General features: G+C 37.2%; 4 protein-coding genes across 8 annotated transcripts; 2 read left to right on the top strand and 2 right to left on the bottom strand.

The window, feature by feature from the left end:
* Window positions 1-5,130: 5,130 nt before the first annotated feature.
* lgals17 (galectin 17) lies at window positions 5,131-10,803 on the top strand. 2 transcript variants are annotated; one of them, XM_038279753.1, is made up of 7 exons: window positions 5,133-5,245; window positions 6,120-6,163; window positions 7,366-7,731; window positions 7,871-7,961; window positions 9,466-9,644; window positions 9,806-9,856; window positions 10,454-10,803. In XM_038279753.1, the coding sequence occupies exons 1-7, from the start codon at window positions 5,184-5,186 to the stop codon at window positions 10,534-10,536; spliced, it is 876 nt and encodes a 291-aa protein (XP_038135681.1). In that variant the 5' UTR covers window positions 5,133-5,183; the 3' UTR covers window positions 10,537-10,803. The 2 variants fall into 2 exon arrangements, with proteins under 2 accessions (XP_038135682.1, XP_038135681.1); XM_038279754.1 differs by lacking the exon at window positions 6,120-6,163 and having other exon boundaries at window positions 5,131-5,245.
* A 3,124-nt stretch (window positions 10,804-13,927) lies between these two features.
* vps52 (VPS52 subunit of GARP complex) lies at window positions 13,928-27,505 on the bottom strand. The gene is made up of 20 exons (XM_038279758.1): window positions 27,347-27,505; window positions 26,592-26,673; window positions 24,720-24,772; window positions 24,313-24,388; window positions 23,864-23,931; window positions 23,479-23,654; window positions 22,988-23,138; window positions 22,591-22,691; window positions 22,265-22,397; window positions 22,057-22,114; window positions 21,033-21,166; window positions 20,349-20,504; window positions 20,076-20,194; window positions 19,212-19,335; window positions 17,771-17,866; window positions 17,389-17,496; window positions 17,176-17,241; window positions 16,334-16,445; window positions 15,538-15,656; window positions 13,928-14,701 (listed from the first exon to the last, which is right to left on the bottom strand). Exons 1-20 carry the CDS (start codon window positions 27,440-27,442, stop codon window positions 14,555-14,557), a joined length of 2,175 nt encoding a protein of 724 aa, XP_038135686.1. The 5' UTR covers window positions 27,443-27,505; the 3' UTR covers window positions 13,928-14,554.
* Window positions 27,506-27,655: 150 nt separating this feature from the next.
* Window positions 27,656-30,866, top strand: rps18 (ribosomal protein S18). Its single transcript, XM_038279764.1, has 6 exons — window positions 27,656-27,769; window positions 28,398-28,496; window positions 28,590-28,676; window positions 29,513-29,614; window positions 29,739-29,830; window positions 30,741-30,866. The coding sequence occupies exons 1-6, from the start codon at window positions 27,767-27,769 to the stop codon at window positions 30,814-30,816; spliced, it is 459 nt and encodes a 152-aa protein (XP_038135692.1). The 5' UTR covers window positions 27,656-27,766; the 3' UTR covers window positions 30,817-30,866.
* On the bottom strand, window positions 30,861-42,372 carry LOC119779914 (E3 ubiquitin-protein ligase RING2-A-like). Of its 4 annotated transcripts, none has more exons than XM_038279760.1 (7): window positions 42,109-42,372; window positions 37,580-37,680; window positions 36,038-36,198; window positions 35,547-35,771; window positions 34,010-34,330; window positions 32,015-32,270; window positions 30,861-31,904 (listed from the first exon to the last, which is right to left on the bottom strand). In XM_038279760.1, the coding sequence occupies exons 2-7, from the start codon at window positions 37,655-37,657 to the stop codon at window positions 31,755-31,757; spliced, it is 1,191 nt and encodes a 396-aa protein (XP_038135688.1). In that variant the 5' UTR covers window positions 37,658-37,680; window positions 42,109-42,372; the 3' UTR covers window positions 30,861-31,754. The 4 variants fall into 4 exon arrangements, with proteins under 4 accessions (XP_038135688.1, XP_038135689.1, XP_038135691.1 ...); XM_038279761.1 differs by having other exon boundaries at window positions 37,580-37,675; XM_038279763.1 differs by having other exon boundaries at window positions 32,015-32,258; window positions 42,109-42,370.
* Window positions 42,373-57,247: the final 14,875 nt, after the last annotated feature.

Below are 57,247 nucleotides of genomic sequence, written 5' to 3'. Positions count from 1 at the left end.
GTTTTAAAAATATTTTTTAATCTCTTTTAATTATAAACTTAAAACTGCCTCCAAAAGGCATAAAAAATATACATAACAGAGGAGAGCAGCTGTGTTAAAACAGGGGAAGTGTTGTAGAAGTTAGAGGAATGTTAGCAGGAGGAGGATGTATGTGGATACACACCTGAGTCCAATCAGCAGAAAAGAGCAAAGGCTGAATAAACCTGGAAGGACACAGATCCCAAGACTCCAACAGGGCTGGTGCAGCTTTCCTCCAACAGGATCCTCTTTACCACCTTAATGAATCAGAAATAATAAATAACATTAGAAAAAGAAAGAGAGAAAAAATAATTTCCTGTGGAGCTCTTTACCCCCGTAATTCAAAGTTAGATTGAGTTCTGTATTTGTTTCACCCTTCATTTTTATTTTCTGTTTTCCTGCACAGACAAACCTCTGGACTTTTGGACCTTTGTGTATATTTTGCAGCATTTCAGAATAAAATCCACTGATATTTTGTGACCTAAGAGCCAAATGTAATATTATTGTGAGTATTTTTAATTTTGTTTTAATGTTTTTGCAGCAAATATATCTATCATTTAATGATGACTTAATTTTACAGGTTAGGTGCCCTAACCGAAGAGTAGCTTTTATGTTTGAAAACTCCTAGATGACCTTATCAGTTGCCAGGAAGAACAAAAACATTCACTTTTAGTTATTCAGACAAAGAAGAATTATCTTATGGAATCTGTATAAGAAAATACTACATTTGATGACCTGAGTTTTTTATAGGTGATTGATTTAGTGAACCCTCTTATCAAAGGTATACATACGTTATTGTGGTATTTCTGTGGGAGGCAGAGGAAATTGTTATTTTAAAGACAACAAATTGTGCTATCTTCCATCTCTAGACATGCAAATGTGCCTGGAAACAGTGAAAAACATCTTTCAGAAATTTTCTGAATGTCATTAAAACTTTCCTACATAAAAAGAACATCATCAGTTTCATTTTGGTATTAATGGTCCCCACCTACAGACTGCAGCTATACTTTTTTATTTAGGTCCCTCTTGCTCCTTAGACAGATTTTTATTACTTATTTAAAAAATATTATTAAATATTAATATAAATTAAATTATTTTAATATTATTTAATATTGTTATTATTTACAGAAAATTCTTCGCAAATTTGCTGATTTAAAAATAGATAAAGAAAACCATCCTAGAATAAGATTAAATATAAATTGAACTTTATTGATCTCACAATGGAGAAATGAACTCTCGGGGAGCAGTGGGCTACCACTGTGCAGTGCCTGTGGAGCAATCAGGGGTTAAGGATCTTGCTCAGAGAGCCATGAGTGGCAGTCTGTGGGATTCAAACTCACAACCTCAGAAATCCAAGCACTTTGCCTTAACCACTAGGCCACCATTCCACCATTGTTTAGTGTTTTTGGTGGTAGAGGAAGTGTGTAATTAGTTGATTAATGGGTTCTACATCTGTAATTCACAAACTTTTCAGATTGTTCCTCTGCTGCAATGATCTAAATAAAGTATATAATTATTGCTAAACCCCTGCTAGGTCCTGATTCCACTCGTTCTAGCCTTCTAGCCTTTAAGCAAAACACAAAATATAGGGAAACGAAAGATTGGTCTAGGCATGAGAAGGGATAAGTTAATCCTCCATATAAATGCAGTCATATCCCACTGGAATATTACCTGTACACAATAGAGGTGGGGAAAACACCTTAAGCTCTTCACCTCTGGAAGCACCTATTTTATATAGTCATCCAAAATATACCAGAAATTCTCAAAACTCTTAAGAGCCCTATGTCCCTTATGGATGCTTTTACAGTAAAACAACACTGTGTTGTATGGAAGCAAATCGTTACCATGTTTAAAATGAAAAAGCATTTTCAGAAATTCTTTTTAATTTTAAGAATGTGGCTGCATTGTTTGGCTCATAAATGAATTTAGTAATCAATAATCCTGTTTGCATTTTCATTTTCTTCTTTAACACCGCTCATCCTTTTACTTAATTAAAATGAAAAAGAAAAAGACATTTGAGATTTATTTTTCAAAATGTACTCCAGCAAATACATATCAAAATTAAATTTGAAATGTAAAATTTGAAAATGAAAAAGCATTTCTGGAAATGCTTTTTCATTTTAAGAATGTAGCTGCATTATTTGACTCATAAATGAAATAAGTAATCAATCATCATATTTGCATTTTAATTTTCTTCTTCAACACTGCTCATCCTTATACTTAATTAAAATGAAAAAGACATTTGAGATTTATTTTTTAAAATGTACCCCAGCAAATACATACCAAAATTCTATATGAAATGTAAAATTTGAAAATGAAAAAGCATTTCTGTTTTTTCATTTTAAATATGGTAATGATTTGCTTCCATAGTGTTGTAGGTTGTGAGCTGTGTCAAATACAGAACAATAAAAATGTTAGGATTAAGAGGTTTTTCAAGCAAATCTAAAGTTTGTCCAAAAGATTTAATCTCTCAAATTTCTTACATTTTATTTTATTTGTGTCCACCTTTATAAAAGATCATTCTGAGATTAAATAAATGCAGGAAAAAGAAGATCAGGTCTTACCATTGATTTTGAGGTGAATTCCTCTCCCTACACACACCTTAGCTTTAGACAGCCCAGAGCAGAAATACAGCCCAGCATCCTCCTCCTCCACCGCCTGGATCTCCAGCCTGATCAATCCGCTCTCCAGGTTTCCTGTCCATTTTATACGACTGTGGCTTTCGTTGTTATAATCAGTGATCTCTTTTTTTAATTTGCTACAATGGACTCTCAGCAACGGCAGAAGCTGGTCTGAAAGAAGCCGATACCAGGTGACCTCTGAGTCAGAGGTGAGGTTGCAGGTCAGAGAGACATTCTGCCCCCTGTGGACCACCAGTGTAGAGTGGGAACTGCTGGACAGGGGAGATTGGTGACATCCTGCAGCACCTAAGGAGAATTTACAAGTCAGAATCATAAACATAAATTATATGTCATATTTTTGGAACATGTCAATACCTTATTGAAATATTCTTTTTGAACCAGTGGCTATCATGGACAGGCAAAATGGTTACATGTCCTAAATGCTCCTAAAAATGTTTTTAAAGATGCAACTTTACTATCTTTTTTTATTTTTATTTTTTTATTTATTGATCTCACATTGGAGAAATATACAGTACCTCTGCATTTAACCCATCCCCTAGTGGGCTGCCATCATGGTGCGCCCAGAGAGCAGTGTGGGGTTAAGGGTCTTGCTCAGAGAGTCAGAGTGGCAGTCTGAGGGCGTGGGACTTGAACTCAGAACCTCAGGATTCCAAGCTCTGTGCCCCTAACACTATGCTGCCATACAATTCTGTTGTTTAATTGTAGAAAAATAAAAGCAATAAACCACAACTGGTTGTAGGAAGTTTGAGGCTATATAGGTCCATCCAAGCAAGGTTGCTGGTGCCTTTTTTCAAGCTCTCTATGGGCGAGAGGCAGAGTCCACCCTGAACAGGTCACCAGTCCATCACAGGGCAACACAGAGACAAACAACCAATCACGCACACCTAAGGAGAATTTAGAGAAGCCAGTTAACCTAACAGTCATGGTTTTGGACTGTGAGATGAAGCCAGAGTATCTGGAGAGAACCCACACATGCTCAGGGAGAACATGCAGAAAGACCCCAGGCCAGGAATCGAACACAGAACCTTTTTTGCTGCAAAGCAGCAGTGCTACCCACTGCACCACTGAGCACCCCTATGTTATGTGCTTTGGGCACATCATTATTTTGTTAATTCTTCTTTCTAGATCACCCTTTTTAACTCCAATGTTAAACATATTGGCTGTTTCACTGTAATAAAGAAATTGAGAAAACTTTTCTTTAAATTATTTAGCAGACTGTTTACTTTTTAAGAAGATTATCCCAGATTTGAAAGTGATTCTTCAAAAGATGTGTTATTATTTATTTAAAATTGAAAAGAAATTAATGTTGTTTAATCATTATATATATAAGGTACTAAGATATTATACGTTTTGCTTCAGCTGTTTAAATTATTATAATGATAATAATAAGATTATGGTAGATCATATTTTTTTTTAACATGATTTAAAGTTAAAATCTCTAACAATGAAACACAAATTTGTCTGCGTTTCTTTGAAATAAAAAAAGAAAATAGTCAAAATTAAAAATTGTGACCTCAAAGGTGGACATAGGCATCAGTCAAAAAGTCTGATTGGTCCAGTACTAAGCACATTTATCACAATTTCTGTATCGCATGAATGATGCAGAAATATCTGCAGATGAAATAATAAAAATTTGATTTGTTACTTACAAAGAAAAAGGACAGTCCAAAAGAGAAATGCCATGTTAAGGAGAACAAATATCCTCAGGACAGACTGACAGACTGGAGGGTGAACACTGTGAACTGAACTGAGTTTAGTTGCAGTTTTTTATTACAGAGGAAGTTCAGGGGGACGTTTTTTTGCCACAGAATTCAGAGGAGACCACCAACATGTTTCTGCTATAGCAGAAAACGGAAGAGTTGGTGTTTTCCAAGTGCAAATCAACATCAGCATTTCTCCATTTGAACCCAACTCAGAGTTCACAGATAACTTTCATTTCTGCAGAGAAGCTTAAACTGCCACATCCAAAATGACACGCCCGCTATTATTTCTCTCTCATTCCCTCTCTTTGCATAGTTTTTCACACTTCAGGTCTTTACAAATTTTTGTCTATTTAAACATTTTTTTTATCTAGAAAACCATTAACAACAAAAATTGGAAAGATTATAGAGCAAAGACATGAACATAAATATGTAAAACACAAAAATAAATTAAATAATTTATTAATAGAAAAAAAAAACAAAAAAAATTTCTAGATGTTTTAAATGTTGTTTTAACATGATGATGTTTTAACATCAAAAGAGAGTTTTTCTTTAACATATATAAATGTTTACAAGACGCATTTTATCTAAAAAAAAAAAAAGCACCTAAAAGGAGAGCTCTTATGATATAAAATTTACTCTGGGGTTATTAAAGTATGTCTGATTCTGATTCTGATAAAGAATTCACCAATACGAGCAAAAGGATGTGCTTTTATTTTGAAAAACAAGAAATCGAAACTTAAAGCGCGTCACTCCTGACATAAAACTGAAAATCCTCAACTGTCATCAACACACTTACCAGCAGTGTGGAGGGAGGTCAGAGATGAAGATTCAACTAAGCTACCAAAAAGTAAACACAATGAAAAGGAGCCAAATGCGACTCTGGTAAGAAATATTTTTGTTTTCTGTATATTTTCTTTTATTTTCTTCTTTTTTTTATTTTGTGACATATATAGTTCAACAATATGTATTTAAACTTCTTTTTGAATATCTTTGTGTTCATAAGCTCTTAGTATTCTATAGTTTTCTCCATTAAATATAGCTTTAATCTGCAAATATAGCATAGATCCTTTTGCAGGATGCATATAGAAGAGACTGCAGAAGCAATGCACCACGTGTTGCTCCTTCAGTGGCCGCTGGGGGGCGCACTGAAAGGTTTCGTTTCTCTGGAAACTGCAACTCCTCAGACATGAAACCTAAGATAAATAACATATAATATCACATGCTTATCTCATGAGAGTGTATTTACTGTTAGTTTCATTTCTAGTATTTTTTCTCTTAATTATTAACCTATTTCAATAATATACTTACAAAGAAAAACTGTATGTATCTTTAAACATAATATGTTTTCATCAAATTTATGATTTAATTCCCAAAATTTTCCAATAATATGTCAATCTAAATCTGGAGATTATAATTTACATCTAGAGGTTTTCTATCTGCTATTAAAAAAATATAAAATATAGTATATGAATAAAATCTAAATAATAAAATTAATAACAGTAATACAATAACATTTATTTAAGCTATGGTTATAGGTTTTTTAAGTAGATGAGGACCAGTGCAGACATTATTTATAACTCTTTAAATTCAATAGATCTTGTTAGCATATATTGTCATTTTTCATTTAATTCAATCATCTTTGTCTTTTGAAAATACAAAACCGCATAAAAACTATTATTATATTATAAAATTATATTACAGCTTCTTGTGTTATTTATTGCAGTGTATCTTTTTTTTCTGTTTGTGTGGGTTTTAGGTTTTTCATATATCTGCAGTGTTTCCTTCCTGGCAATTTAGTTGGTGAGTATTCATGCGTAGTCTGTGGTGTAATTGAAGCATTTATTCGGATGTCTGTTCTTGAAAAGATTTCATAATTTCATTTTATCTGAAGCTTATCAGGGTTTGGTGTTTAGTGAGCAACACACCTAGATTCACATATTAGGCAAGAACTAAGAAGACCAGTAGAAATTGGTTGGGAAGTGCCCTCTTAGATTTATATATTAATTAGGGCTGCAACTAACGATTATTTTGCAAATCAATTAATCTGTCGGTTGTTGTTTTGATTAATCAATTAATAATCAGACACTAAAAGGTTCCTTAAAGAATTTTTTTTTATGAAATTAAACCAGGGAAAACTAAAACGTTTCCATTTGAGGAGTCTTGGATAGAGCATATTCACAGACACATTTTTTTTTTTTATCTTAAATGCAAAGTGTTTATATATATTTATAATCTTGGTATAATTACTGCTCTTAGTCGGTCGCTCTGTCAGCTAAAGGCATATTTTACAGCCTCTATACTCCATTTAACGATTAACCGAATACTAAATTAGTTGACGATAATTTCAATAATCGATTAATCTGATTGTTTCAGTCCTAATATTAATATTGTATTATTTGATGTTGTAATCTCACTCAGCTGTGCTAAATATAGCTCATGTCTATTTGCTTTTATGGAGGTGGGGTTTACAAACAATAAGAAATATTAAAGAAAAACTAATGTTTTAAACTCACAATATAGAGAAGAAATACAAAAACAAACTTTCTACATCTCTATTATGAATTACAGCTTAAATATTTTCATTGTTTCCAGTTGTCCTTAATACGGAAGAGGATTAGGGCCACTGAAAAAAAATAAAAAGTTAACTGATTTTTTAAATTTCAGTATAGTATGGGGAAAAAAGTCAGAATTCTGACTTTTTTCTCAGAATTCTGAGATTAAAGTCAGAATTCTGACTTTTTTCTATGAATTCTGACTTTAATCTCAGAATTCTGACTTTTTTCTCAGAATTCTGACTTTTTTCTCAGAATTCTGACTTTTATCTCAGAATTCTGACTTTTTTCTGAGAATCCGGAGATTAAAGTCAGAATTCTGACATTAAAGTCTGAATTCTGAGATTAAAGTCAGAATTCTGAGAAAAAAGTCAAATTTTTGAGTTCTTCCATCCATCTAAAAAACAGATGGCATGTAGGAAACATCTAAAAACTGTTTGTGTCCTCCAGACTCTTCGGCTCTGCCCTCTGGCGCCCAGCCAGTTCCCGTCATATCCATGGCGGGTAGTGAGGTGGTCCTTCCCTGCAGCTGGAAGGACACCCAGGCAAAGACGAACCCGTCCGCCTGCCACGTCCAGTGGATGTCTCCTCCACACACCGTATTTGAACAGCTTGGAGAAGACAAGTGGCAGGCGGCAGAGTTTGAGGGCCGTGTCGAGGTTCCTCAGGAGAACCTCCTTTCTGGGGATTGTTCCCTGATCATCCGGGATGTTCAAATTCGAGACACGGGGAAATATGAGAGCTTCATATTGGTGGATGGAGCGAAAGCCAGAAATAGCCGGGTCTTCGTTCAGAGCGTCAAATTATCTGTAACTGGTAAGTATAGAATTAGGAGGAATAGGTGTATTTTAAATCTCTTCCTTTTTACTGTGATAGAGCTTTATCTGATTTTTTTTTTCCCTAAATATTTTGTATTCATCTCTAAACAGGATCTTTGCTTTGTTCTCTTTCTCAGACCACAAAACCCGGGAGCTTCGAATGCCAGGTGAAGACCTGGTTTTGAAGCTCTACACATCCCACTCATATGCAGTGGTCTTCCAGAGCAGGTTAGCTGGTCACATCTAAAATATATATTTAGATAAAAATAAAGTTTGGTTTCAATTCAGCTCAGTTTATTTCTTTAGTGCCAATTCACAACAGACGTCATCTCAAGGCACTTTACAGTTCACCAGATCATCCAGTCAAATTGATTCAAAGTTTTCTATCTAAGGAAAACCAGTTGATTGATTGACTCATTGACTTGAATACAATCCCTCACACTAAGCATGCTTGTAGCGACAGTGGAGAGGAAAAACTCCCTTTTAACAGTAAGAAACCTCCAGCAGAACGAGGCAGTGGTTGAGCCCTTTTTGTTTTTATTGTGTTATAAATATTATTTGTTCCTTATACTGACTCTCAACATAAAATGCATCGCTATGCAGAGTAGGGGTCTGCATCCTAAAATATATTATCCACAGTACAATCTGTTGTCAATAGATTTACATTTTTAATCAAACCCAAACATCCTATGATAGCTTTCATTATTTGGAGGCTTAATTAATTGCTAAGTTCATAGTTAATTAAAAATACATCAGTCGCTCAGGGGTCTGAATTAAACAATTTTCCATTGTTGGGTCTGATAAGTGATCAGCAGGCTAAGATTAATCTAAATACTATTTCTTATTTTTAAAATTATAACAAAGGTAAGAACTTAAACCATTTGTAGTTTATAAAGTTATGAACCAACATCATGAAATTAGAGATTAGCTTGAAAACTAATCTAATAATTTAAATGTTTACATGAGGTTCTTTATTTTTGGTTGCTGGTTAAAAACAAAACTTAAAAAAAAAAAATAAATTTATATCACATAACTCTAACTTAAAAAACAGAATAATGCAATAAGATGCATAACATGGTGTCTTGAAATTCAAAATTAACTAACCTTTATGCTAATCTGTTCCCTTGATGGAGGTTCTTAGGGCTATTGTCTTTCTGTAGTAGATATTTTAGTTGTTTTGGGAATAAAAGTCATTTAAAACAATCAGTAAACATGTTGCTTTGACTCTGCTTTGCTGTAAATATTGACACAGTGCAGCAAGTTGCCTTGCAAGTGAGAATGGATGCAGTCTTTGGCAAAGTTTCTGTCTGATCCTGTCACAAAGCATTGAATTTGGATTCTCAGAGACAAAATAGACAGTTTTCCACAAACTAATGTTTTGGTAAGAGGCTAGACTCATTTAATTCAAGGTTATTTCAACAATCCCTCTAACACAGAGAAACTGCCTGTGAGGAATCAGTAAGATAAGACTCACATCTAGCAGATGTTCTGCTTGAGCAAATACTTTTTTGCAATAAAAGAAACAAAACAAGCTCACAATCAGGTCATTAACTAAAACGTAAAATTATTTTTCTTATCTCAAAATCAAAATAAAACATTGTTTTGTTCTGTTGTAAACAAAAGCAGTCAGGTTTCAGAGCGCTTTCAGAGTTGGGTCTGCAATAAAGGTGCATCTGCCAGAGAACATGCATTTTTCAAAAATCTTTGTTTTATATTTCCCGTTTTGCACCAGGAACAGTTCAGAGTGGGTGAACTTGTGGAAGAGGGGCGATGAAAACACCGAACGCCTGGAAAAGCATCCACAGCTGGAGCAGTTAACGATAAAGAATCTACAAAGCTCAGATGACGGATTATACAAAGTTTTGGATGAAAACGACCTCTGCGTCAGCACCGTGCAGCTCATGGTAGAAGGTGAGACAGCACAGGGTCACATGAACAAGTCAAAACAAAAGCTGTTTTCCTTGTTCTTGGACTTGTGAGGCTGAAACTAAAAAGAATTGTTTTTGGTATTGTTTTAATGTGAGCCTAAATATGCATTATAATAATTATAAATTTTGTATTTATGTTTGCAGAGAAAGGGTACTCTTTCAGGGTCAATAAAAAGCAGGAAAATATTCCAACAGGTGAGAATTTCTGATTCAAGAAGTCAAACTGACCTTTGTACTTTTAGAACAACAAACACACAGTCTTGCTTTTTTTTTTTTTGAGATCCACACTAACTGTCCTGTAAAAGGATGAGAGTAATTTAGGAGTCAGTGTTCTACTTTAGTTTTTTGTCTCATGGTCAAATACCAAAATATGTTACACATATCGACATTTATAATTTATGTCTGACAGATACTGTTTTTGTTTGTACACTGCAAAAAATGGAAATCTAAATAAGTAATTTTTGCTCAAATTAAGTGCATTTTTTTCTTGAATTGGGGAGGTAAGTGAGACACTTTGCCAATGAAACAAGACAATTTATATTTAAAATAATAATGTCTTATTTCAAGTGTATATTATCTAATCCTCTTATTTTAGCAGTACAAATACTCATTGCATTTGCAGATCATCTTATTTACCTGCTCAAATTAAGGATAAATACACTTAATTTAAGCCATTTTTTACTTATTTCTAGATGTTTTTTGCAGTGTAACTATTCTAAGGAAAAAGAAAAGGTCTTAAAAAAACACTTTGACCTAAAATAACATTTTGTTTCTGCTCTGATGTCTTTTTAGATGCTACAGGTAAAAGGAGCTACTCAGCTCTTCTCCTCTTGTCTGCTCTGCTCTCATGTCTCCACGTTTTTCATCTTCACTGAGACATTTGTTTTCTGCCGAGTAACTTTCTGAACAACTACAGAACATGCAGAGTTTTGCACTTTATGCTCAACAGACAGTTGATTTGGACATGAACAAGTCTTGTGTGTTGAATGGATGTGTTCAAGCATAATTTCATTAGGAACGTTTGCAGCTGTATCAACAGGCCTTGCTCTCCTGGCTATGATTGTAATCCCCAAAGGTGACAGTCGGGTTGTTCCGGTTCTGATGCCCAACAATTAAAAGGTGTTTCTGTGTTTAAAAAAAAAGTTTATTTACTTATGCATACCAGATTCTTACCTTTGGAGGGTGATGCAGACCACGATTCTATAAATAAATACCTTATGAAATAGTTTATATGTGTCATTAATTTATTAAAACTGGAAATACATAATGCATAATTAATTATATGGACCTATGTTGAATTTAATTTTGAAATATAATTTCTTGATTTCATAAATTGATTCATGTTCCTGCACTGAATCACACCATGATTTCATTAATTTAATGTAACACATCCATCAAAGTCAAGGAGGCGGGACTAGGGCCGCTGGCATAGAAACCCTGACGTCTGATTGGCTGCTTCTAACTGCAAGATAAAACTTTTTCAATATTATCACTGGATTAGGCGGTAGGAACTTCAAAAAGGCGTTGCAATTCTTTAAAACACAATAAATAAGCAAATCCAGCCTCCAAATCCTTAGTTTGGTTTAAATTATATCTAACTTGCTTATGAAAGAGCCTTATGTGGTCTAGTAGCACCCTCATTAACTTTTAATAAGCCGAACAATCGATATAGGCTAGAATTGCTGTCCCAATGTGGTGCAAACAAATGGCGAATCATTTTTTTGTTTTGTGAAAATGTTGACAGAGCGAAATAAAACCAGGAAGAAGTTGTTTTATCTTGTGCAGTGAGAAACAGCCAATCAGATGTCAGGATTTCTATTTTTTAATTCATGATGTGCTTCAAGAAACTCGAAATGAATTTATTAAATCACAAAATGATTATATTCTCTTTTTTTAACTTAAGTGAATAAACTTACCCGAGGCCCTTATAATTAATTACGTATTCATAAAAAAATTCTGTCATTTACAGTTTTAATAAATTAATGACACATTTAAATTGTTATTTCATAAGTTATTTATCTACTGTATTGTGACACTCCTCACGAGGGGTGTGGATTGATTCATCGATATTTCAGTTCATAGTATGGATTTTTTTTTTTTTTATCATGCAGCTTTTATATTAGTTAACCACTGGAAGAATCTGTTGGAAGTGTGTCTCTTAGGAGTTTTTTTTTTTTCAATCTTATCAGTACAAATGTTCGCCTTCATTATAATTTCTACCTAATCTAAAGCAAGTTATTTATGAAGACTTTGGGAGATAATTATTTTTGTGAACTGCTTTCAAAATACCTTTAATACAAAATACTGAGATGTTTGCCATTGTTAATATATGATTTCTATCACTCTGTATCTGAACCAAATATTTACACACTGCTTTTCTACATATTTAACTCTTTATGTAGCCTAAATTGTTTTTTTTCCCCTTCTGTTGAAGTTATAATCTAAGTTTGATTTAGAAACCTAACTAGCCTTGTACGTTGTGAGAAAAGAGGTTCTTCATTTTAAGTGTAGTTTGTCAAGAGGTTTAAAGCCGGTATACATGATATTAGTTATTAATTCTTCATTTAGCAAAATGAGAGTTAAGCTGCTCCCAGAGGCTAAAGCTACTGGTTAATTTGAGAGGAAAACTATCTTCTATGTACTTGGACTCAAAGTTAGGAAAATATAGTGTTTTATAATTTGTAAGTTATTTTTTCAATTAAGAAAGAACAAATCATATAAAAGCAGTTCCATTTTAATTTCTTATTTTGGTTCTGATTTCAACATGGAGAAAATGGATAAAGAGCACAAATAAATTAACTATCTGATAAACGTTAACGCATCACTGCAGCAGCATGAACTAAAACATCAAACACAGTAACTCTTCCATGTGTCCCAAAGTCCTGGTTACCTCAGGACCCAAAACAATATTTAGAAGAATTTATTTCTATGCTTGTTATCAGTTGAAAAGTTATTTTAGTAGGGAAATCAGAAATTATAATAAGTACTGTTGTTTGGTTTGAGACTGTTGGTTTGAATTTAAAAAAGTAATCTACGATTGACACACAGATTGCTTGTGTGAAGACTCTTTATAAACCTCTCAGAAACAAGGCTGGCTTCAGTCTCCAGGAAACCTCATCTGCTTTGATTAAAAATATTAATAATATAATAAAACAAGGGTAACAAACAAAACCTCACTTCCAAAACACAACTATTTAGCAATCAGATGTTTTACTGTGAAAACTGGTTTGAAGTTATAAATATACAAAAAGTTACATAAATATTTACTATCCCATATTCATTGATATTGACTGTATCTATAAAAAAGCTCTAAAAATAAATATAAAATTCTAAACTTTTTCAGTATAATCTTTAAAAGCATGAAACCTGATTTAAAAAAAAAGTCTGTGTTAAAAGAACTGCTGAAAAAAGCCCCAAACTGAGTTTTAAAGTGTCAATAAAATATAAAAACTTAACCAGAAGCACGTGTGACTTGTGTGATTTGAACAGGAAGGTAATCTGTATAAAAGGTTTTTGATTATTTATTCAATAAAAAAATGCAAAGTAAACAGTTTTGGTCTTAAATGATTCATTAAGTCTTCAGGATATTAGTTTACATGGGAATGACGACATGAACAACTTCACAGGAATAAAAACACTTTTTACTTTTTACAGCCCAACAAAGGAACGACTTCAGGAAGCTTCACTCAGGGAATTTCCTTACAAGTAAATCAAAAGCCTCCCCTAAAATATTGCCTCTTTTTTGTCATCCAAAAAAACATGAATCTTTGCTGTTTTTACACATTTCACTTTTTAACAGAGGCAATTCTGATTTTAAAGAGGAATTTCATTTGATCAGCTGATAGTGTGCTCTGATTCATTAGCAACAGTTCACTAAATTTTTTTTATTTGAGAGGCCATCTTAATTGATGAGATATATCTGAGGCACAATCAGAGGCACTGTAGCAATATCAGATCTTTACAAATAAAAAAAATGATTGACATGTGAGATTTGAGTCATTTCTATTTTATGCACATTTCATAGGTCATAAATATGTATTTAATAGGCATTTAACGGGAGCAGGGTTGGAGAAAATGAGAGCATGTTTGCAAAAGCTTCAATAAATGAATTGTCTTGGTTTTTCTTGGTATTAATGCTTCAGGAAGTAACAATCTAAAGGTCGATGGCAGTCAGCAGTGCTGAGAGATGCTCCTTGGCTTTTATTATCAGTATATAAATAGGATTTGTTGACATGAAGAAAATACATTTCCTTTTTAGGGTCAGTCTCTATTCTTAAGCTCAGTTCAAGTAGTTTTCCAGAATCCGGTGCAGCGTTATGATTCAGAAATCAGTTTCCTCTGACGCAGGAAAGCCTAACTACAGGCTTTCTGAGAGAAAACAACACCTGCCTGCACACATGACAAAACTGCTGAATTTTCAATTTCAGTTCAGCAGATGTCCACTTAATGTCTCAGATAAATACTTTCAGTGTCATGATTTTAACCCCAACATTTAATTGTTTTAATACATACTGGGGGGGAAAGTAACAATGAATCTAATTCCTTAAACTGATCATTTCAACTGGGATTTAGCAGCTGGTTGGATGATCGAACTATTTCTGCTTTATGTTCATAGCAGTTTCCTTTTTTACTATGAAGAAAGCAATGTGTCTTATCTTGTCAAAGGGGAATATTACGGTCATGTGTGAATTACTTATTTTACTTTTTAAGGCCTAAAAGGGTTTCAAACGATGATCAGAGGAAGAGATGAAAGTACCTCCTTTCTGATCTGTGATGCAACTTGAAACAAAAAAGGGGGGCTTTCACATTTCAGCGAGCCTTAAAGAGGATGGATTATCTTCCAGACTGAAGCCCTGTTCGTCTGGGTGTTCCCACGCAGAACAAGCCGCCTCGTCAAAAGTTAGGTTTATGCTTCTTCACCTCCACCATGAGATGGTGGAGGTTGATGAGCTCAGAGCGCACGGCCAGACTGCGGAACGTCGGCTGGTTGAGGATCTTGTGGAAGCCGTGGTAGTACTGGATGAGCTGAGTCAGAGCGCCCTGCAGGGGCACGACAAACGAGGAGAGGTGGTTAAAGTTTGCAAACTGGCTGAGCAATTCTTGTTTTCACTTACAGAAACATCTTTGATCTTTTTTTTCTTTGACCTTAAGTGAAGCTAGCTCAAGGTAATGAAAATTTGCTTGTAAATAATAAAGTAATGCAGAATCTCATTAAAAAAAAGCAGTTTTCAGTAATGAGTCTTGGAAAAGACGGAGACACCAAATCAATAACTTTGTTATCTTCCAAGCTTTCTTATTCATATTTTATTACGTGATCCAATTTAGTGAGGTTCACTATTCTGCTTGTGCAGCAAAACATCTACATAACATGACACTGTAACTCTTGTTCACACTGTGTTCTTTGGATTAAAATAGGGATACCTCCGAGCCTAATTTTGAAGTCAAACACTCAAATTTTAGTTTCATCAAACCAACCCGAGCTGCTGCTTCTCAGAATGGCATTTCAGGCTGTCTCACAACAGGATGTATTGCATTGTGGGTAATGACACTCTATTACAAGCCTTTTTTTTTAATTTTTGGAGTAGATTTCATACCAAACCAACACCGATGTTTGGGACACATAACTTTTTTTTTTATTCTTGAAAAGCGTAATAACTGAACATCAGCATCAATGTTTGCAATTATAGTCTTATAGAAGATTAAAAAGATTGTTGAGGGTCAAAGACTGGCTGTGGACACAAGTGTAAATTCGGGGTAAGAATAATTAAATTCCATGTTTGAAAGGAGATCAAGTAAAAAAAAAAAATGCTGATTAGGCAGCAGTAGATGAGGCAGACTGATGCTGGTTTGCATAACACACTTGCTGAACTGCTCACCTGTATGATGCTGGTTCCATTTTTGAAGTTCGTGAAAGACCTCATAACATCTTGACTCATCGCCTCCACCGACTGCTTCCAGGTGCTGGAAAACCCTCGGACCAGCTGGGTGATCCGAGCTGCACACAAACACTCTTATTATGCATTTAGAACCGTTTGTTCTCTCTATCCATCATACAGAAAAGAGACCGTATGTTTTGGCTTCTTTGCTTTATGATCAACTTTAGCCCATTTCCTGACTGGTTTCGTATATGACTGAAACAAAAGAAAACAGGTATGAGGGTTGTGGTTGTGAGGGGAAATGCTTTGGTTGACATCAGACACAAAAGGATGTGGGACGCTCAAGTGTTTTTAGAGATTTGGACAGTTAAGAAATAAAACTGTTTGGACAGCGGAAAGCTGAAGAGGGAAGTGGCTCATTGTTCAGTAAAACAAAACTGGAGGCTGAAATGAAACAAACAAGTTAAGGTGTGAAACTAGAAAGGTGTAATGTTTCGTTGTGACCGTTTACACAACAAGCAACAACTACAATAGAAGCAATAATTAAGCAAGCTACAGATTTATCTGTGGATTTGCTAAAGTCACAAAACTCAACGACTAAATCCCTTCGATTTTGAAACAGCATTTTCAGTTAAAGCATCTGAAGAAATAAACATTTCCTCATTTTCATGAAACCTTTAATTGGGCAATAAATCTCTATGTTAACAGCTGCCTTTGCTGAAAGAGAAGAAGCTGTTTTGGGGGATTCACTGTCAGCTCTTCAGGTGAAGTTGGTGCGTTACAGCCTTTCCCTCACCTTCTTCATTCTTTAGTCGGTCCAGCTGGCCTTTCTCCATCAGTGCTTCAGCCTCCTTCACAAAGGCAATCATTCCTCCAAAAGGAGGGGAAAGAATCTCCTCAATAAACTCCTGGGAGATGGAGGAAAAACAGAGAGGAACCTTTAGAGGTACATTTGCTTAAAGTGGATTTAGTAAAAGAAACAACCTTGAAGCTAACTTCTTTTTAACACCCAATGTGTGATTAAGTTTAGGATCAAGCAGTATTATCTTTCAGGATTCTCAGCCCTATTAAATTGCCTTTAATAGGATGGAAACTGGGAAGGTTCACCACTGTTCATTGTCTTCTCTTTTAGTAGACAATTTCTGTCATTAAACTTCCAGAAATCCCCTAATTTTAGAGTTTATCTTGTAACTTATGCTTCAGGTTGTTTTAAGTGACTTATTGGTTGGACATGTCTGGGTGAATCTATTTAAACCATATCGAAAATGCAATTAATCACAGCTAATGTATGATTTACCAAGGGTATCCATTTTTCTACTATGGCCAGGCATGTTTTCCTCCTTTTTTTGTTTTGATATTCGACAAGCAACATTGATGGTGACATTTATCTTGAAGTTTTTTATTTTCAAACTTTTTATATATCTGTAACCTCCATATACTACAGCTTTTTTGTATAGAAAAAGGGCTATATAAGGTAGATAACAGCAATCTGCATAAAAAAGACAGAATCAAATACCCAATACAGAATAAATAAAGGATTAAACAAAGACCAACCAAAAAAAAATTAATTATTAACCATCAGTAATATAATTATTTTAATTCAGATGTACATAAGGAATAATCATGATAAGAACCCACCTGTGTTCTAGCAAGTAGCAACTGTTGAAAACTTTCTACCTCTTTACTGTCATCTGCTGCCCTCTCCTGGACAAGTTAGAAAACAACAACCCAATCAGCAATCAAAACAAAACGTTTTGTGCCGCCAATGATGGAAAATGTATAAAGAAGTTTTCTTTTTTACGCTGTGAATCTATAGATTACTCTACAAATGAAACTTCAAGTGGTACTCACCATCAGGACGCTGAGCAACATGTCGTAGTTGTTAATCAGGAAGATGAGCTGATCTCTCCTGGAGGGAAACTCTGCGGCCATCTTCAGCACGAAATTTTCAACATCAACCTGTAGACAAAAAAAAAACAAACAATAAACACAGAATCAAATATTTTTAATAGACTGAATAAATGTCGGCAAAATTTTTTTGTTTAGTTTTACACCACATAGGAAACCTGTTTAACACCAACTGTAAATAACTAAAGTCACAAATGTTTCTTGATTATTTTAAACAATGAACCATCTTGCTATCATTAGTCTGAATTTGGACTCCTAAGGTCATTCCAACATCACACTGAAACACCCTTCAGAGACATATTAAATAAACCTGTGTGTGTGTTACCTGCAGCTGAGCCAGCAGAACGTTGGTCCTCTCATTAGGAAATGTTTGGTTGATGCTCACAATAGCCGAGGAGAACTCTGCATAGCGTCGAGTGATCTGAAACCGGCAAACACTGAGTCACTTTAACTAACAACTCTTTACTCTTTGTGGTGAAATATCGGTTTGACCTGCTGGCCAGTTGCATGAAGAAATGCATACTTTCACTGCAACAGCTTAAAAATATTTATTCAGGAAAATAATATCTGAGTTATTTCCAAGATGTTGCATTATGTAACTATGATGTTAGATTATTTGCAGAAACAATTAAATTGCATTCTACCATACTTCTCTCTTTGAATCAGCTTTCCACGTACATGAAAACTATCCACCCTGAACAACCAGCTTCTTTAGCAAGAACCTTTTGTGGCCTACTATCCCTGTAGAGCAGTGGTGTCAAACGTAAATCATCAGGCCCGAAGTCCTGCAACTTTTAGGCTACGTTCACACTGCAGGCCTTGATGCTCAATTCCGATTTTTTTTGTGAAATCCGTTTTTTTTTTTTTTGCATTGCTGTTTACATTTCCAAATATATACGACTTGTATGTGATCTCCTGCGTGAACTGCAATAATACAACCTACTTTAAGTGTCCTACATGCGCAGCAGAGAACGCAATGACGTCACAAGCAAGCGTGCTCTGTGTTTACAGAAATAAACATGAATGGTAGTGCTTGAGAACATCTAGCGATCATTTCCAACCTTAAAAACTCAATCTTTCCAAGATGGTTAAACATAAACATTAATCTTGGTTGTTCAGACAAAGGTCGCATTTGAAAAGATCAGATACGTATCAGATTCAGGACCACGTAGCCAAGCAGCCTGGGTTGCATTGGAAAAAAATGGATCTGTGTTGTTCAGACAGTCATGAAAAGATCAGATGCGGGTCGCATATGGACCAAAAAAAAAAATCGGATTTGGGTCACTTCAGGCTGAAATGTGAACGTAGTCTCAGATGCATCTGCCACGCTGTTATGCAGCAAAGCTCTAAGGAGCTCTGCTCTGATAATGAGCTATTACTGAAATCAGGTGTGTTGAAGCAGGAATAGATCTAAAAGTTGCAGGGTTAAGGCCTTCAAAGGCGTTTGAGACCACTGCTCTAACAGCAGTCAGTGACTCTTTTCTAGAATACTGTTTACCAACTAGTGTTTCCCAAGATTATTTAGGCCATATTATGGACTAAGAGTCAAGTTTGTTTCCTATTGGTCTTATGTACGGTAAATCAATATTTAGATAGAAATGCAGTTTTGGCTCTCCATTACCTGGGAGCCCTAAAAACTAAATAAAAAATATCAAACACTTAAAATATTTCAGTCTGTATGTTGGAGTGAAAATAGACTTTCTGATTGTATATAGACTGTATATCTCATTGAAAAACATAATTAGGATGTCTGTCACCCCACATACGTAGTGCGGTCTGGTGTCCAGCACTCCCAGTTTCTGAGGGTCAGTGTTTCTGATGCTCTGGATGTTCATCTCCAAAAGGAGTTCAAACCTGGGCCATAGTAGCTCCAGCACAGCCTCCCAGTACCTGAAACACATTCAGAACTTCAGCCTTTTTCAGGTGACATTAGGGCTCTCTCAGTAATACAGTTCCTCTATATAGCTAAACTGAGCTTTAATGTTATAGATGAGTTTATATTATACAGCCAAGACTAAAACTCTTAAAATAATCAGAAAACATTAACTCTTTGCATTCTTTTTGAAATCATTAATATCAGGTTAAATTAATCTCCAGCTCATATTTTCTGTTAATTTGACTAGTACCGGTAATAGAGTTTACCATATTAATGTTTACAGCTACCTGTGTTGAATGACTGAGGAGATATTCTCTTCACAGAATTTTTATCTAAAGTTTCTAGACAAAAATGAATCCATGATTTCCTTTCCTGGACATGCAATGCAGATATACTAAGAATAACAAAATCATAAATGTGTTGCACTAGTTGTTCATTAGTTACTTTAAATTGCATGAAAAAAAGAGAGCAAGTGAATTAATATTATACTTTTTCCATTTCAATATCGTCACCTTCTTAAAATAATCGCATAAGTCATTTTTCCAGGTTTTCAAAATAAATCAGCCTAAGTCACATCTCTTGACATAGGCAAAAATCATAAATGGGTTTTACCACATGATTAATTCTACTGAGGGTTCTGGTCATTTCACCATAGGTGGCCAGCAGGGGGAGGACATGAGTTATGCAAAAAAGTCAATTTGGCCAAAAAATGACTTAGGCGATTATTTTAAGAAGGTGACGATATGAAACTAACTTGTCAAGAGCAGGAATGTCCCTCTTTGCTGTGATGGCTCTGAATCTGAGGATGATGTGGATGCAGAGAAAGATAGCGATGCTGTCGTAGCAGTCGGACACGTAGGTGGACATGCTTTTCTGCAGACAGACACAGAGAACAGGATAATTTATGTTTGAGCTGTTTAGAATTCTGTTTACTTTTTCCTTGAAATAAATTTTAAAGGTTTCTCTTCTCAACAGCAGGATGAAATCTTACAACCAACAATAGTGGAAAAAAGAAAGATGCTCATACCAGGAACATGCTGAGAGTTTTTCCCATGATGCAGTTGAAGAGATCAAGTGCAGAGTTTCCAGCTACCATGAAGAAATCACACAGGAAGAGGAATTCTCTGCAGCCGTTGTCCAACAGGGCATAGTGCTGGCTGCGGAACAACGTCTCATAAGGATACTGTAAAATAAAGATGGTTTTGTTCAATTCATGTCATTTTTCTGCTATCATTTTGAAAATAACTAGTCCAATGCTTTTATTACTTGTTTTATACCGTAGAATGTAAGAAAATGCTTGATTAAGTAATTTACTATAACAGGGAACAAAGGTCAACAACAAAAGGTATGAAAAGGGTCTATCAGCATGAGAGTATCTGATATTTTAGATGCTGGTCAATAAAATCGATAATATTTTGGCTAATATTGGACCAATATCCAATATTAAAATCAGATCGGGACGTCCCCAAAAATATAATAATTCTCACACAACGTTAGATGAGTAAATTTGTACATTTTATATAGATAGATCTCTGGTTAGCCAGCAATTCATAACATGTAAACTTTTATGATCCTTCCTCTTAACATCAGAATTGAAAGGAACCAGAATCACTCAAATTCAAAAATTGCCCAACCCTACATTGTATGCAGATAAAACATTTTTTGTCCATTTGAATAATAATAAAGTTTATATCATAAATGTTTATCTCACCCTGCTTTCTCCTCTCTGAGCCGTATGTGGAACCAGGATCGGTCCTTCCAGCTCGGCAGGACTCAATATGGTCCCCCTCTGGCCCAAAGTGAAGATGGTGTTCCTGTTCTTTAAGGAGGGCTTGGAAAAGAAACCTGCAGCTTAAGGTCAAGGAGTGTAAAACAATGTCCTATGTCTGACATTTATTTGTAATAACTTTCCCCAGGGGCCACACAATGGCAGCCCACTGCTCCCCAAGGGGATGGGTCAAATGCAGAGAGGAAATTTCCCCACTGTGGGAGAATAAAGGGATTTACATTTACATAACTTCATGACATGCGTGTTCTTACAACATTACATTTTTTTTAAATCAAAAGAACCTTACTTTTTTTTTTACTTTTAGCTAAATATAATCACACTGCCACCTGATTAGACATGGAAAACAAACAACATAAACAAAAAACATACTTGGGAAATCTTTCATTTTATTAATGAGAAAATGTTCCTTTAATTGTTTTTTTTTAACCTTTTGAACATTCATGACATCTCACACTCTCAGTCTCTGCTGCTTCTCTTTAGGCTTATTTCATCAAGTCTCTCAAAACTTGTAAAAACTGCAGGGCAGCCAGGTGATTTACTGATGTCATTGTGACTAAATGAATGAAAAGGCAGCAAATATCAGTTTGATTAAATAACACTATTCTAATTTTTACTTAAATTGTACGATCAGGTGTTCAGTTCTAGTTTGTCTTTCAGTATTTACACATATTTACATTTATGGGAGCTCATTATATAGAGGCAACAGGACTGTTCCTCTGCTTTTTCTTTTTTCCTTTTTCAAAAAGGCTGTTTATTTTAGCCATAGAAAAGAAAACAGTCAGCTAAAAATCTAAGAAACATTTAATGAAATACCTTAAAAGTATTAAATCTAAAAACATATATGTTACTTTAATAAATACATTTTATTAAAATTTGTTTTTTAACACAGAGCTTTACTATGCAGTGTGATCAGAATCAGTGATAAAGAGCAGATTTGAAAGGATATCTTTCTTTGCTGTATCTTCCACTCCCATCAGGTCGTCTTTATCCGCTACCTCCTCATACTGAAATGGCAGAAAAGGAGAAAAGACAGACATAAACATGAAATCCTCAGCATAAACTCCAACTGCTGTTCCCACATCCTGACAGTCTGGGACCTGTGGTTTAACAAAGCTGCAATAAAACAGAGAGAGCCTCATGATGGATCCACCGACCTGCACTTTGAGAAGCCGCCCGCTGTAGGACTTGAAGTAACTGTAGTAAATCTTGCTCATAGTGTCCACGTACTCATCCCTGATTTCTTTAGCAACAGTTCTTTCATTAGCCAAAAGAAACTGGTAGAAAAATCTTCAGGAGGACGAACAGAAGGACAATTAGTCATTTCCACTTAGAATTTTGAGAATACAAGAGCAATACAATGTAAAATATCTAACAAAAAAATGATCTTTGGTTAAACTTTAGCTGCTTTCAGGGTTTAATTCTTACATAAAACTGGAATGACCCCTTTTTAAAAGTAACCATAATTTAGAAAAGCACACACCTGTATTTCAGCAGAGTGTTCTGTGGGATCTGATAGTTTGTCATCGGTTTCCTGAAGGAGTAGATTTTCTGCAGAATAAACTCTCTGATCTTTGAGACGGCCTGAGGGGAAGAGAAATCAGCACATTCAATGCGTGTGAAGGAAACAGATCCAACTGTGGTGGATTTATTGGTATGAATACAAGCTATCATTTCACACATTAGTTAAAGTTACATAGAATAATTATACTGGAAGTGTTTAATTATCCAGCAATACAACATCTAAAGAAAGGACTAACAAGCAAAGAATTTTAACACAGAAAAGCTGAATCCATTGATGTGTAATGGTGGAGGTTAGGTTTCTGAACACCTTGTAGTTCTTACCATAATGCAACAAGGCTCTTCTGATTCAAACTTACCTTGAGCTTGAGGCGATCAACGATGTCCTGGATGTCGGAGCAGGCCAACGTCTCTCTAAAGCTCAGCTCTTTGGCAAAGTTGATCTTTGTGTTGAGCTCATGGAGCTGCTCAAGGAAGTCCTGCTCCGTCACTGGACTTTCCATGATGGTGCTGCAGCGACAGAACAACATCATGAACCTCAATTCAACTGGATTATTCCTTCGCTCAAATAGCTTCATCTGACTGAACGGCTTTTGAGCTAAACTGAGGTTGTTGTTGGATGTTTCATAGTGATTCAGTTTCCTATATTTTAATTCTAATTTAAAAAAAAAAAGTATTATAGTTAATTAAGGTTTTATAAACCAGGATCTTCCTTCATTTAGTAACATGTTTAGACATCCATTCAATATGTTGATGTCAGAATTACACCAAAACAACCAGGGAAGAATGTTAGATCCCTCCTCTCGGTCATAATGCTTTCAGTCTTTCCTGTTAATGTTGTTGAACTTACGAGATCATGACTCCAGGCACCATCAGCTCATCCACCAGCTGGCTGAGGTGGCTGCGAACAGCCTGCCTGTTCTTCAGTCGCACGTTCATACTGACCGACTGCTGCTGCAGGGTCTGGATCTCACTGCTGATGGAGGAGAGGTCGCTCTGAAAACCACTCAGCATACCCTCCATACGCTGGGGGAATAAAAAGAGGAAACAGGCTAATAAAGCTCTATATTCTGCAATGTAACTCAAGAACTGAAAATATATTTTAGCTAAGCCTTTTGGGTCTTACACAAACAGAACCACTTAATAAACACCACCTTTTCTATCAGATTTTTGGTAATATATTTCTATATTGATTCACTAACAATAAAGAGAACAGTGAGGACCTCTGCTCTTACCTCCAATATGGAGTCACAGGCTGTGATCTGGTTGTGGAGATGGGCAATGTTCTGACTTTCTTTAATGTCTAACATTAAAGTGCTCAGGAAGACATTTTCTGTTAAAGGATTTTTATGCTTAAAAAGAGATTAGTCAAAAAAACAAAATGACAGTTTAGTTTATTAATAGTAAATTTAACATAAACTTCAGTATTTTGTGATAGAATTTATTGAAAGAAACAGATTTTAGCATATAGAAAATAGAGAAGATTAAAGTCAGCTGAGCTTCACATAGAATCACTATTAGATTATATTTAATCCTATTTTCTAACAAATCGTTAATTTGACTGTAAATAAACAGAAACTCTACAGAGAAATGTCGGCATATGACTTGATTGAAATATGGCTGCACTATTAGGATATTTGCACCCTGAAATAAAGACATGCAAGTTATTCGCTGTAAAGGATACAGTCTTTAATGGAGGCCTGTTCGATCCTCTGCAGCTCTGTCTCCACCTGCTTGGAATACTGACGGAGGTCCACACCCTGAAACACAGACATGAAGAGAAGAAAGGAATCAATAAAACACCAGCCTGAATGAAAAAACATGTTTATCATTGGCTTCATGCAAGAACATTTTCTTCTCATAGTGTGATGATTAAAATTAGCATCCTTAAAATAACTGTCGTTAAAATATAGGATTTACAAACAAGTAAAGAAGTTAGTAATATATTTCAGCTAAATGAAACAGGTTTTATAAGTTGCATGTTTCCAATCTCTAAAGTGAAAGAATAAAGAGGACTTATCGAAGTCTGAAAAATTAGGTTGTTTTGCTATATTCAAATATCATCGTATGGTTGCATTATCATGCATTTACCGTTTTAAGTGCTTCTTTCACAAGATCATCTTCCAAGTTGGCCTGAATATGAACTGCAGGGAAAAGGAAGAATAATTAGTAATAAAAAAAACCTGCAGAAATGTTAGATCAGTGTCTCTCCCAGGCAAGAACTTCTCCCTTACTTGAAGACACCTTTGACAGAGAAACATTTGACAGGTGAATAAAACAAGGGTCGATCTTTAAACACCTGAGCAGTATAATGTATCATGATTCGAACTAATAAAAATGCAGTTTTTTTATATGAAAAAAAGAAAACCTGATCACAACTATTTAAAAAAAAGCTCATAAGAAAGGACTTTACTGTGCTTTAAGTAATAATTTACTTATACATATAAATGTTAACCTTTTTCCTCACTGGCCACTTTAACTAGGAGTTTTCCAAAGTAAGCATTTTCCCTAGCCACAATTATGTTGTTAAGAAACTGTTTTATATAATTTTATGAAGCAAACTATGACATGCTATAGTTTACGTGAACAATATTTACAAGTTTCTTTAAGTGTAAATGACCTTTGTACACACTCATTTTAAGGCCAGGTCATTGTTAAGGATTGAGCTCTGATAAGGTTCTCTGTAAACCTCCTTTTTTTAAATATGCAGTAAAAAAAGTAATAAAAAGTCTGGCTTGACATAGCACACTAAGAGTGGTGAAGGGGAGTAGACAATTAACTTTAAAGAGAAAAACAAATGTGAAAAAAAAACACTAATAAGAAACCCTGTTTGAATATTAATTTACAGAAGTGCGTTATAACAGAGCAGATAAAATATTTGCATGACAACTAGAATAAAAAAAACCCTAATAAATACAGTAAAGTGTATAATTTTCTCACTTGGGTCGTATACCAACCATTCCCGACCTGCTGTTTTCAAATTGTTATCAAACTACCTTTTTTTCCCTTTTGATTGTTTTTAAATGCTGAAGTGGCATGGCACCTTTATATCTGACTGAGCTCCTGTCTGCCTGTGCCCCATCCAGAGCACTTTGTTCAACTGACCTGCTCCTCCTGGATGCAAAACCAGCATGAAAACCAGAGGATGCAAAGCTTTTGCCATTGCTGCCCCCTGGCTGTGGAACGGTCTGCCCCGCAGCATCTGCTTGGCCCCAACTCTTAGCTGTTTTAAATCCTCCCTTAAAGCCCACCTGTGTGCACAGGCTTTTTTTGTATTAAATTGTGTCTTATATGTTTTTTTTTTTTGGTTCTTTACACTATAGGTTATTATGCCTTGTTTGTATTTTATTCCTTGCTTTTATGTGTTTTATGAATCACTTTGGGCGGCAGTGTTGTAAATCTGCCATAGAAATAAAGTTGACCTTCACCTTTTCTTTGGATCTCCTTCCTTTGTCTCATCTGCTCTCTGGGTTTTCTGACACCTTGAATGGGTTGTGGCATTACTGCCCCCACTGTTCTCCATAAAGCAGAGATGGGGGATCTGGAGTCATCAAGTCATCTCTATGTTATGTATTTGTTCTGACCAGATGAGTCCAATCTGCACAGATTGGACTCATCTGGTTCAGTAACTGGGTAGAACAAATACATGAGAAAGAGATGACTTGTTGACTCCAGATCCCCCATCTCTGCCATAGAGACTGCCCATGTAAAGTGACATTGGTCATAAACAGACCAATTAGCAAACACTAGATATTCAGATTTGTTTACTACTTCAGATGCCATTTCAGAAAACTACAAAAAAAACAAAACAAAAAAAAAAACTATTTTTACCAGTTTAGAACTGGTAAATCATTTAAAATACAGATTATGTGCTGCTGAAATGTCTTCATGAATAAAACCAATTTCAGCATATGACCTTGGTAACCAACATTTGAACTATATAAAAAATAACGGGTGTCTTACTGTCCACTTCATCCAAGATGAACTCATCAGTGGTCAGGTCCAATTCCCCCAAGTTGAGGTTAGTAATGTCTCCATCTGTCTTCTAGAGGGAAATGGAGACAAAACCATTTCAGAAAACTTCCCTAGAGGTTTATCTTATTTTGTGGTACAACCCTGCTGTTTTGTAGGCTATTAAAAGGTAAAGCAAGCAGACACAAATATATAATCATCATCCTAGTAAAATTATTATTTTATGTGAAACACATTCACTGTCTACTCTCGGTGGGTTGCATGGGATCTGCTTGAATATACCTCCCTGTCATCCAGTGAGGCACCAAGGTTTAAGTAAGAATATATTTCTCATTTTAATAATAATTTCTACTTCAAAGTCTACTAAGTTACTCTTTTCTAGTGTAAACTAGAGATATTAGAATACTGTTACATATAATTCTTTATAACACAAGTTGCACAAGCAGCTACTTTAAAAAGATGGAAAACACACACAGAGGTAACAATGGTTAACCAATGGCTGTCATCAAACCATTCATTATTTGTTTATTACTATTTTTCGATGTTCACAGAAGATAATCTATATCAAATTTGTCACTTTATACAAAATAAAGAAATAAAATAAAATGAGTCGACAATTGGACATGATAGCTTTAAGCCAGTTGTTTTAAATGTATAACCGGATGAGGTTGATTCCCGTAACTCTTCAAAACATTTAAGTGTTTTTCCTCACAAAATGCTAAACAGCCAAAGTAGTGAACTGTCACCTCATCTTGTAGATATGCCATGGCGATTTCTGTTGGGTTCCCTGATGTGTTTACGTTGGAACCAGCTTCAGTAGAACCAGCTACCCCTTCCGCCATTGCGGCTTATTTATGCTAACGTAGAAGACATAAAGGGAAACAAATAAAACAAATCTAAGGTTCCGCAATGCCATTCACACAAAGGCAATTTATTTTCCTATCAAATTAGCTAGATATATGCCACGGGCTAGTCATATTATACCATACAGTCAAAATTAAATAAATTTAAAAGCTTTAGTTTTTATGTAAATTATCCCTACATTGTGTAGAAATCGCAACCCCTATCGGGTTCACTAAATGTGAGGGACCAACTTCCTTTCAAAAAAGGCCCAAAGTCTCGCGAGAGGTTTTTGTCTTCCTCTTTGCACGGAACCTGCTTCCAAGATGGTGAGTTAGTTTTCCCTACAGCCCAATACGATTTTAAAATCCGTAATCATCGTGACTTTATTCGCTTTCTTTGGCTTATACACATATCCTCCTTTATTATACATATCTTGCGGTTTCGCTGTAACGTAGTATCGTTTAAATATTCGAGGCTGTATTTGAAATAGATCACCCTAAATTATCAACGCTGGTTAGCAGCGGAGAGTCCCTAAAGCTAAATAGCGCCAACGCACAAATGTGTCTAGTCTTCGTCTGTGTACTGTACTGAAAATACTTAACCGATGCGCCAATAAAATAAATGCTTGTACATCTTATTTTGTTAGTATGAGGTCCAATCCTAAATTCAATGCCCCAGAACAACTGTTGGAAGTATTCCACCGGTTAGCTAGCTACGAAGTTAGCGTTATCTACGGCAAAACAAATAACAGCGGTATTTAATGTACAGTTTAAATTGTAGAAATGTATTTGCTTGTGTGATTGGACCTTAGTTAACCTACATATCCAGAAAGGCTTTTGATCAGCAGAATTTCCCTGTTTATACCGAAAAGTTAATAGCGCCTTGTTCTTATGTGGTTCTGTTGTTTGCATGTGATCTTTGATTGTCTTTAAGATTTGCTGTTTATGGTTTCAGTCTCTGGTCATCCCTGAGAAGTTCCAGCACATTCTTCGTGTTCTAAACACGAATATCGATGGCAGGAGGAAGATCGCCTTTGCCATCACTGCCATCAAGGTATATCTGACGAAGATTTAGCCCTTTGAAAACATAATGAAGTGTGTGCTGTTGCATATTTAAGGGAACAATGTATTACTCTGTCTCATTTAGGGTGTAGGCAGACGCTACGCTCACGTTGTCCTAAGGAAAGCTGACATTGACCTCAGCAAGAGGGCTGGCGAGCTCACTGAGGAAGAGGTATGAAAACAATTATTTGCTCCTGGTCTGGTCGACATATTGCAATAATAGTCAACGCTGATGTGTTTTGAATGGTTGGATATATTAATAACATTCTATTTCACAAGAAGGATTGTTATATACTCTAACCAATGCACAATTCCTTTGCAAATCGACTGTAAAAGAGTAGATTTTGTTTCTTGTCACTGGTCCACTCCCGATTTAAAACATCTTTTGCAAAATATGGGCTGCTGTGGGTTTTTGTTTTTCCTTTTTGAAGCAAGTTTTATCGTGCTTAACTTTTTATAATCAAGAGATTTTTCTTGCCAGATTATTTAATTTTTGATCATCCCTTTTGGTTCTCCTGTCTATTGTCACTTTATTTTAATGGGCAATTTATTAACCTGTATATCAGACCCACAACCAAGGAAATGGTGTACTAATATAGACATTATTGACAAAGTTTTGCTTCAATTCATCAAACTACTTAACCAGCATAATCTGTACAAAGGCAATTTTATTCGTGTAGCAAAATTCAAAGTGCTTCATATTAATTGGATAGTAAAATGGAAGAAAAATAAACTAGACTAAAATCAGAAACATTTGTAAAGTTTAAGAGCAAAGTAAACATGCTGCTTGATTACTTATTTCTGATAGTTGTTGGCTGTGTCCTTATAAGGAGTTGGTTTAAAGAACATTTAAGACCCTAAGCGTGTCAATTAAAGATTTTAGATATATACACAAGAGTTTAAAAGCTTCTGATGTTTAAAAAAAATAAAAATAGATCATATTCACGTAAAGACTTTCTGTCCCAAGTACTTGATCACACTGAAATACGTCCATATTTTCTTCTCCAGGTTGAGCGAGTAGTAACTATCATGCAGAATCCTCGGCAGTACAAAATCCCAGACTGGTTCCTTAACAGGCAGAAGGATGTTAAAGATGGCAAATACAGCCAAGTAAGTGATCAACAGTACGAAGTTGGGGCTCAATCCAAATGAAAAACAACATTGAATATTGTGGAGTTTTTAGATGCATTTTTTAATGAGTTTAGTTACTCATCACCAATGTGTTGCTCTGTAGGTCCTCGCCAACGGTCTGGACAACAAGCTGAGAGAAGATTTGGAGAGACTGAAGAAGATCAGGGCTCATCGTGGTCTCAGACACTTCTGGGGGTAAGATTTGAGTGTTTAAGTTTTGAAGGACAAATGTTAGCTCTGTCAATGCAGAACCTTGTTTACTAGAAGCTATTTTGTCCTCACACCAGTCTGGGTACTTTAGGGAATTTGTTTCATAATGCTGTGAGAACAGTAAGAGCAATGTTGCAGCAGAAAGTGTTGGGCCTTCCTATTGAAGACAGATCTTATGAAGTTTAAAACTACAAACTGGGGGTATTTAAAGGTGAACAGATGAATGGTGATGAGAGCCTATCCTGGAGAAACTTGAGTTCCCTTTTTGCTTTAAAAATGAAGTAAATGCAAATGTATCCCTGTGCTGCAGAGGAAAAGATGACTTCAGTATGAGATGGGGGTACTTGCATATGCCATACTGTATTTTCCAGACTGTAGAGGGCACCTTACAAGGTTTTGGTTTTTCTTTACCGCAAAAATATATATAGATATATTGATAGATACAAAACTGCCATCTACAATGGAAACATGCTGCATATCACCTACAGAGTAGGTAGGAAGAATGCTAGCTTACGACTAGTGCTTCTGATGAAGGATGGGGCTTCATCGGTTTTATTTAATCTCTGCAGGAGTTGCACACAATCTCTCTTAGTTCAACTGCTTTAATGTTTCAAATGCAAAAGTGCCTGCTGCTAGCTTTTGCTCAATGAAAATTTGCCCCATGATTGATTTCCAACCACTGGCAGTTATAAAAAAATCTAAATGGTTTAAAGTGTGGGAAACTAGTGACTCGTAGTCTGAAAAGTGGCCATTTTAGAAAATTTTTGCTAGAGCTTCTCGTAAATTGAAGTACCAATTGTGAAATTCTACAATTTCTAAAGAATATTTACTAGTAAAAACAATCTTCCTTCAAAATGAGTGTGATTTAACTTTTGCTGCTTTTTTCCCCCTACAGTCTCCGTGTGCGCGGTCAGCACACAAAGACAACCGGCCGCCGTGGTCGCACTGTTGGTGTGTCCAAGAAGAAGTAAATTCCCCTGCTTCCCATTGTTTCAATAAAGCGCCACACTTGACAAAAAAAGCTCCTGGTTTTGCTTTATTTTTTTTCTCAATTCAAATATCCTGAACTCAGTTTAAATATTTAATTGTTCAGAATCTGTAACGACAAGAATAATTCATCCATTCTTATATCCTAAAAGTAAACTGCGGTTGCAACAAATAAAGTGCAAAAAACAAGAAGCATGGTTGAAAAAGTTCAACTCAAGTTAGGAGCCTTGAAAGGCCTATATGGCTTTTTGTCTTTCAGGTGAGGGGAGAAACATAACTAAAGCTGTTAATGTACAGATGCATGGGAAAAGGATTCAAATGACATGTAAGAAATTATCCTGCCTTTTCCAGTTGTCACAGAAAATGCTGAAAGCAAATCAAAAGTGGGATTCCAAAATTAAAGAAATGTACAATACCAGAAAAGTAAAAAAATAACCCCCATCCAGTTAATATACATAATCTTCCCCCATAGCATTGAAAGTCACAGCTATGAGTCAGTCATTGAGAACAAACGGGCATCTGTCTGTATCAGGATAGACTGCCAAGCAATATAAGGTTTTTACAAATACACCCACATCAGAGTTAAAGCTTTAATCTTTGCTTTCCCAGGTGGTAAAAAAAACAAACAAAATGAATTAAAGACTATAAATGAAAACCTAAATAGGGAATGGTACATCTAATAATTGGAAGAATATACATGGGGATGATTAACAAAACTGGGGAATGACAACATTGTCATGAAGGAGAAATATCTGACTTATTAAAATGAGTTTTAAAAAGTCCTCTCTGCTTCAGTTTTTGTCACAAATGTCAGCGGTTTGAGCTGATTACAAACTGAACTAGGCAAATCATTCAAAATAGATGCTATATTATAAAGAAAGTGATGTTCTTTGAGCATTTGATCAGGAATGTGGCTCTGAACTCATCCGTCCTGTGGTGGAGGAGATTTCTGCTGCTGTGTTGCTTGTGGCTGCTGCTGCTCCTTGGTAGGAGCGTAATAAAGCTCCAGCGGCTTCCGGACCTTCCAGTACTTTTCATTAACCAACTCCAGAGTCAGAGAACCGTTGAGAGTCTGGAGGGAATAAAGGTTAAAAACGGGTGACCCTCCCGGAAAGATTTCTTTACACATCAACAACCTATCCTTAAATGATTAAGATTAAACCTTAAAAGGGTTTGACTCACAGAAAATTGTCCTCCCTTTGTGGTTATGTAGATGGTGTATTGTTTTTCACTGATGTTACTCAGACTCGACCCTTCTCCACTTCTTGACGCTCCCCCGCTTCCACCTTCTTCTGTTTTATCTCCTCTCTCCTCTTTTCCTCTGTTCTCAATTTGCCCATCAGTCTGTCTTTCTTCAAGTGCGATGCGCAGAGCCAGGTACTTTGACAGATGGTCCACTGTGGCATTGGCTGTTGTCTTCACATATCTGTAAAAACAACTGACAGCATTAACAATGGGTCATTAAAAGTCATTAAATAATTTTTTTCCCCCCTTAATTGGCATTAAAATTAATTAAATTTGATTACTAAAATGCTTTATTAAAAAAAAAAACGTTTATAAAATTTTTCTTCAGATATATTGTATTGCAATATATTTGCACGGAACTGCTTCCTGTTGATTGTAAAGCCGTATGTCCGGAAAAGAAGCACGAGGCGGAGAAAAAGCTAGAGAATGGGAAAATGCAAATTTCAACAAAAGTGGCTGAAAACGAGGAATTTCGGGACATGGATGCAGCCTGTCAACAGTAAAGATGACAAAAGATTTTGCCATATATATGATAGTCATGGGTACTTGTTGATGGCATTAAAATTATTTCTAAGAGCATTTAAAAGCATTAAATTAGAGTTACTCATTCCTTTATAATCCCCGAATAAGGATAAACAGCAGCTCTACGCCTAAACATCAATGTAGCCGACCAATGGCATTGTTTTTTGGGGAAAACCTGGTCATCACAGAGCTCTGGTCTGAGAGAGGTTATAATGTTAGAGCAGGTTTTTGTTCCACAAAGACCTGTTTGCCACTTGGGATGGATTTTGCTTTTGAATACAGAAGTAATATAAAGTTTTAGATAGGGATGCACGATATAATCGGCCCCCTATCGGTATCGGCCTGTATCGGCCTTCAAACTGAATATCGGACATCGGCCACCCCACCGATATTTAACCCGATATTTGATCAGCTTCTGAGTTTCTAAAGTCTAAAAAAAAAAAAAAAAAACTACTTCTTCCTCAAAAACGTCTTTTTTACAGACTTAAAAACTTCTAAAGACGAGGGAAAAAATATTGATACATTAAAATATCACAATATCTTCATATGCTGATATATTGCCATTTAAAAACACCATATCAATCTCTTTTACTAATGAAATATTGCTATATGTCATCGTTATGCTACGAAATCCCCCGAAATTCACGAAATTTTGCCATATTTTTATATGTTGATATATTGACACGGTATTGATCTATTTTACTAACAAAATCTCACAAGAATTTGCAAAATATCACGAGAGTTTGTAACAGAACGAAGAAATTTCACGGGATTTTGAAAGTAAAATAGATCGATACAGCGTTTTTTAAAATTAATTTGATATCAGCATATGAAAATATATTTGAGTATATTATTTTTCAAAGTGACAGAAATGGATAACAAAACTGCTATTTTCAATGACTACTTATTTTTGTCCAGCTTTAACATCAGTATCGATATCGGTTATCGGCTACATGAGTTTTAAAATATTGGCATATCGGATATCGGACAAAATCCCAACATCATGCATCCCTAGTTTTAGATAGAGGTTAAATGCACTCTAACTAAAACATAGCTAATTAAAAAGGTAGCAGTGCTTCTTCTATGCAAACTGACTTGCCTTGCTATTCTTACGCTTATGAAGATTAAAAATGTGCACGCATTGCTGCAGCAATGTACATATTGGTCCATTTGTCTATCTTACAGGTTCGGTGCCTTGCCTTAAAGTACACGAACAAAAGTACACACGTGTTTCAGGAAAAAAAATATCAATTTAGTGACCCAATAGTTTTTATTTTCATGAAGAGAAAACAATTTAACAGCTTCAGTCACTTTTTGTTTCTTCAAATAACTTTCCAAAGAGGAAACTATAATCTTCAAATCAAATGTTCAAACCACCTGTAAGAGGTTTGTAAAATAATTTGTTCTGACCTGGTCTGGTTGTAGTCGGTGGCATTGACCAGCTGAGGGTGTGGTCTGAACACCAATTCGATCTCTGAGACGGGCCCCTCCTTGTGGCGTCTCAGAGGTGGGGTCGGGCTCCCACTGTCCGCCTCGGGGCCCGAGCCGTCATCAGAAGCCCGCTGCCGCTTGCGACTCGGCCCCGCCTCTGGGGGAGTCTGGCCCATGGGATGGGGCGTGTTTGAGGGGGCAGAGTCATGAGAGAGGTGTGAGCGAGAGTCGCCGTTATCCTCCCCGCCACTGAAGGTGGTGTTGTCACTCTCCTGAGTGGGTTTCTTTACTCTGTGATTCCTGCGAGGAGGTAAATACAGACACAAAAAACAAACTGAGAAAAAACTTTTAAAATGTTTAACACCGTTTTAAATTGATGAAGATGTGATGATCTAATAATGTTTTCCAGGCAACGGTTCTGAATATAAACATTTTGGATGAAGAATTACACTTTCAAGTAACACAGAAATAACACAAGGGGGCAGCAGAAATCTGCTCAGAAGTCTATTAGTATGAGTTAATTCTTGAAAATAAATAACAGGATGCAGAAATAAAGCACCTGCAGATGATCATTTATGCTGATTGTGAATGATTAATATAACTCTAAATCACAGAAATCTATTCAATTCAATTCAGTTTATTTCTATAGCGCCAATTCACAACACATGTCATCTCAAGGCACTTTACAGTTCACCAGATCATCCAGTCAAATTGATTCAAAGTTTTCTATCTAAGGAAAACCAGTTGATTGCATCGACTCATTGACTTAAAGGCAATTCCTCACACTAATCATGTTTGTAGCGACAGTAGAGAGGAATAACTCCCCTTTAACAGGAAGAAACCTCCAGCAGAACCAGGCTCAGTGTGAGCGGCCGTCTGCCGAGGCCGACTGGGGTTTAAGGAGACAGAAGCTGAGATACAAAAAGGAACTGTAAAAGGCAGCCAGTCACAGTCAGAGAAACAGGACTACACTGAAAAACAGGCCGATCTCCAACACCTATAAACAAAGGTGTTGATGGCAGAAGCACAGCTGATATTTCTCTCCAGGATGAGGCGAAGCTGCTATGAGAGAATCTAAACTGAGAATTTGTGATATAAACTTTATAACTAGGCTTCAGTTAACAGTAAAATCTTAAGAAAAACTGAGATAATAGCTGAATTATATCTGGGCCTGCTATTACAAAGTTTCATTTGACATCTTCATCCTTAAAATAAAGGTTTTTGTTACTACCAGCTACAAAGTAAGCAGTCACTAAAAACTCAAAGATCTATTTAATGATTATAGAAAATGTTTCACTAAGTTAATAAAATTTTAAAAAGGCAGTGAATTAAGTTTCAGGACACGTGTTTGTCAATAATAAATGTTACTATAAATGCTAAAATGATAAAAACAACCAAGTTATGGACATGATTCAAGAACAAAAATGTACAGTGATGCAGAACAAAGCTTATTGGGAAGAAAAAAGAAACTCATTTAGATCCCAGTCACCCTGATAACCTCCCTTCCCTCCCACACCTCTCGGACCTGTAGCGGGCCTGTTGGCGGAGCCCCTCCTCGATGCTGGAGCTCAGCGCTTCCTTGTTGTGCAGCCTGTTGAGCCTCTCGAGGACGGTCCGCTGATGGGCCTCATACTCATCGCGACTCGGATAGATTTTTGAGATGAGTGCGTCAAAGTTGGAATCTCTGCGCAGTGAACGTCTGGAGACCAGTTTCTTCCTACAGGTTGGGCACTCCTTGTTCCTACAGTGCCATAAAGACAGGCAATAATATTCTCAAAGTGTGGTCAAATACTTATTTTACACCTAAATACATGTATGAAATTTTTTTTTACACCAAAATTGTCCTGATAATAATCAACATTGCAATTAAATTTTACAGCTTGGACCTCCACAACAAAGCAAACAGTGAATTAGTGGCTAAATAAAAATTAAGAGTTCTTGGAAACAGAGATATTGCTAAAATCCTCCGCCCTGAATGACTCAGCATCAAATGGCATTTGTGCTTACCCAGATCTCAGAGCAGTGACAATGCAGTCTGAACAAAAGCGGTGCAGACACTCTTTGGTGGTCATTGTGTTCTTCAGCATGTCCAGGCAGATGGGACACATCAGCTCGCTGTGCAGCGAGCGAGGAGACACCGCCACTTCAGTCCCATCCACGATGGCCTCCTATGTACGCCCAAAAATACAGCTTAATTCTGGTTTGTATATATATATCAGAATGATCAGTATTTTAAACACTTTACACAAAAAAGGAACAGTTGACATAAATAAAAGTAGAAAAAACATAAATTGTATTTGAACAATAAATTGGGGGGGGGATTATAGATAATTAACAATGTGGCAAATATCAATAATCATAAACAAAAACAATATTAATTCAAATAAACAGGGAGACGGGAGTGTTTAAATCAGACCGACAGACGGAAGCTGTTTTTGTCATGAGAGGTTTTGGCTTCAATGTGCCGCAGCCTCGTGACAGAGGGGAAGAGTCTGAATTAGTTTGTGTCTGAGGTGGGAGAAATAAACTCCAATGTTTCCTGCTTGCCTTGTTTTCCTGGATGCTTAAAATTCCTGACAAAAAGAGATATTACAGCCAATTTCCCTCACAGTTCAGGAAATGATGGCTGCAGGCTGCCCTTGTTCCTGGTGGTGGCAGCAGAGTATAGGTAACGATGGACAAGGAGAGAATAGAAGGGAACCAAGAAATACATTCTCTGCTGGGCCTTCTAATGACAATTTATATTAAAACTGGTCCAATTTCTCCATTCCACTGAAAACCAATAATATTGTCTAACGATTAGAAATGGAATAAGGAAAAACCTTTTTACATTTGTGATTAAGAAAGGCATTTATAATCAGATTTATGACTTTTTTTTTATCTCCATTTAGAAATATCAATTCCAGTATTTAATAATGGATTAATAAATACAATTTATAGTTCCTCTTTAGTAATTCAATTTAAAATGTGCAATTTGAAAATGCTTTTCAAATTAGATATCAGATTGCATGATTAAAATGTGAAATGGCTCGTTTTCTTATTTAGTAACTCTATATGTCCTCCATAGCAGATATCACGGTCAGTAAATATCGATGACAGATGGGAACATACCTGCCCTTTTCATTTATGAAGGTGAATTACAAACATGTTATTAGTGTCACAAGGTGGTGGTTTATAACTCAAGGTGACAAATGTCAGGCGCTGACTTTTCCCCTCTATCACATTTTTCACGACTTTAAACAAAGATTGTTCTAGGTCAGCAAGTCATGGTGACATACCGAAATGTTAGTGATGTCTGCAGCCTTCTTTAACAAAGACTACCTTTGTTTACCAAAACATAGCTGAGGTGTTATTCTCTTTTTGGTATACTCCTTTAAAATATGGAGTTTGAACCCCTCAACCCTGTTAGGTCAGATCCAACGTATGCATATCTATTAGAAACTCGACAAACATCTGCACGCAATTCACTTTTCACACATGATGAAACATTCTTGTCCTGTCAAGCATACAGAGAGTTTGATTAAGGTCTTATTGTTTGTTGCAGCTTACCTGAGGGCTCCTGTGAAGCTCATAAAGACTCAGCTCCCAGGTCTTACTTGGAGCCTGGACATTTACAGGAGCTGCCATGGCTGCTTCCAAAAATGACTGAACTAAAAATAAAAGAGAGAGAAGAATTTTTTATATTCTCATTAACAATTTTACCCCAAACGAATCAGTCACCACCTAAATGTTCTCTAAATACTACTGAAGTTACCTCCTTTACATGTGGGAATATTTGACATGAGGTTTTATGAGCTTCAGGCTAAAAGTTGTTTTTTTGCAATAAGCATATTTTTGAACATGTCATCTTGTTTTACGATTTGTTAATAATTAAAAAGACAGAGTGCAACATTTTTCCCAAAGTATAATCATGTTTAAAGCAGACTTTTCTCATGATTGTAATTCAATATAAATTATCCTAACCAATGCAAGCCATTATTTTCTGAATGTTCCAAGCTAAAAACTCTTTTTGCAATTTAAAAAAAATGAAACGGTATTAGTCATAATTAACTATTAATAAATAATGGGCATAAAAGCTTCTCGATTTGTTAGTATTTTAATGTTTTCAACCTACTAATGAATATATCAGAATTTCTCAAGAACCAGGTTGTCGAAGCTGTTAAAGTATTCCAGATACTTTTAAGAAATACTAAGAATTTGTACAAAGAAACTACAGGGTGGAAACAGAACTTAAGGTCAGTGGTTTTGCAGCCTTGCTCCTCAGGATCCGCCGTCCTGTACGTGTTAGATGTGTTTCAGATGACAATGGGCCCCGAAGAGCAGGAGCAGGGTTGGGAGCCACTGCTTTAGGCAATAATAGCTTTTGACATCTAATTTCACAGTAAAACAAGCATGCACTGTGACAAACAAGATAACACAGCTTGAGGGTCACTGAACTTAAGTAGAGCACGGATCAGTCAGCAATATCTAGTAATGTTAACCAAGCATGTGTCAATAATTCAAATTAACTCATAGATTATGCTTTATAAAAGAGAAATTACTGCCAGTCCACTAGGTAAAATATAGGAACAACCTGTCTCTGGAGTTAAAGATGGAGATTTTAAAGGGATGTTGTTGAGTGTACATTACATTTATTGTGAAAAGCCTCTACTACCCCTGGACTTCCTTTTAGAATACATTTATCTCAAGGAGACAGACTTTGTTTATGGTTTTCTAAGTCGCTTTGCTTACATCTTACAAGGTTTTTTGTACCTGAGCAGGTCAGCACATTGTACGTTGACAAACACTGGAGGCTAAACAACGATCTGCGATGGATGGTAATTCACATACAAAAAAAAAAAAAAAAGACATAAAAAGGTAGGAACTAAAGGGTGTGCACATTTTCATTTTATTATATGATGTTTACTAACTGTCCAGTACATAACTTCCCTACCAGAAAATATTTATCTGGGATAAAATGTGATATTATTTTAATAAAATTGTTATTGAGGGTGTTCAGGTGGTGCAGTGGTTAGCGCGCCCGACCCATTTACAGAGGCTTTAGTCCTCAATGTGGTCGACCCGGATTCGAATCCGACCTGTGGTCCTTTGCCGCATGTCCCTCCCCCTCTCTCATACCCCTTTCCTGTCAGCCTATTGTCGAAAAAACGAGCCACTAGTGCCGTAAAAAAGTGTTATTGAAGGTATTATCTTCATAGACTGATCGATACAAGATTTTTCTTTTGAGGCCGATACTGATTATTTTGAAATCAGTCTAACTGATCAATTTGCGGGGCTGATGCTTTTGCCGTCCCATTTATTTGGTCCCTGGCCACACTGAAAACCAGTTAACCCATTAGTCGCTCCTCAGATGTGACCAGCTCCCTCAATGGTCATTTTGTTAACCAAGTATGTGAGTTTAACCAATTAAAGAGTTTAACTGCTTTCCAGTGTGCTCTGGAACCAGAAGGATCATGGAAAAGGTAAATTAACTGGATAAAATGTAATTTCAATAAGGATTTGAAAATGCAAGAAAAAAAAAAGAAACGGAAACCGGAATGAGAATGAACCTTTTTAAATTTCTGATTACAAAAGTTATTTATGATTCAATTCAGTTTATTTATATAGCGCCAATTCACAAGACATGTCATCTCAATGCACTTTACAATTCAACCAGATCATACAGTAAAATTGATTTAAAGAAACACTATATCAGGGTTATGAATTTAGTTGTTTAAATATCCACTTAAAAATAGGATTTGAAAATAAATTTCAAATTCCATTATATAATAATATGTTAATACATACTATTCACAGTTCCTCTTAATAATTAGATTTAAATGTATTATTGGAAAATGCTTTTCAAATTGCATGATTCAAATGTTAAATTTGAAATGGCTGCTTTACTTTTTCAGTGACCCTCTGGGCCCTCCATACTAGAGTGCCTGAAGAACTCATTTGCAGATTACAAGAAAATCGTATTACTCAAAAAGATCCTTTAAGATGTTTAGCTTGTACTTAAAAGGGGACATTTCAAAGTTTCAAATAATTTTTTTCAGGAATATTCTAAAGTTTATGGAAACAACCTCAATAGATTCTTAAAAAGATAAAGATGGAGGGAGTCTTGTGGTCATGAAACTAATCTAAACATCTTTATATATCGGCCCTTTATTTATCCCATTTGACTTGTCTCTCGGTGCACGGAGGTGCTGGAAAAATACTCCAATGCCCAACCTGTCATTCCTTGGTGAGAATATAGAACATAGTAATTACCTATTGCAGTGTTCTGTGACAAAATTGTGACACGTGAGGCCAGGGTGGGGTTAGTGGGGGCAAAGAACATATAATAACAAGCAATTAAAAAAAGAACAAAAACAAAAAAACAACACAATGCAAGAGTGCATTATTTAGTTCATTAAGTGAGCTACACAGCCAAGGTTACAAACTCCTAATCTCCAGAGTAAAACTGATCATATCTTATTGCGACTGAAGCTTAAAGCCGATTGCATTTTCCTAAATAGTTGTTAAAGTTAACTGTAAAAGCCAAATATGGAGCAAAGGCCAAAACAGTTGGGGTCTCTTCCGTCAGCGCCATGTCATCGTGAGAAATCAAAATAGTATCTAACTGCAACAACTGATCTATAAAAGTAAAAGTATCTTAAACTAAGTGTAATTGCCTTTCATATGAGCAGGTAAATGAGGTGATCTGCCAAAGGAAGGAGAATAATGGCTTTTTTTTTATTTTTTTTTTATCTTAAACATAAATCATCTTGTTCCATTTGCAAATTGCCTAACTTGGCTGCTCAAATTAAGGGGAAAATACAGTTGTCTAAAGAAAAATAGACTTAAATATTAACATTTTGCTATGTTTTTCAGTACAGGGGCCACAGTAGGAGCCAGTTCTATGTGAGCATTGTCCCCTGCTGACCCCTGACTAGAACCGCCCATGGTGTCTACTAACTTTGATGTAAGGCAAAGAAACCGATTCCGTTTTCTGTCCTTGAAACCGGATCAACACCCAAGGTCCGTGCCTAACTGTGCGTGATGAATCAACCAGACGTTATCACTGTCCTGTTGCCAGTGAACTCTAGGTTTAACTCTGTTGACCTTATCCCTGAGTTTAAATATCTTTAGAAGGTGCTCCTGAAACTTAGCCAACTGTGGGGCCACTCCGGAACCCACGATTTGATAAATGTTTAAATTGGTTTCTATTTAGAAGCTGCAGTATTATGAGCTATAAAAACTGGTTGATGCAAAACTTTGAAGGCTGCTTGTTTCTTGTGAAGCAACACTGTTTGACAAAAGACCAGCTGTTTCTTGTAAAGCAACCCTTTCGCTGTAAATCAGTAATTCCATTGGCTTTTATAAGCTTTATTGCCATACTTTCCGGAGAAACGACCAAATCATCACTGAGAAGGTGCCAGCAGGGCGTGTTGCAGCTTGATTAAACATAATACAAAGGGAGTATTTGGCAATCAGGGCAATATTCATTGTCTTCTATTACCTTTGCAGATAACAGTTAGTCACTGGATTCATTTTCAAAGTCACATATCTAAATGACGTTGCTTTGTGAACTGGAACTTACACACACACACATTATATATATATATATATATATATATATATATATATATATATATATATATATACTATTTTTTGTCAGGTTGTCTTTGATTTTACAAAAGCAACAGCATTATTCATTTATGAACTATAATTTCATCATCGATAAAGAAACTTTGTATATCTATTTAGCTGTTTATAAAGGTTTTGCCTATAACTTAGACGATGCAGTTAAACTATCAATAGCTTAAAAATAGATAGATTTATGGAAAGAATGTAAAAACACGCCGTCTAAGAAGAGATTTTAAATTGCATTATATAGAGTTGAAGATACATTAACGGTGATTTAATAATAAATGTTATAATGCCATAACTAAAGCTAAGACGTGACATTTATTTAGGTCAGTAAACAAGAATATCAACTTCAATTCTTCTCATGTTCCGGTTTAGGTGGAGGGGGGGACGATTCATCTCGCTTTACTTCGTGTAGATTTCTAACTAGAAATGGACAAAGTGAGTCAATCAAAGCAGAAACTCACCTGACGTTTAAATGATGGACAGCTGACGGGGCTAACACAAACACACAACACTTCCACACTAACTTCTCACTAAATAACGCTAAAAACACAAAGAGAGGCCAAATACTTGTCTGAGTCTTTGCACAATCAGGAGAAAAAACAGACTAAGCCTCGTTTTGAGGATGAGCGTGAGAGGAAAATAAAAAACGCAACATTTTTCTTTTTCTCCAACACGATCAGCTAGTTAGCATTAGCGATAGCCTTGTATTTCCTGTTCGTTCATTTCCGGCCTACTAAGGAGCAGGAGGCGTTCTGCTGCCACCCTCCAACCGTGTTAAGAATTACACCTCCATTAGATTCCAATTAGACTTTTTTTGAATTCCAGATGTATATATATATATATATATATATATATATATATATATATATATATATATATATATATATATATATATATATATATATATATATATATATAGTTAAAGATAGGCTCTGTGTTCACTCAGGACAAACTCTTTAAATAACACTTCATAATGCAGCTCCAGCTTCCCCACCACCATCCCACCCCCAATGAACAACTTATGATGAAAAGCTGCACAAGACAGTGGCATTATTAAAGGTAATCAAAAGCTGCCCCTTAAAACAAAATCAAACTTTTGTGTATGTTAGATACCACTTTTATGCATATTTTTAGACCCACACTTTAATATTTAACTGGAAATCTTTGTCAGAGGAATTTACTGTGTACATAAAGTTTGGATTAAATCAGCTGTGTCCAATTTTTATTTTATTTTGGTAGAAAGACAAGCTCCGAGCCAGCTCCCATGTCAGAGGATGAAAGAGAGCACATGCGTACAGTTAGTTACAGTGAGAGAGACAGGACTACACTGAAAAACAGGCCAAGCTCCATGTGTGTTGATAGCAGCAGCACAGCTGACATTTCTTTCTGGGATGGTGTCACTGCCACAAGGAAACAGACCAGAAGAAGCTACAAATGACAAGAAAAAGTGGATGGTTATTAGTGGAACTAACAAATGCAAAATGGGGCATTAGAGATAGAATAAAACAGAATCATACAAAAATCCTCCAGCAGCCCAAATTAATAGCAGCATAAATAGAAAATATGTAAGGATCACCAACTATTTTTGATGAGGCATGAGAAAGGTAGAGCCAAGTTCAAACTTCTTTCTGAGCTGAATTCTCCCCCATTGGATTGGGCAGGAAAGTCTTGATCCCAGTCTAAAATGTAATCAGGGTGTCTGCCTCACAAACTAAAACAGGACATTTGTTCCACAGGAGAGGAGCCAACAAATAGAAACATCAAATTAGAATTGATTTAAAACGAAAGTTTGTTAATCTCTAAGTAGCTACTGGGTTATTGGTTCAGATAAATACTAATCCATAATGGCCCCTAGTGCTAAGAACTTTTTCACTCTCAGTGTATTTGTAAAACAAATTCAAAACCATCAGTTCAGAATTTAGAGGTAATTGAAACCAATAATTAAAAAAATGTCATATCTAAGATGAAATTAAATTTTGGTCTGACAGATTTGTAATAATAACAATAATTTAGTGGCAAAGCAACCACCAATATACTGAGGCTACTAGCGCTCAGTGCAGAAAAGGTTAAACTCTTTGCCTTGATGCTTTTCCTGCATGTCATTCTTTGCCTGTCTTGTCCAATTGATGTCAATAAAGGCCATTGATGCAACAAATTTTTAAAGCAACCATCATTTTAAAATGTTCGTTTAATGTCAATAGTAATCATAATCCCCAAATTGTCAGACCATCGGATTAACTTCGATGACCCTAACTTTCTGTTTAATCAAAACAGAAACCAAAGGATCAAAGGCTTTTTTCCTGTGGTGTGCCTTGTTAAAAAATGAAACAATAACAGCATATAATCATGACTGTCATAAAGAATTGTAAGAAACCATTTATCCTCCCATAGCGTCTGTGGTTCATGCTTTCTGAATAGGCTGACCAGGGCCTACAATGAAGAATGCAGACAGTGAAGTTTACCAGCTCTGTACATTTGGTTTCATCTTTTGAAATGAGGACCTTCGATTTCATATGTGTCTGACAACAATTGTGAGAACTGGCTTGGATTTAGCTGGAGTGGTTTTAGGTTTAGCCACAGACTAATTATTGGGGCCTCGGGGGGTTTGCTTTTTTTCAGGTGTGAGTGAGCTTCCTGTCACAGAAAGAATGGTGGCTGGGCTGACCCATGTTCCTACACACCTGAGAACAATTCTCAGTCAAGATGGCTAGCGTGTATATAAGCCATCTCTCTTTACCCATAAGGGTTAGACATCCACCTAAACCAGGAATATCTTTCCTGTTGAAATTTGTCTTTTTGTTTATTTCTTTTAATGTGGATTCTGCTATTGTTCCAGACAACCAGTGAACCTCAGTTCATCTCTGATCTTTATGGAAAAGGTGTCAGGTTTGGTGGAAGTTAGTTGAGAAGGACCCAAATGCAGAGATGAAGAGGCAGATATGTTTTCTTGCAGATTTAATTTAGATGTAGATGGAAACAGAAGCACCAATCCAGGAATATTAAACAGCTAACCAAAACTCTGAGATGCCAGGGAGAAACATACATGAGAAGTGAAGTAATGAAGAGAATACAGCAATGAGGAACTGCAACAGGAGGTGTATATATGAGAGACAAAATATGGGCTTATCAGCTGATAGGGAGCAGGTGTGGATAGAAGCAACTAGAAGGGAGCTAGGGGAAAGGAGACTGGCACAAGGGGGCAACAAAGAGTAACTCAAAAAATACAACAATGATTAAATATAACTGGAAAACAACTACAGTAACACAAAATGGAAAAGAAACCAATGACCAGGAAAACACAGAATGATATAAATCAAAGTGTAACTGAAAACTCCAAAAGAAACTTAAACAGAACCAAAAAGGGTCTTACCTGTGTTCAATAGGAGTTCCCGCTCTCCAGCATAAGGTCTCTTTCAAGTAACGCACTCAGATCTCACATTCTCCTGGACCTCTGGTGTAAAGTCTACAAAGCACATTGGCTCTGTTCAAAAACCTGGGCTGCATCCTCCAAGGACGCGGTCTGGATCCTTCGAAGACTGGATCCTTCGAAGTCCTTGAAAAATAAGGTGACTGGAAGAGTTTTGGCTGTGAATTTGAACAGGTCTACCCTTCGGCGGGTTTTACCGCCGTAAGCTCTATTGCTTAGCAACGAAAGTTGACACACAAAGCAGGAAAAGAATGAAAACCGAAGTTTTCAAAACTGTTTGTTTATTTATTTAGTTTTTATTGTAAAGTGAACAAGGACTACATTAACAAGAATCCAGAGTTGAATAAAGGTTCCAACCACCGGGAGCAGGAACAAATAAAATCAAATGTAATGATAGAAACCTTAGTCATTTAAATAACATGCTGCTGTCATTTTGCATATCTCTCATGTTGCTGCTATTTTCAAATATCCATTACTGTAAAAATGTCCATAGCTGCATATTGGTTATTTATTCCCCAGTTTTATATTGTTGAAACACCTTACAGTATTTTATTGTTTATATTTTTACTCTTCCCTATTATGTTATTCTTATACATTTTTCTAAGGTCCACATTTGTGTGACCATTTTCAATAATCTTTCTGCTTGTTGGGAGCTGGAAGAAGTTCCACCTTTCTCCAGCAGAGTCCGCCGTGGATCCTTCTGAGTGAGCCTCCTGCACAGCTGCAGTCCATCAAGATCATCAGAGGATCCACTATATAAGCTGTCTTCAGACCTTGCCTCAACGCCGCAGTGTTGATCCAGTTGGTCAGCGCCTAAGCCTAGACTCTCAGTGTAACTTTGTGACTTTGAATCCAGCCTGGATTCTAACCGTTGTCTCTGTCTTCCAGGGAACCAGTGTCTCCTCTGTGAAGCTCTGGAAGAGCTAACCTGCCGAGCCGACCCTCAGAGCCAAACCCGAAGAACCATGCAGCTCAGGACTAAGAGCTGGAAAACCCTAAGCCAAGGTCTGTTCATTATTAGACGTGAGACGCTGAAGCAGCAAGCGGACTCTGCTGATCTACTCCTCTCCAGATCCAACAGTGACTCTCCCAAAGCTAACCTCAAGAACCCTCAAGGTACAATCAGTTATCATCTAGAAATCAAGCTCCAGCTTGCAACGCTAACTGAACTGTCTCTCACGCAGACTCCGGTGAACCAGTGTCCAGGCCCGAGCCAGAACCAGTTCATTCTGTGTGCTTGTATCTAAATAAACTTGTTGAACTTTTATTCCTGTGTCCGTCAGTGGTGTTCTGCATACTTGGGTCGCTCTTTGAGAACCCATCATGACAGAACACTGCGGCCAAACTCAAGGCCCAGCAGATCACCTCACCCGTCGATTGGAGGAGCAGGATGCCCAAATTCAAGGACAAACCCAAACGCTCCGTGAGTTATACCGCCTGGTTGATACTCATAACCATATGCTACAGAGCTATGCTAACTACTTGAACAGCGCTAATGCTACACCGGCACCTCAACCATTTCCGGGTCCAGTTCCACCTCCGAGGTCACCAGCAGTGACGTCATCCGAGTTCCGCCCAAGTCTTCCAGAGAGGTTTTCTGGTAACATGAAAGATTGCAAAGGATTTTTATTTCAGTGTCGTCTGATTTTTCAGAACTCTCCAGGCAGCTTTTCCACGGATTACAAGAAGATAACCTTCATCCTTTCTCAGCTAACAGGAAGAGCCTTGGAGTGGGCTCAGGCAAGATTTGCCACCGACGATAGCCTTAATTGTTATTACTATGATTTCATCTCCGAATTTACTCAGGTTTTCAACCAAGAAACTGATCAAACAATTGGCTCTCGAGCTCTTTTCAATTTAAAGCAGGGAAATTCTTCTGTGGCTGAATTTTCCATCAACTTCCGGGTTAAAGCGGCAGCTTCCGGATGGAACCAAAGCGCTCTGAAGGGAGCCTATTTCATGGCTTTAAATGAGCACATTAAAGATGAGCTTGCAACTCTCGACGAACCAGCTACCCTCGAAGATTTAATTTGTCTTACGATCAGATTGGACAATAGAATCCGTGCCAGAAACAGTTCTAAAAAGCAGGGGACACTTTCCTCTGCCTCACTTAACGTGACTGTTTGTTCTTCCCCCACAGAGCAGCTGCCCATACAGAGACTTAGAGACCTAAGTCCCAGTCACTACCGCTGCCTATTCAGGCCTCTCATTCGGGCGAAAGAGATGTCGAACCCATGCAGGTGGGACACACTAGGCTCACCCCAGAGGAGAGACAAAGACGTTTTCTAAGCAAATTATGCATTTACTGTGGTGAGAGTGGACACTTCATCGCTTCCTGCCCGGCTAAATCAAAAGCCTGGGCCCGCCAGAGGATCTGAGGAGTCTGGCGGGCCAAATTAACACTAAGAAATCTCCTCGATTGTTGCTTCCTGCCACGTTGTTTTGTCCTAACCAAAGCCTCTCCTTTTCTGCATTCATCGATTCAGGCTGTGAACGGAACTTAATCGATTCAAACCTCGTCCAACAACTCCAAATTGAAACCATTCCTCTGACTCAACCTCTTAGTGTTTCTGCTATTGACGGAAAAAGACTTCACCAAGTTACCCATCAAACTCAACCCCTCGAGCTACTTCTGTCAGGTAACCACCGAGAGACAATAACATTTTTTGTTTTTCCTTCTGCATGTTCCCCTCTGGTGCTTGGTTTCGAATGGTTGGAGAAGCATAATCCTCACATTAATTGGACTGATCGTCACCTGGAATCATGGTCCACTTCATGCCATGAAACATGCCTCCGTTCGGCTGCCCCCTTGGTGGGGTCTCCTAGAGGTGGGGGGGGAGATGGACTCTCCTGACCTTTCTTCCGTTCCTTCCGAGTACCATGACCTAGCTCCTGTCTTCAGTAAGGTCAGTGCGACGTCCCTACCTCCACACAGACCATATGACTGCGCCATTGAACTTTTACCTGGAGCACCACTACCTAGCAGCAGGTTGTATAACATTTCCAAGCCTGAAAGAGAAACCATGGAAAAATACATAAATGAATCATTAGCTGCAGGGATAATCCGCCCATCTTCCTCTCCTTTGGGCGCCGGATTCTTCTTCGTTGGTAAGAAAGACGGTTCCCTGAGACCATGTATTTATTACCGAGGCTTGAACCAAATCACTATAAAGAATAAATACCCACTTCCTCTACTCGCCTCAGCATTCGAACCTGTACAAGGAGCTACAGTTTTCACTAAACTGGATTTAAGGAATGCATATCATCTTCTTAGGATCCGAGAAGGTGATGAATGGAAAACAGCCTTCAAAACTCCATTGGGCCAATTTGAGTATTTGGTGATGCCTTTTGGTCTAACTAACGCTCCAGCCTGCTTCCAAGCCCTCGTGAACGATGTTCTCAGAGACTTTTTGAATGTGTTGTCTTCGTCAATATATATGATAACATACTCATTTACTCTAGGAACCTCGCTGAACATAAAAAACATGTCCGCCTTGTTTTACAGAGACTGCTGGAGAACAAGCTGTTCGTAAAAGCAGAGAAGTGCGAATTTCACCAGTCTTCAGTCACCTTTTTGGGGTTTGTGCTCGAGGGCGGCCAGGTAAAACCTTCTGAGGACAAGATAAAAGCCGTGTTAGATTGGCCAGTTCCAGAGAACCGCAAACAGCTACAGAGATTTCTGGGCTTTGCAAACTTTTATCGTCGGTTCATCAGGAACTATAGCCAGACCGCCCTTCCATTAACTTCTCTGACCTCTGTCAAACGCATTTTTCAGTGGACTCCTGAGGCGCAAGCTGCGTTTGATAAATTGAAATCTTTATTTTCCAGAGCACCTGTGTTAATGCAGCCTGACCCTGCTAAACAGTTTATTCTCAAGGTGGACGCTTCAGATTCTGGAGTTGGAGCAGTCCTATCCCAGAGACTTGATACGGATCAAAAGATCCACCCTTGTGCATTCTTCTCCCGTAGACTTTCTTCCGCAGAGCAGAACTACGATGTGGGAGACCGTGAGCTGTTGGCCATCAAACTGGCGCTGGAGGAATGGAGACATTGGCTGGAGGGAGCTGAGCATCTGGTTCTAGTATGGACTGACCACAAGAACCTGGCTTACATCCAGTCAACCAAGCAAGCCAATCCTCGTCAATCCAGGTGGTCTATCTTTTTCTCACGGTTCAATCTCATCATTTCCTACAGACCCGGATCCAAGAATGTCAAACCCGATTCTCTCGCTCGTCTTTACTCCGTCGATCATCCCGAGACGCCTGAACCAGTCCTTCCGGCTTCCTGCACTGTGGGAGTGGTTAACTGGGAAATCACTGACCTTATCAACTCCGCCTTGGCAACTGAACCCGACCCAGGTAACGGTCCCACTAACCGAACCTATGTGCCATCTTCCGTCAGGTCCCATCTCATCCAATGGATGCACGCTGCCAAGTTTTCTGCTCATCCGGGAGTCAGTAGAACAATAGCTTTGATCTCAAGACGCTTCTGGTGGCCCACCCTCCATAGAGATGTCAAGGAGTATGTGTTGGCTTGCTCCACATGTGCCCGTAATAAAGCCTCACATCAACCTCCTTCAGGCCTGCTTCAGCCACTTCCGGTTCCCTCGCGCCCTTGGTCCCATATTGCGATTGACTTTGTCACCGGCCTCCCCGTTTCTCGAGGTATGTCCACCATTTTCACCATTGTTGACCGTTTTTCGAAGGCCTGCCATCTCATTCCCCTTAGGAAACTCCCCACGGCCTTCCAGACAGCCCAGCTCCTGGTCAAACACGTCTTCCGCTTACACGGCATCCCCCAAGAGATCCTCTCGGACCGGGGTCCTCAGTTCATATCCCAGGTTTGGAAGGCATTCTGTTCTGCACTCGGCTGTAAACCCTCTCTGACCTCTGGTTACCATCCACAATCAAACGGACAAACAGAGAGGATGAACCAGCAGCTGGAATCAACCCTTCGTTGCCTCACCTCTAACAATCCCGTTGACTGGAGCCAATATCTCACATGGATTGAATACGCACATAACTCCCTCAAATCTGCTTCCACTGGACAATCTCCCTTTCAGGTTAGTCTCGGTTTTCAACCTCCACTTTTCCCCGCAGACGAGAGAGATTTCGGTCCAGTCAGTGAATCAACACATCCGTCGCTGTCAGAAGATCTGGAGAGAAACCATCGCCACCCTCAACCGATCTTCAGAAATCAACAAACGCTTCGCTGACTCCAGGAGACGTCCCGCCCCCGAGTACACAGAAGGCCAAGAGGTATGGCTGTCCACTCGGGACATTCCCCTTAAGGGGATGTTTCGAAAACTCTCGCCCAGATTCATAGGTCCCTACAAGATCTCCCGAGTCATCAGTCCATCAGCCGTCCGTCTCCAACTGCCTCAGTCTCTCCGGATTCACCCAACCTTCCACGTGTCCCAAGTCAAACCTGTCATCTCGAGTTCTCTGTGCCCGCCTTCCGACTCCCCACCACCCACCCTGGAGGTCGATGGTCATCCAGCCTTCACCGTTCGACGCATCGTGGACTCCCGTCGACGAGGTCGCGGCTGGCAGTACCTCGTCGACTGGGAGGGCTACGGACCGGAGGATCGCCAGTGGGTTCCGGGCTCGTACATCCTCGATCCTGCCCTTATCGAGGAGTACGAGCGTTCCTGCCCTTCGACCTCTTCCGGACCGCCAAGGGGCGGTCGTTGAGGGGGGGGTACTGTTGGGAGCTGGAGAAGTTCCACCTTTCTCCAGCAGAGTCCGCCGTGGATCCTTCTGAGTGAGCCTCCTGCACAGCTGCAGTCCATCAAGATCATCAGAGGATCCACTATTTAAGCTGTCTTCAGACCTTGCCTCAACGCCGCAGTGTTGATCCAGTTGGTCAGCGCCTAAGCCTAGACTCTCAGTGTAACTTTGTGACTTTGAATCCAGCCTGGATTCTAACCGTTGTCTCTGTCTTCCAGGGAACCAGTGTCTCCTCTGTGAAGCTCTGGAAGAGCTAACCTGCCGAGCCGACCCTCAGAGCCAAACCCGAAGAACCATAGAGAACTTCCATGCAGCTCAGGACTAAGAGCTGGAAAACCCTAAGCCAAGGTCTGTTCATTATTAGACGTGAGACGCTGAAGCAGCAAGCGGACTCTGCTGATCTACTCCTCGACAGATCCAACAGTGACTCTCCCAAAGCTAACCTCAAGAACCCTCAAGGTACAATCAGTTATCATCTAGAAATCAAGCTCCAGCTTACAACGCTAACTGAACTGTCTCTCACGCAGACTCCGGTGAACCAGTGTCCAGGCCCGAGCCAGAACCAGTTCATTCTGTGTGCTTGTATCTAAATAAACTTGTTGAACTTTTATTCCTGTGTCCGTCAGTGGTGTTCTGCATACTTGGGTCGCTCTTTGAGAACCCATCATGACACTGCTGCTGTAAATTTGCCCATTGTGGGACAATAAAGGGATTTTCTATTCTATTCTATAAAAGGGGTAGAAAGATATAAGTAAATCTAAACAATGTATGTAAAAAAATATATCTGCAAAATCTCTAATATTCAACAACAAAAAATACTTAGTTAAGCATATTGTGCAAAACAGCAATAAAAAGATAAAAATCCTATCAGGTTTATAGTCCCCACCCTGCAGATATATTAGAATCTGTCCTTAAATTACAGCCAAACCCATTTACCCAGTAACAGATTAAAACCTTTAGATAAATCAAACATTACAGCCACATATCTGACTCAATAACCATTAAAACAACTTTTTTCATTAATCTTAGACAGAACTATTCACTGACTTGTATTATATTAAACTAAACTTCCAATTTTCACCACTGCTCAGCGCCAAGTAACCTTTCCTATGATCACGGCTTGCTTGGTCTCGCAATGAATCCTGGGATATCCAAGGATACCAAGGACACATCAGACCCGTCCTTCAAATCGGGCAAAAAGAAGGATGCATTTTAAGGCCGCATAACGAGGAGTCTTGGAATCCGACCAGACCTCGGCGCCGCGCTATGACGTAATCGGCCTTCGAATCTGGCCTTCTAAGGACGCGTCCTAGGTTTTCGAACAGCGCAACTGAATCAAACCCCTACAGATCCATCCTGCCTCCCCTTCATCCCTCAAGTAAGCAAGTCAGTCACATTGGTTGTCCCCAACCAACTCCTTCCTGATCAGCCTGCTTTCTCACCTCAGACCAACCAGAAAGTTCAACTAACTTCCTGCTGTTCACTGCTTCCAGATTCTTGTTGCTTTTGTAAATAAAACGTTAAAACTCACTGGTTCTTGTGTGATTCAGCATGTGGGTCAAAAAACTACAAACATGGTGGTGATTTAAGTGGGAAAACACCTTAAGATACTTTGTTGAGATGAGTGCGATATTTTATTAAAAAATGAGTTTTACTGTACCTTAATTAAAGTTCAAGGGTGTTAGAGCTGGTTGTAGTGAGAGTAAACCTTGGTTACGAATCTTCTGTAACTCAATCCTTAGTTAGGTTTGTGTAAGATTCTATATACCAAATTGTCATTCCAAAATTCCTAAATACATAGTGTGTCTCCCGTGTCATGGGTGGCTTACAGGGTTTCTGCCATAATGAGCTGTGGCTGCACAGGTTTGCTAAGGTAGTGACTGAAAGACTTCAATTGAAAGCTCTGACGTTCTTAACCTCAAACATGAATAAGCTGGGTGCTACAATTTTTACTTTGATCACATCATGCACGAACATGATCCAACCATTACTTTTAATGCTTATCCACATGTTTTTTTTTAATCAGGTTAAACAATTTCTGTAGATTTAGCTAATTTTAGGCCACTCTTAGAATAAGTATTTCAAATTTTATAATTTTGTTTATGTACTGTGATTCTAATGGTACCAGAAGGTCAAGAAACAGTAAACCAAACAGGTTTCGATCTTAAAACGCTTTGTATGCTAATGATTGGGTATTGTTTAAATAAAGGGTAATGGGAGGGGACATATTAAGTGGCTTTCAGTTTATAGCTGATACTGGAGGCACTTTGTGCCTACTGTAACAAAAGGACTCCAACATTCATCTGTGGGGAATGTGGGTTGGAATCTGACCAAGTAATGTACTTTTGTCTTTTTAATTGCTAGGTCATCTTTGTCAGTTTAAAGGTATGAAATCATCTTCACATGCCACACATATTACTAAGGTCAAACCTCTCTTCCCCAACCTCTTCGAGATCTAGTCACAAATGAAAAACATAATTTAAAAACATCATGATCACTTGAATAAAATATGTTCAGTTTACAAAATGGTTATAACACAGGGCTCAAGAGGCGGAATTGAGGGGTCATTTTTAAAATATCCTGGGGAAAACATGTAAAGCAAATGTTTTTAATTCTTATTTTCACTAATGTAGATTATGCAAATCTAACACTGCACTAAACATCATAAGTGTGGATTTCTAGATTTGTAGATTTTATTAGATTCTTTAATGCAGTTTCTATTCTTGGCTCAGGCTGTTGTGAACACAATAAAATAAAAGAAAGAATGATTAAGAATCCTGGGTTTCCAAAAATATTGAATGTTTTGAGAATCTGAATCTGGGTTTGAGAATCTCTATTAAATATAAGATTATCTAGTTAAGGTTTAAACAGACTATTTTAGATTTAAACAAGAGATGATCAAATAAAATGAATAAAAGAGAAGTTAAATACGGCTTACTTCAGTGTTTACATTTAACAGTCATACAATCATTTCTCCCAAAAAAAAAAAAAAAGAATTCCTATTTTGTCTGTGTTTCTATATTTCTCAGAAAGGTTTTGAAATGTTTTCACATAAACTATTTAAAATTGTTGGGGGGTTCTCAAATCCACTATAGTCAATTAGTTAATAATAAGTAGCATATATTGGTCAACTCCTTCAGTACAAAAAAAATACGTTTTTTTTTCATTTCAAAATAAAAGTCTTAAATAAATACAGGTAACCAGGGTAATTTTAACACTGTATTCAAGGATAATTATGAAAGCTTACTTATTTCACAGAAAAAATTGCCCTTTCACAAGTAATTTCCATCAGAAATCTACAGACCACCAGTCTCTCAGGTAACTCCAGGCTTTTATAAATCAACAGTAAAGTTTATGTCCCACACTTTATGTTCCGCAGAAATATGGACTTAAAAAAATAAATAAAAAACAGCTGTCTACAGAAGGTGTGGAGTCGTATTAGAGTGGTATGGTATCAGGAAAAAAAAGGTGTCCAAAGTCTTTCCATACCATTCTTTTCAAAACAATAAAGGCCGACAAACATTCAGAGATCCTGTGGTTGCTTAAGCACAGGCATCTAATTATAATTATAGACCAGCAACATACTTTGACTACCTTGCTTGCCCTTTTGTTCCTTTTATAAAATACAAAGGGTTTTTTTTTATTTTATGAATCCCAGATTAAAGTGTTTTGTTTAAAGGGCAAGAGCCACTTCAGGCTCGGACTGGTAATCTGTAATATCGAGCATTTGCCTGGTGTGCCGGTCCTGATTTCAGCGTGCAAGGGCTGGCCCTCCTTAAATCATACCAGCCCTGACACTTATTCTCTGATGGAAGCACCTACTCTAGAAGTAATGCAATGTTAACTATCTGTATGAAGCATGCAGTATATATAGCCCTTCCTTGTCATGCACATCCTTGTGACGGTTGGCATATGGTGTAATTTTCTATTTATTCAAACTGTAAAATATTTGCAACAAACTAAATTATAATAAAACTAAAAAGCTTTCTTTAAACCAAACTACAATGTTCCTCTTATATTTGGCAAATTTATGTTCAAATATTTAGCAAAAATATGTTGCGGTGCATGATGGGGTTTTGCATCTAAAGGCTAATGTTTCTTATGTGAATTGTTGCCAGGTTGGGATGTTTCCCAATCTGGCAGTGTAGGGTATGGGTAAAAAATGTTTTCTTTAGACTTATGGCCTAAAACAGGGGTGCTCAAGTCCAGTCCTCAAGAGCTACTATCCTGCAACTATTTCATGCAACCATTTTTAACACACCTGAATCACATGAGTGGCTCGTTACCATGCCTCTGATGAACTAAATGAGGGGATTGAGGCTTTAGATTCAGGTGTGCTAGAGAAGAGATGCATATAAAAGTTACAGGATAGTAGCTCTTGAGGACTGGACTTGGGCACCCCTGGCCTAAAAAATCAATAGACTTTGGTTCAAATTGGCGAGATTTTGTATATCCAGGTGGTTTGTGAACATTTTTTGGGCTGGAGAACGTGATTCAGCGAAGGTGCTGTATGTGTGAGTGGATGTCTGGCTGCATACATGCAAGTATTGAAGTTACACAGCAGCAGTCACTGTCGTGTCTGTGTTAATAACCAAAGCCAGTAAAACCGCATTATAAAATTCTTGGTGATGGTTGTCGTGTGATGCTTGAAGATAGATTGGTTAATCCACAATGTGTATTCGTATTGTGTTTCACATTTAAGAGGCACGCATTTGACTGTGCTTCTATTTTTTTTTTATAATATTACCGAGAGACGTTATCCCATAAAAAAAAAAAATAATAAAAAAAACATACTGAAAACCATTTCAAGGAAAAGGCTATCTATTCAAAGTGTCACAATGTAGTTTTCTTAATATCTTGTAATTATTATTGTTGGTGTACTTTCAGATTGCAATAAACAAGCTTAAATAAGCTATTTATTACTGTCTATTAACTTTATTGCTGCTCAGCTTTTTTTAACGACTATAGTAAATTGTCTACTTATTCAATCAGTACAGCTACTTTTCTGTTTGGGAGCTTTATTTATAGATGATCCAACAGTAAAGAATTTTTGTTTAACGTCAGTGATGTGCCTGAGTCAGGTATGCTAAAGTTGAAACAGCCTCTTTGGTATTGTCTTCAACTGCACATTAGTGTACAAACAAAACAAAAACAAATACAGGCAAAACGGAAGAAATGACCCTGCAGGGTGTTGGCAAAGAGCCCAGCCTGAAATAACGTAGATAGTTAGTTACATAAAGGGCTTAGTAGATGAGCTGGTATTCCTTGTTTGTTTGGAAATATTTAGAATTGAAAAGAGATTGCATTGACGTGTTCTCTAATTACCAGTGTCACTTCAAAGCATCTGTTACTGCATGTGTGAAAATAGTCTTTCAAATGGGTAAAGTGACACTTTTTGGTATGTTACTACATATTCAAATAGTCCTCACATTACATGAACTATTAGAAATATAATACTGATCCATCAAAACACAAAACAACATCAATAATCCATAACTTGTGATCACAATGTTTTAAAACAGGTGGACGAACTTTCCTATTATTCATTTCCCCATTCTTCAAACACAATGTTCTATGCTTACTCGCAGGTGGAAAAAACAACAACAGTCACCAAGGAGGCAATAGCATCTATTTGTATTATAAATGCTTGCAAAGTTCCTTCACTGCATTGTTTAGAGAAAAAATAAATTCTGATAATTAATATTTTAGGGATTTGGTTAACGTACTACATAGGAAAAATTGTCCCATTCATATATGACATACATTTAATTTTTTGGTAATTGTAAAGGCTGCACCACATCGAGCAGTCCTTTGCAGCATGATGATTGTGATGATTAAAAATTGTCTTTCAATTTTAATCTAGGTTTGTCGGAAACAAACAAAAAAAAAATATATATATATATATATCTATATACATATATATATATAGATATATATATATACTTATCTTCTTTAACTTGCATGCATAGAACATGCATTCTATTTTTTGCAATAGCTAATTTCAGTAATTAGAGCAGCCATAACTATCCCACACACTGACATTGAGAAATGTTCTCAAGTGCACATTAGTTCAACAATTATTTTTCAGAGTCACAGCCCTTCATCATTAAGCTTCCAGAGTGTTTAGACATCAGGTGTGTCACCTGCCCTTTTAAAATCTTGTTTGTGTCCTTACTCCAAAAATGTGGGTGGGAAGCTAACCTTTGTTTGGCTAATTGTGAAGTACTTGTTTTAGAAATTGGCTCTCCACTCCTTTTTTAAAATTGGTTCCCTTGGAAGTCAAACCTGTCAGTTCTCATGCGATAACCTTGAATTAAAATAAACCTCTCCATTCTGTAGCTTTAATATATGGTACTGACCAAAATACATACAATTCTAAATAATAATTTGAATTTATTGCTGTCATCTACTTAAACTCATTCTGCAACTGTTCATTTATGAACC

The sequence above is a fragment of the Cyprinodon tularosa genome, unplaced genomic scaffold (assembly GCF_016077235.1).
Source record: "Cyprinodon tularosa strain WSP-4 unplaced genomic scaffold, ASM1607723v1 ctg153, whole genome shotgun sequence".
Lineage (NCBI taxonomy): Eukaryota > Metazoa > Chordata > Actinopteri > Cyprinodontiformes > Cyprinodontidae > Cyprinodon > Cyprinodon tularosa.
The sequence above is the reverse complement of the archived record's forward strand: the minus strand, read 5'-3'. Positions and strand labels throughout refer to the sequence as shown.

Coding starts and splice junctions, on each gene's coding strand:
- lgals17 (XM_038279753.1), top strand. CDS start 5,184: ATGAAGATTCAACTAAGCTACCAAAAAGTAAACACAATGAAAAGGAGC. Junction 9,645..9,805: donor CGTGCAGCTCATGGTAGAAG/GTGAGACAGCAC, acceptor TTATGTTTGCAG/AGAAAGGGTACTCTTTCAGG. Junction 9,857..10,453: donor GCAGGAAAATATTCCAACAG/GTGAGAATTTCT, acceptor ATGTCTTTTTAG/ATGCTACAGGTAAAAGGAGC.
- rps18 (XM_038279764.1), top strand. Junction 29,615..29,738: donor AAGATGGCAAATACAGCCAA/GTAAGTGATCAA, acceptor GTTGCTCTGTAG/GTCCTCGCCAACGGTCTGGA. Junction 29,831..30,740: donor GGTCTCAGACACTTCTGGGG/GTAAGATTTGAG, acceptor TTCCCCCTACAG/TCTCCGTGTGCGCGGTCAGC.
- vps52 (XM_038279758.1), bottom strand. CDS start 27,442: ATGGCGGAAGGGGTAGCTGGTTCTACTGAAGCTGGTTCCAACGTAAAC. Junction 23,932..24,312: donor ACAGGCCTCCATTAAAGACT/GTATCCTTTACA, acceptor CTTTAATGTTAG/ACATTAAAGAAAGTCAGAAC. Junction 19,336..20,075: donor GACATTCCTGCTCTTGACAA/GTTAGTTTCATA, acceptor AATGTGTTTCAG/GTACTGGGAGGCTGTGCTGG.
- LOC119779914 (XM_038279760.1), bottom strand. CDS start 37,657: ATGGCAGCTCCTGTAAATGTCCAGGCTCCAAGTAAGACCTGGGAGCTG. Junction 36,199..37,579: donor AGCTTCACAGGAGCCCTCAG/GTAAGCTGCAAC, acceptor GGGCGTACATAG/GAGGCCATCGTGGATGGGAC. Junction 32,271..34,009: donor ACCGACTACAACCAGACCAG/GTCAGAACAAAT, acceptor TAATGCTGTCAG/TTGTTTTTACAGATATGTGA.